Raw genomic sequence first — 72,089 nt, forward strand, 5'->3', positions numbered from 1 at the left:
GGCCTTTCCAAATTCCAGAACAATTAGACACTAACATCTATGGTTAAGTCCACCCTCTTGGGAGAGTGTTTTATTGTAGTATTGTGGAGCAGAACAATCACATCTTATAGAGAAATAAATGATTCAAAGAACTAGTCTTACCAGTCCAGCTGTTTGGGACAGGGGTGTAGGAGGAGTTACTCTGGAAAAGGGGGGCCAAGTGCTTCTGTGAGGAGAGCTTTCAAATGTAAAGTACCCTTCAGCTATCAGCTTCCCTCTGCCTGCGGTGCTGCCCTTGGTCTGTGTATTTGGAGCATATGTCATGTTTCTCGACTTTGGAAATATATGCACCACATATGTGTCTTGAAACATCAAATCATTTAGACACATTCTTCATGGGGAATTTTGATGTCCCACATTTCAGTCGTTGTTGTCAACCAAGTCTTCAAGTCACTGATGAAGACAGAAATGAGAAGTGAGCTTTTTATTTTCAAGTTGGTAGCATGGTGCATTTGTTTCATAGCCTGGATTTCCCTGTGGGTTTGGTTTTGTGTTTTGTTTTGTTTCTAGATCCTATGTAACAGGGATAAAATGAATCATGCAGTCCAATTAGCGGATTCTGCATGAGCTGGAAAAGGCAAGTTCTGTTGTAGAGAAATAGTTGAATCCTAAATCTTGTGCGAAGAAATGACTCGTGCAGGTTTTAGCTGGGAACCTGCTCCGAGTGTGTAGAGGCAACCCCCAGGGCTTTGATTGTGCTTGTTCTGAGAGGTTCAGTTTAATCGTGAAAAGGTTTGACTCTTTTGAAAACAGCAAGAAAAACAATTATCACGGTTTAAATTTTCTTTGGGCAATTTCGCCACTTCAGCATGCCCAAGAGAGGAACGGCCTATAATTTTGTTATGCTGAAAAATCTGGCAAGCTAGCTAATGATCTTACTAAGAGTAAAGAAATCCCTTTGGTGGCATCGGCAGGAAGTTATGTGGGAATCCTTTGGAGCCATGCTAAAAAAGCCTTTGTCCCCGAAGAAGTCCGTGGGGATCTTCTACAGGGAGCTAAGGAGTTGGAGATATCCTTAAACCGGGACGGATTCATCAGACTCACTGTTTCATTTAAACCTTTGCCAATTGTGACTCATGATTCATCCAAACAGACCTCTCCCAAGGCATCCCCTTCTTCACACAACCAACACAAAATAACCACTTCATGTTTCTTTCTTTTGCTGTGATGATAAAATCTGTCTCAAATGAAAAATATTAGTATTGATTTTATCATCTCAGATGGTAGCACATAGGTAAGGTTGCTACTTTGAAAAATATTCTCAAAATGCCTTCCATGGAGGTATTTTGTTGCTGCTGTCAGTTTGTTTTGTTAGGAGGGAAGGAGAATGGTCTGGGGAAGATGGCTTGGAAGTATTAGTCCAGGTAAAAAGAAAAAATAATGTAAAACTATTGAATATTGGTAAGTATAAAAAGAAATTGAATCTGTTGACAGGGAAACGAGTAAATGTAATATCCAGAAACATTTTTTTTTGTTTAGGGATGGGGATAGAAGTCAGGGCCTCCTTAAAGCTCTTGCACAGAGACACAATCCCGGTCCCCAAAACACAATAACAAGAAGTTTTAGGAGCTCATCTCCCAACAGAAGCAGGTGAAGTAAGTCTCCTGAAGGTGGGGCCATACCTCTGCACATTTAGAACTGGTCTGAACAGGGCCTTTCAGGCCTTCTGTGGGGAATAACACCTCACCGAGTAGCTGAGAAAGCAAGTTTAAACACCCTCTTGGCTCCCTCCGATTTCTACCTCGTCATGTCTAGGCAGTTCAAAAATCCTAATTGCTTGTCTCTTGCCAATTCAAATTCAAATTCTCTGTGGCCAGAAAACTGTTTGATATTATGGATGGCTTTCTTGATTGAACACATTAAGTGTGAACTTCTTTTGTTGGAACTTCGATTTTTCCCTAAAGGCATCTAACTTCAAGAGGACCTTGTGAACCATGTGAGCCAAGGTTGTATGCATTTCTTCTTTTTCAAAGAATAGAGATAGCAAGTTGTAAGGTGTGAGAACAGCAGTTAAGGATTTGCAAGGAATTTAAAAAGACTGTCACACAGAATTGAGCCAGCTTGCAGGAAGTCGTGTATATTCTTTGTTAAGTGCCAAAATTACATAGTGCTACCTCCAAGACCATGAAACTGAGCAGGCAGAAGAGCCATGAAGTTGGCAGTGGTTGCTATGGCCTGGAGGCAAGGCAGGTCATTGCCACTGGATCAAAAGAGAATCTGTAATAAGCTATGGGGGTTTGTGAGATTTCCTTGTAATTAAAGCTATTACAGAACTGGAATTTTGTTTACAATCATCTTTATACTAACCCAAAAAGCCAATACTCTGCACATTTGGGTGTACTGTCTGTTTCAGAATGCTGGAAGGTTTTGGAAATACCTATAATTTCCCCAGAGTTGATGTTAGAATTCCAAATTATCATTTGGATGATATTGTACCATTGGCATTGTACAAGTCTGTGAGATGTGTGAGGATGTGTGAGGATATGAAGAAGGTGACTAGCAGGCTATAAAGACAGACTGAGACAGCCCTTGGAGAAAAACTCATGATCAGTCGAATGTGCTGACTGTCCACCTCAGGTACAGACCCCTCACCACTGGGCAGCCACACTTTACAACAGTTGATGTGGGGGAAGATTTATCACCTACCGCAGGTAGGAATGCCAGAGGAATGATTTCCAAAGCCATGCCTGCCTGGAACAAAGGAACAATGTCCGGGACTTTACTCAGGGAGCCTGTACTATTCATGTGGGAAGGCACTTTCAGGGTAGACATATCCTGAGCATGCTCTTTTCAGGTGGACATTACTGAGCACATGCAGGTTCGTTCAGGACCGAAAGGCGGCTAGCAGGAATCCTTCTGAGCAGGCTTGTCTTGTGTCATAAGGAGTAAGGCCCATGGGACAGGAATGTTTAGCTTCCTTGCCCCAAATGGTTTTAACTACAGCCAAAGAGATGGCCATTTCTAAGGCGTGGTAATAAAGGAGGGGTCTGCCCTGCTGAACTGCTAATGATTCTGTATCCGTTTTTTCCCTTGGGTGGGGTGAACACTAAGCAAGAAGAAGAATGGATTGTGAGGTTTTGGTTGGCGGTTCAATGTAAACTGTCTGCTAGTGAACATCACAGACTGTTAAACTTTTTAGAAACCTCTTTTCTGGTTTCAATCGAGGACTGACAGTTACAGTGGCACACCCTGTAATCCCAGCACTGGGGAGGTAGAAGCAAGACCAAAAAATAGCAAACAAGTAATAAAATAAAATTGGGATCTGGGCTATGGCTTATCATATAAAAGGCCTTTGGCTGCTTCCTAGAATAGGAATGGAATGGGGCTGTTAGACTTTGTATGAAGCCTTTGCCTAGCCTAGGTTCACCAAACTTTTCCCCTGTATTTTCTTTTAGAAGCTGCCTCGTTGTAAGGCTTACATTTAACTCTGTGACCCATTTAAATTCAATTTTTGAATATGGTGGGAAGTTTGTGTTTTTGCATGGGGATGTTCCATTTGTGGAATGTTCTGTTTCTTTTGCATCTATGCTTCTTGGTTAAAAATCAGCTTTATGCACATAGACAGGTTATTCTTGAACTCTGTATTACGGCACAGTAATACAGTAATTGTCTTTTAATATATGTTCCCATATTTGTGCTAAGTGTGTGACCTCAGTGACTGTAAAACTATAATAAATTTAAAATGTGGTTGTGAAAACCCTCCAACTTTGTACTTTTTCATATTTATTTGAGTCTTCTGAATTCTTTGAACTTCATATGGATTTTTAAATCACTTTATCAATTTCTACAAATATGTCTACTGGGAATTTGATTTGAATAGCCTTCGATCTGTACATCACTTTCAGGAGAACTGACAATATTTAGCCTTTTGCATGTTTGTGACGTCTTTAATCTCCTCCCAGGGACGTTCGGTAACACGTTTTTTGTCTTGTTTATTCTTATTGGTTATTTTTCCCAGTTTAAGTTTATTCCTTGACAGGTTCCTCCATCTCTGTAACACATGTGATCGTATCTGTCTCCCCCCGGAAGCCTCACTCGGCATCTTCCCCTCCTACTTCCACTTTAAGTTTTTAAAACTGTGTTGCATGCGTGTGTGTGTGTGTGTGTGTGTGTGTGTGTGTGTGTGTGTGTGTGTGTGTGAGTATATGATATGTGACATACGTGTGTGAGGACAAACGTCACAGCGCATGCGTGAAGGTCAGGCTTGGCTTTCTCTGCCTTTAGGTCGGTTCTGCAGATTGAACTCGGGTACCAGGCTTGCAGATTGAACGCAGGTATCAGGCTTGCAAGGCAAACATCCTTACCTGGTGAGCCGTCTCACTGACCCTACCTGTCTTTTTATTTAAAAGTAATGCATATGTATATGTGGCATGTAAACACGCTGATTTAATTAGGGTCCCTTGTATGTGCATGGGTCTTGGGTTATATACGGGATCATGGACAACTTAACAGTGGCTGCACCCCTCAGGAAAAATGACCATCCCTCCTCCAGCAGCCATTAACTGCCACTAGCTCCTCAGCTAGGGGCGGGGCCTCCTGTGATCTTCCCACATCCATGTTAGAATGTTGGCGGGGCTCTATCTTGTGCAGGTCCTGGTTAGGTAAGCAGGACTGTTGTGAATTTATGAGTGCAACAGCCATGCCATGTCTAGAAAACACTGATTCACAGCACTCCTTCCCATCTGCAGACTCTTAACAATTTTTTCCTGCCCCTTCTGTGATAATCCCTGAGCCCTGAGAAGAAAGGGTCACGTAAATGTCCCATGTAGGCCCCAGGACTGAGCAGTCAGTCGTTCTCAGCACTTTGATCAGTTATAAGTTGCATTAACCACTACTAAAATAAGCTTCTTCCCTGACCAAGATTTAAAGCAGCTCATGTATATAAGTTTAGGTATTTAGAAGGCAGTTTGACAACATGGCCTTAGCAAAATGGCAGGAGTAGGCTCCCCCTTAGTGACTACGACCTCCAGAGGCATGGACTTTTGGCAAGGTTTGTCTGTTTGTGTTGTTTGTTTGTTTGTTTTAAATACTAGGAATGAAATTCCTCGGATGGTGGACCTAAAATCCAGCTGAAAGTGGTTGGTTACCCCATACATAGCATTCATGTCACTGCTGCACCAGCCGGCAGGTCTTGCTCGACAGATCAGCTCTGTGCCATGCAAGGCTCACTGTGATGCGTGACCATTGACGGCTTTTCTCCCCTCAGCGATTTGCATAGCTTCTGCTGGCACTGTGAGCGCTGGTCAGCAGGAGGAAGTTTTCAGATCAGTTCAAACTCTATTTCTGTATGTCCTGTAACCAAAGTGTGGGGTGTCTTTTGCAGGAGTCTTTTACTGTGTGGTCTGGTACACACCTGAAAGTCATGGCAATAGACATTGCTTTGGGGACCCTCAGGCGCCTTCATGATCAACACTTCGGAGAGAGGTACCCATGCCTGGCACTAAGGTTTTTATCTGATAATCTGTAGCTTCTGGAAGCAGCATTATTTACAAAAAGAAATTCAAATTTCTTTTTTGAAAGTTACGTTTTTCACAACATAGTAGGCTTCCGTAGACTTTTCATACAGCTTTCATTTTTGTTAACCCTTGTCACCACTTCCTTCTCTCCTCGCATTCAGACTTTCCCCACGTATTTTGGGAGCTTTATCTCCGTCTCATATTGCTGATGGTCTGGAAAATCATATTAGCTTTATAAAATGTCTGATCATTACTGGTATATAGAACAGCTATTGATTTTGCTTCTAGAATTTTGCTAAATCACTAGTCAGTGCTAGTAGAATTTTTTTTTTCAATTTTCTCTAATATAGAAACTTGGTATTATTTCTTTCTTAGATGTCTGATGAAATTTTCTAAGTAAAATCAAGGGCATGGGGAAAATATTTAACTGTAGACTTAAATTTTTATAGGTATGAAGCTATTTCAGTTATTAATTTCTCCCTCTTACTCATGGGTCTAGCTAGAGGCTTGCCATGTTCACTGATCTAGCCAATGAAACAGCTTCGGGTTTTTATTGATTTACCTAAGGATTTTGTGTTTCTATTTCATTGCTCCTTGATCTAATCTTCCCATTTTTATCACTCAGATTTTTCCTTTTCTTTTTGTACAGTACTAGAAATTGAGTCTGGGCATTTCTAATGCCAACTGGAGCTCTACCACTGAGCTATGTTGCTATGTGTAGGCTAGAAGTTTGTAATGTTCAAAATTCCTCTAGGTGCTGCTTCAAGCTATCTCACACACTTAGAATTATTCAATTTGCAGTGTCAAATGGCCTTCAGTTTCTCTTCTAATTTATTAGTTGTCTCTTTGTTCATTCATTCTTTTGTTTGTTCATTTCTTCCTTTCTTTTTCAGACAGAGTCTTGTTGTGTACTTTAGGATGGCCTTGAACCCATAGTCCTCTTGCCTTAGCCTTGGAAGCTTTGAGGTTACAAGCTTGTCCCACTATACTTCTCTGATTCATAGCTTGGTTCTAGAAACATTACTTGGTTTTCAAATATATGAAGCTATTCTAAGGATCTTCTGGTCTTTAAATTTTAATTCCTAGGTCATAGTTCATTCTACTATTGTTAGGTGGAGTAGCGTGTAAATCTAAGTTTAATCAAATTGGTTATATTGGGTTTCTGTCTACAGATTTTGTCTTTTTTTTTTTTTTTTTTTTGGTTTTATGAGACAGGGTTTCTCTGTTTTGGAGGCTGTCGGTCCAGCCTGGCCTCGAACTCACAGAGATCCACCTGCCTCTGCCTCCCGGGTGCTGGGATTAAAGGCGTGCGCCACCAACGCCCGGCTCAAATTTTGTCTTTGTAGGTTCTGTGTCTACCTGTTCAGTCAAGTGTTGAATATTTAAATCTCTAACCATAATTTTGATTTGTCTACATTTCTTACAGTTTTACCCATTTTTGCTCCATGTATTTTCTTATTAGATACATAAATATTTTACTTGCTTAGGTCCTATGATCAGTATTGTGAAATAAGGAAAAACTTTCTCAAAATACTCTTTGCTTTGAAATCTGTTGTGTCTAATATAAATGTAATCATTCTTTATTTTAATTGGGGTTACCATGATATATCTTTACCTTTTGCATATATAATTGTAAATCAATGTACATGTATGTATATATAGGCTTATACATGGAGAACATTTCTTATATACGGCATATAGTTGTATCTTGCAATTTTTCTCTACTTGATGACTTCAGTGTTTTGAGTTATTTTGACAATTTTCTTTTGTATTATGACAATTTGCAATTAATATATTATGACACAGTTGTCTGCCATCTTGTCATTTATCTTCTGTTTTTTCCTATCTTCCCTTCCCTTTCCTTGCGCTCTTGATTGAATAATTTCCTGTAAAGCAAATCTGTTGGTGATTTTCTGTGAAGGAGTCTTTATGCCGCCAAATTCTTGAAAGTAATCTTTAACAGAAAATTCTGGGTTGATAACTCTTTTCTCTCCACATATTAAAGATGTGGCTTTACTGTATTTGCACTTGTATTTTTTTTCTTACAAGAAACTTACTATACTAACTTATAACGTTATATAAAATGCCATCTCTACTTTTGCATTTTTTATCACAGTCTTAGACAAATCTGATTGTGGTGTGACTTGGTACATTTTTCCTTATATTTCTTGTGCCTTGGATTCTTAGATCTTGGATATGTGGGTTTGTACTTATCGTTGAATTTGGAAAATATCTAGCTATTATTACCCCTACAATCCTGACACCCTTTCTTGTAATTTATTTCAGACATTTTGAAGTTGTTGGCTGACATAAACTTCTCTACTTTTATTTTATTTTATTTTATTTTTTATTTTGGACTGTTTCTGTTGCCAGGACATCAAGTGCAGTGATTTTTTTGCTATAATTTCTAATTTATTATTTAATTTTCCATTGTGGTAAAAACTAACATAAAATTTCTCAGCTTCACCATTTTATAGTTTTTGGCTCAATAATGTTGAGTACACTGACATTGTTGTGATACATCTGATTTTCTCTTAATTCTGTTCAGTGTGATTTTTGTCTTATCACTAAAGTTTTCATCATTTGGTGTCTGAGTTAGGTCTTTTCTATGAAATTCACAGTTTAATTTTTGATCTGATAGAAAAGTTACCTGCCCTCACCTATTTCCAGTTGACTTCTTTCTTTCTTCATTAAGATTCTTTGCTGTTGGTGTTGTTGTTCTGCTTTGTTTTGGGCTTTTTTGCATACCAGGTAATCTTGATTGGATGCTAAGTATTGTAGTTTTTTTTATTTGGTATGGAATATTTTAATAGTCCTAAAAATATTCTTTGGGACCAAGTGTGGTGGCATACGCCTTTAATCTCAGCAGCTGGGTGGCAGAAGTAGGCAGATAGATCTCTGTGCATCCAGGGTTTACTCAGTCTACACAGGGAGTTCTGAGTATTTTGTGGATGCAGTTGAGTTGTTTGGAAACTCAATCTAGGTGTCTTTTAAGATTTGCGTAGCAGGGCCTAGAGAAATGACTCAGCGGCCAAGACTATTTGTTGCTCTTGCAGAGGTCACTAGTTCAGTTCCCAGCACCACACAGAGGCTCACAACCATCTGAAACTCTAGTTCCAGGGAATCCGATGCCCTCCCTCTTCTCACCTTTGCAGGCACCAGGCATGGGTGTATTATATGTACATACATTCTGACAAAAGACTGATGAGCATAAAATAAAAATTAATAAATCTTAAAAAACTAGAAAGATTTGCTTAGCATTCCTAGGGCAATAGTCTAGAGTTAATGGCTCCCTTTCATTAAAGCAAGACACTTTAGCAAATGTTTTGTGTGTTACATGATTTTACAGTATGGTTAGTGGAAATAGGCACTGTTCCTGGCCCTGGGGGAGTCCCTCTTTCCAAACATCAATCTCCAGTAGTCTGATGTATGAATTCTAGCTGCCCACCCCTCATCTGTTGGCTCCATCTCTCCAGCCTAAGGAATCTTAATAACTTTCTGTAACATGTACCCTTCCTGCCAGCTGCCTGGGTTACAATGCTGTCTCAGGCCTTGAATAACATGCAAGACACTATATTAATTATGAAACTGTTGGCCATTTGCTATAGTTTCTTAATGGCTATCTCTGACTTAATTTTTAACCCATAATTGCTAATATATATTTTTATAAGGTCTTATCTTACTGAGAATGCCAGACTTGTGTCCTCTCCTCCCAGGATCACATGGCAACTCTCTACTCTTGACTACACTTCCCAGAATCCTCCTCGACTCCTAGTCCCATCTATCTTGCTTCCCTATTGGCCAACAGTGCTTTATTTATCAACCAATATGACAAACATATACAAGAAGGACTTCCCCCATCAACTTCCCTAGCTCTCTTCCTTGTGCTTTGGCCTAGAAATTCTCAAGGGCGTAAACTGAGGCAATCATAGCACTTTATTTGGTTGTCCCCCCCATTTCTGACAGTTCTTTATTGTTAGATACCAAGTAACTAGGAACCCATGATTTAATGTACTTTATCCATTAGTTTGACTATTTTGGTTTACCTATATTTCTTACTCCATCTTGGACATAGTTGGAAGTTCTTGGGTCTTCTCATGGAGAGACTTACTGGCACTCCATTGGTTGATCATTCTATGTTCTTCTTCTCACCTTTATTGGTAGTTAATGCTCATGAAAAAGCAACCCCAGGATGGAGTTTAAAAAAAAAACACAAAATCACCAAGCACTACAGCAACATACGTCTCATTAGAAATTCTATGATGGCAATGAACAGAATATGCTTTTCTTAGAAAGTTACCAGTTTTGGTGTCAGTGAGGAGGCCTAGGTAATCTATTGAGCCTTGGGCAGCAGATCAGTACCCATCCCAAGTATACACACGGACTTTGGACTCCCATAGAACAATGTGAGGTGCACTCTCACCCTGAACTCTTGGGGAAGGGTCTAGGCCCTGCCCTATATGAAATGACAGACTATGACACCCCCATGGAGGGCCTCACCCTCCCTGGGGGAACGAGGGGATAACGGGGGGGGGATGGGGGGAGGGCACGGGAGGAGGGGAGGGAAAGGGAGAGGGACCTGGAACTGACTTGTGAAGCAACCTTGTTTCTTATCTAAATTTAAAAAAAAAGAATTAAAAAAAAAGAAAGTTACCAGTTTTGATGTTTAGTTGTGTCCGTGGAAATCATCTCAACCCCAGCATATGAGTTACTTTTCCACCATTGTCCAGTAATATTATCAGAAGAGAAACAGAGCTTTGCACAAGGCAGTCAGGAGTTGTCTGTCTCAAAAATCCTGTCCATGGGAGAAGGGTAAGGGCTGAATCTTGATGAGTTCTTCAAAATGGGAACCCTCTTAAGTAAATAAAACCTGTTATAGTGTAAAAATGGACTTCACAGCTGGGTGGTGGTAGCACATGTCCTTAGTTCTAGAGGCAGGTGGATCTCTGTTAGTTTGAGGCCAGCTTGGTCTACAGGGGGGAGTTCCAGGACAGCCAGGACTATGTAGAGAGACCCTGACTTAAAACATCATCACCACCAACAACAGGACTTTTATAAGCTCACAGAAACAAAAGGAAACAATCCAGGTAAATGACTGTCTAATTTTTATTGGTTGGGCTTGGGAGATGCGAAGTGGATAAAGCCGTTTGGATTGGTGGGTTTATTAGGGACTGTGCAAGTTCCATGGATGTCCCATATGAAGAACATGTTCAGATCCTGACATGTTCTAACTGAAGTTGGAAGTAGTGCCGGTTCTCAGGACTGCATGGTTGTTGGGGGTGGCTGTTCCGGTTCTAACCTGTGACCATATGGTAAGCCCTCTGTGGTGTTGTTATGGATTCAAATAGTGAGGAACAGCTGAGCAGACTGTGATCTGTGCACACTTGGCAGTGCACACTCGTGTGGAATACCCACGCGTTCTCCTCTGCACTGTTCTGAATCTGGTTGGCTGTGCTGCAACACGGTGGATTTAGTTTTGGTGGCTTCTTACAATGGCATTTATTTTATGCCTGGAAACCAGATTTAGTGACAGGGTGCAAGAAAAGTAAAGCAAAGAAACCTCATGCTGGGCATTAAATTGCAATTTTTACATGAACCTGAGGGAGCCTTCGAAGACAGAGATACAGAAATAGGCACCCAGGGGCCAGGGTCAGCCTGATAAGAAATAAAGGCTGGTTATATCAGCATCCCGAGAAGAGTGACCACACGCTTAACAAATAAGATTGAGAAAAACACATCCAGAGGCATGCCGTGTGGCCATTTGAGAACAGGATGATGCAAGTCAACATATAGCATTAGGGAACATATAGCATCTCTCTGGGGACTGTGCCACAAGGATATCAGCCATGACTGATGTAGTTGACACTGTCACATAAATAAATAACCCCAGATCCTCTGTGGGTGAACACAATAACGATTTATTCATAGTCAGTGCAGTGTTTGCAGTAGGCTGGGGACACTATCCAGGGCAACTGCTATCCATATGGTGACCCAGTGACCTAACTATGATACTCAAATCTCCCCAGTTAGAGATTAGGGGAAGCAGCACAGATTGGAAATGCGCATGCTGACTTTCACTAGCACTGTAGTGGACAGAAATAGTCACATGACTTTGCCCAAGTGGAAGGAGATAAGAATGAGAGGCCTCTGTGCGTCTGCAACAGAAAGGGAAATGGCTGTTGGTGACACTAGATAAAGACCTTGTTTCCAGGGCTGTCACATATATTACCCTGTGCATACGTGACATGTATTGTGATGTTATTGCCCTATGCCTGACTTACCTGTTACCTTAGTTGGCTCACACATACTGATCTGGTTTCAGGTTAAATAATTATTTGTTACTTATTTAACTATATTTAGACTATAAACTGCATCTCTAAGTCTGACTTGCTTTCCAGTCCCTAACATATAAAGCAGCCAGTATCTAATTAGAGACATATTTGTAAATGAATACCTACTTTACATAATAACAGATAGCATCTGGAATTTCCTTTTTTTATTATGTCAGTTTTTGCTTGAACAGCTATGGAAAAACCCAAAGTTATAGATGGATTTCACAGGTAGCAGACAAGAGGGTGAAAAACACTTATATGGCTTCTAGGGCACGGTGCTATAGGCAATCGACATCTATTTTCTGATGTTATTAACTCATATTCTTCTGCCAGAAATATTAATAGTTAAAGCAGAATCTTATAATTAATAGGATATCTAATTTTTTCTTTTAAAATATTTCCATTAATTCTTTGGGAATTTCATAAGTTATCCTAACTATAGAATGCATGTGTTATTTTTAATGGAAAAGATATTAACTATAAAAATCTTAATGCAAGTATTCAAAACCCATTGTTCAAAAAACTCATTAATTCAATGCTCAAAATCATTGTGGCGGCCGGGCGTTGGTGGCGCACGCCTTTAATCCCAGCACTCGGGAGGCAGAGGCAGGCGGATCTCTGTGAGTTCGAGACCAGCCTGGACTACCAAGCGAGTTCCAGGACAGCCTCCAAAGCCACAGAGAAACCCTGTCTCGAAAAACCAAAAAATAATAATAATAATAATAATTGTGGCATATTTGTTTTCAAACCTTTCCAGTACATATGTCTTTATATAGTTGAGCTCAAACAGTATAGTATATTTTAATCTTGAAGTTTTTTTAATATTTATTACATTATTTTCATTGAAGTTTTTAAAAATATTATTTTGGAGGCTGGAGAGATAGCTCAGTTAGTAAATCCTTGCAATACAAACATAACAATTTGAGTTCAGATTCCCCAGCACTGACAGGCATGGCACTATGCACTTATAAGCTCAGCACTGGGGTGGTAGAGGCAGGAGGATTGCTGGAGCTTGCTGGCCAGCCTGTCTAGACAATCATTGTGAGCTCCAGATTCACTGAGAGACCGCCCTGCCAATTTAACTTTGACCTTCACACAATACATGTGCCTATGCAGGAACATGTATATGTAAATACACATCATTTTAAATGGCTACATAGTTTTCCATGCTATATTTAAAATCAGCTTATTGAACCATTCTTAAATAGTTAAATGAGAGACAAGATTATTTTGACTGCCTAAAAATTGCTACAGTTAAATATTCTGATGTAGAAATCATTTTTCTATATTTTAGGCTATGTTCTTATAATACATCCATAGCTGGAAAATATTAAAGGTTGTAGACATTCATGCAGTCAAAACACCACCACTCAACAGCTAGAAACCCTTATGAATTATCCAATTTGCTTATAGTTTTCCCAGACAAAAGTATGAAGTCTAAACTCCAGGGTGTTAAAATTATTTAGTCTTTTATGTAAGCAATAAAAAAATTGAAAACTGACTCTTACATGCTCAACACAACCTTAATGGATGGGACAATAGTAGCATGGTCAGCATTCCCACGCTGCCTTATGCAGCAGCCATTGAACATTTTAGAGAGAAACATCTGAACTCATCTGGAGCCCCGCAAGTTGCAAAACTGCTGTAGTTCATAGTTTTTCCCTGCAGATTTCCATATTTGTGTTGGCTAAAGCTCTTGCTGAAATGATTGCTTCAATTGCTTTTTCCCCCCTTTCCATATTGAGCAAATATGGCAGAAGCCTGTTCCTAATAGAGTCTAGACACTTCTTTTGCTATTTCGTCATCATGTTTTCCAACATTGCTAACAGCTGGCTCACTTTGCAGGTCCTAGTGAAGTAGCGACGTTCTTGTCCCCTAGCATGAGGGTCCACTGGGGAGAAACTTGACCATGGCACAGTCACTGGCCAGTGCAAGAGATGAGGCCCTGGCTAAGTGGCTGGCTCAGGCCCCATTGTCAAACATCCAGCCATTTAAGATGACAAGCCACTTTATGTATCAAGGGCCTCTCGGGACTATGTGCAAATACATCACCAGGAATGGTCTGTCCACACATCCTAAAGATCCACAGTGATTTTTTTCAAAGCACATTAGGAAGTAGGGCAATTAATTACAATTATCCCCTTTGTTTAGAGGAGGACGTTAAAGCCAGTGAGCAGATAATTGCCTTGACCAAGGTCATACTGTCCCTAAGTAAGGCTGCTGAGATGTGTGAGCCTGGGATTCAAGAAGAGAGCACATAAGAGATAGCAGCTTCGTTTTTGACCACATGGAATGGAGCTGAGTAAGACGTTATTCCCGAGAATCAATGAGATGTAAATAGGTGGAAACAAGAGGAGACAAGAGAATAGGAAATCAAATTATCCTACAGGACTACCCTTATGAATAACGACTATGCAGGAGGCCTCAGTTCACTTATGACAGGGAGAGAAAATGAGCTGATGTGTTTGCCATATGCTGGCAGAAGACATGTGGAGGAAACAGCAGGCTGAGCTGAGCTGAAGGCACAGCTCGGGAACTGACAGCCCGATTTCCTTTCCCATCAGTTTCCACCCCACCCTCACCTCTATCCTGCAAAGGACCTGCTGATAGAGACATCCAAAACTGAGCATCTCAGAAAAGACTAGATTGCTACTCGGGACAGCCAGAGAACAAGAGGAAAAGGTTTCAGGTGGAATCTGGTTTTTAATCTGGAGAACTGCAGGATTGCAAACAATACTCTAGGGGGAGGCATTAGAAATACTTGCTATTTACAACGCAAAGTACATATATGTTCAAAAATGAGTACAGTTAATCGTACACCTTTCTGCTTTCTTAATCAAGATTTCTATCCAAACGCACCATTTTTGAGTCATCTGGGCAATGGGACACATTCTGTTTCTTCAGCTTGATTTGACCATTATCGAATTCAAATTAATGTGTTACTCCAACCCAAATTATAAGTTCCTTTATTATAGACATAACTATGACTCCTACCTGTCAGGGTGAAAATAGACTTCCATGAATTGTGTACATAAAAAAATAACAGTGTTGCAGTGGGAGTAAGATTTCCATTCTACTTTCATTCCTAACCTGTAAGTCTTTGAAACGTCAGTATTTCCATCTCGAAATGCAGGGTTTACTGATTTTTTTTCCTACATCCCAAGGTGACCTGAAGATAAAGTAAGGTAAGATTGAGGGACAATGAAACATTGCATTGATGTAATTTATTAGGGAAGGAAGTGTTTGTTGTATAGTTTCTGTTGCTTGTGCCCTAGCCCTCTTTCTTAACAAATCATCTGATGTGGGAACGTGTCTGGTCCTCTTTAGCCATGCTGTCAGTGTGGAGCAGGTCAGACTGTGGCACGGGGGTGGGGGACTGTTCCCTTAGAACAACCCCCACTGTGTTCGTTGGTGCTGAGCATTCCACGTTTCGATGTGAAGGGTAGGCTGTCGTTAAGTGGGTGTGAGGTGTGTCCACTGTTTGCCCGTGGACGCTTCAGCACACTGCACCTTGGGCTGTGCTCTTACAGTGCGCCTGAGCTCGGTGAAACAGATCGTGTGCGTGCGCCATGTGAGTTCCTGGCTCACACATGAGCAAGGAGGGATGGCCCAAGCCTGGGACTCAGGATGAAGTTCCCCAGGGCTCAGGAAAGTTCCTGCACGGGTTCACATGTGCCACACCTGACGACTCTGGAGAGCAGCCACGCTGGGTTTCATACCCCAGAGGATGCTAGCTGAAGGTCGAAACACAGGTGAACATCCTGCTCCTTGGTGGGAATGGAGTAGCTTTTAGTAATAGTAACGGCAGAGATGAAGTTTGAATTAGCAGTGTACCTTCACTCCAAAAGGGCACAGGCGACGGGCCAAACAATTCCAATGAAGTCCACCTTGTGGGCTGATTGGTTTATTGAGCTTACATGTCTCTCTGGAGCATGTGTGAAGGGCCACTTAGAAGGACACAAATGACTCAAAGGCAGCTGCGTCACTGCACATTCACCCCAGTGTAAGTGACTTCGGACAGCTGCCTCCCTGGAGCTCCCTGCAGGAGTTTCGGGGAGCTCAGCTAGCCTGAGACTTCTCCTTAGCTATTGATTCTGCTTCTATAACCTCGAGGTCCAAGCTGGGTTGATCTTGTCAATTTCAGGAGCTTTCTCACACTTGGGTTTAGTTGACTTCTCAAGCCTTGCTTAGATTCATTTACTTCCTGAGCCTTGGTGAACCTTCTCCCTCCAAGAAAGAATGTTTCGATTTTGAGAACCTAAGTGCAAAACAATGTGTTAATCAAATGGTTTTGTTTCACATTTTAAAACCCCAGTGACTTAGTTCAGGAACGGGAACTGCTATCTTTCCCAACAACTTCAAGGAAGGTAAGGCTACATCTAGACTTCAAGGACTCAGAAGGTATCCCTTGCCTTTTTAGTCCCTTCCATCTTCCCATTGTCTTTAAGTTCAATTTAGCTTCTTGTACACAGCTAGATATTTAACTAACAGACAACAAGATGTCTCTACTATCAAAATACTTAGGGAAAAGGCTGCTTCTGCAATGATTCAATGAATGATACATCTACAATGATACAGTATCCATGGACCAATCACCATAGCTAGCAGAGGAAGTTATGTTGATCAGCTAAGTTGAGACTCTGGGTGCCCCTGGCCCATTGCCAGGGCTGGGAAATATGGTCATAGCCCTATGAGGATGCTCAGATATGAATGTGAGAATCTTCATACACTGATGCATGACTGAAGTAGAGATGGGGTGTTTTACAGAAGAGTAGGCCCGTCAATCTACAGACAGAAAGGTGCCCACCATTATATCTTAGGCATCTGTTATTTCTCCTATTGGGATCTTGCCAGACTAATTTAATGGTTTATTTTTACTTTGGTGTATGTACCCACGTGTTTGACCAAGGAAATAGACTAGACAGCTACTGGTAATTTGCTCATAAACACTAGATTCTGTTCTTGCTCATAAACACTGAGATTAATCATCTGTCAATACATACATGATTTCCTTAGTTCAGCAAAATTATTTATTCATCATCTTAGCAAGGGAATATTTGAAAGGTTAGAAATGAGGACATAATGACCGAATTCTTATTTTTAAAGGTTATTCATTTATATTAACAAATGTCATTTTATAGAAAGACACTTTAAATTTTTCAAATAAACCTAAATTAAGTGATTTCAACACAATTCTGTTAGCTATAAATCTTTCTTATGAGGAGGCTTTGAAAATATAAAAACTATTTTTTAAAAAAAGTAGTCCTGCCGGGTGGTGATGCATACCTTTAATCCCAGCACTTGGGAGGAAGAGGCAGGCAGATCTCTGTGAGTTCAAAGCACCTATCTGATATACAAATCGAGTCCCAGGACAGCCAGGACTGTTACACAAAGAAAAACCTTTCTTGGAAAATAAGTGTGTGTGTGTGTATCTGTGTGTGTCTTATTCAGGTCCAAGTTTAAAAAAAATCTATGCTTTGAAACCAAACTTTCAGAATGTGACTGTCCACTGTTGACTCTCCTATAGGAAGGTTAAGATAACTGCCCTAGTGCTTGATTGATTTGGAAATGGGTGTGGGACCTGATACATGAAGGGAAGATCACATTTTCAAAAGGTTTCTGAACCACTTATCATGGAAGGCTGGCTAACTGCACCTGTCACTAGCTGAAGGTCAGGTCAACCTGAAGAGCCCAGTAGAGAAGTGATAAAGACTAGAGTTCCCGCCGACATCATTAAGTTGGGAATTAATCAATCCCAATGCCCTTTCATTGACTCAGAACAGAGAATATAATGGGTTTTAGAATCAGAGTGACTGCAAATTATAGCTGAAATATTCTAACACAGGGGAGGGATTGCAAAGTCTATGTAACCCTTAATGTGAATAGTGTTGTGGAGAAGGGGATTATGGGAAAAGGCTTCTTCAGAGAAAATCCTTGAGGTGGGTGTGAAGGGCACCTCAACTAGGAGGATGAAGATGAACCTTGCCTTTCGGATATGGGCATATATAGTTCTGAATCAGAGTGCTAAGGTCCTCCCATTATTAAAGAAAGTTGTAGTGGCACCTCACAAGAAGTATAGTTCTGATGGGTACTGAGTTAGCGGCAATGCTGTGATGGACAAATGTGTCTACTCTCTCCTTTTCTTCCTGTACTTATCAGAATATAACCCATTTGTATTGCTTTGATCACATAATAGCTCCACAGTCTGTTGATGTCAGCCAACCAATTCCTCCATTCTTCAGTGCGAGTCTGGGGTCCCCTAAGAGCACCCCAGTTCAACTGTAGATAATTTCTCCACAGTTTCTATTGCATAGTTTCTCTTTCATGCAACTCCCTTGGTCTGTCAGATACTAGCTTTTATTCCTACCCTGAGAGGCCCTTGCCCACTGTGCAGCCTGTTCATCCCCTCATTGTTGTGGAACAAGCATGGCTACCCAGATTTCATTGGCCTGAGCTATAGGACCAAATTTTTCTCTTATGTTCTTGCCTCATGAAATGCATAGGTAGTATCTGGTCAAAGCACATTTAGGTAAGAAGTAATGAATTTCTGAACAAAGGCATCAGGGGTACAATAGAGAAGGGAATAAATATATAGTAGAGGAGAAATTATTGATTCCTTCTAATTGGATTTAACAATAAATATTTCGTGAGCATCTGCCATGTATTAGCATTTTCCTAAGGTTGATGTACAATGAACAAAAACAAAGATACTCGTTCTCATAGAGTTTATATTTCGAATCAAGGACAGTAACCAACAACCCTCTTGATTAAAAGAAAATATATTTTAAGACAAATGGTAATGACTACGATTCAGGTGCTGCTGGTATCTATCAAGTGACCCCACACACTAAGTCTGTGCATCACAAATGTGGAGAAAGTTGAGAGTCAGGCTTCGCCTGCTCCATAGTATCTGAACCGGGAAAAGTCAGAGTTGCAGGGTTGGTAACTCAGTACCTGAAACCAGAAGCACCTGCAAAGGCCTCTTCGCTCCCGTATGGAGGTCGGCACTGGTCACCAACCAACGGGGAACCTCTGTGGGTGCTGATGGCAGGAGCAGTAACTCCACAAGGCCTTTGCGCATGACCTGCTTTCCTCCTCACAGCATGACCTGCGTGGGACTTCCACGGGGTCTCCGGGCTCCAAGGGCTTGTGTCCTGCAAGAAGCAGGAGGAAGCTGTGTGGTCTTTGCTAAATGAGCCTCAGAAATCACAGGGCAGAAAACTCAGTAAGTGAACCCCGGGTCTACAAAAAAACAAAAACAAAAACAAAACAACAACAACAACAAAAAAAAAGAAAACAAAACAAAACCCAAAAAACGGTTCGATTCCACCATCTGATGAGATGAATGTCAAATAGTCAACACTTTAAAAAAAAAAATTCCGTGAGACACCATAAGAACTGGAGCAAGGCTGAAGAGCTTTAAGCTCCATGGGGAGAGAGATAAGCATCTGCTCACTCAGTCACCCAGAGTTGGGGGAGGGGCAGAGTCTAGACAAGGTGTAGTGGATCTGGGGGAGGTGGACACACTTTAGGCAGAGGGATGCGAGATTTAGGTATCTTACCTAACAGAAACCAATTAGCTTGGTGAGGGTCCCTAATGAAGAAGAGAGGTTTGAATGTAGTCTTAGATGGATTTCTACCTAAAGATGTATCACAAATGTGTGTGTTCGTGTGTGCACGTGCCTGGGAGAGAGAAGAGGGAGGGGGGAGGAGAGAGACTCTGCAGTAGGCAGAGTTAGGTCGAGGATGGGTGGGCGGGTTGGAGGTCAGCGCTGCAGATTTGGGCTGAACCCTCAGTGTCTTGATGCTGTCTGAACCTTGAGTGATGGAGGAACTGGCTGGTGACGCAGCAGGAATGAATCCCCACATTGAAGGCTGAGCAGAGGAGCAACACTGACTGTGGAACTGGCTGGCTTGAGGGATGAGAGAAGAAACAGAAGAAAGGAATGACTTTCAGATCAGGCAATGGCAGAGGGAGGCACCAGAGCCTTCCATGCTTTTTTTGGATTAATACCTAAAATCCTATCATTCAACTTTTCTTTCTGTCTCTTCTCTCTTCCGATAAAAATGTCCCTAGCAGGGCGTCACATCAGGCTACTGGCACTTGAGTGAAAGGAAGACAGGAGAGGAATCCTTCAAAAGGAAGGAGACCCAAGGAAAAGGACACCTTTTGCAAATTCTAATTTTGGTAGACTGTAGCAAGGGTGATGCCTGGGAAGAGTGTGTTTAGGCGTCCTTGACTTAGTTCTGTTTTGAAGTTTATTGCAGGTCATGCAGAATCTGTTGTGGTTCAGTAAAAACAAATGGGGTGGAGGGTAACTCTCAGATAAAGCAAGTGCCAATCCAGTCTTGGTAGCTGCTCAGAAGCAAGTGCAAGTAATTTTTATGGGACTTTAGCTCCACCTGGTGTCATGTTAGTGGAATGCTTCTTTGTGCTGGAAGAAGTGTGTCTTCTGCATGCAAAATCAAGAGTCTTTTCCTGGTATAACTAGTTGGGAAGTTGGATAAGGGAAACTAGATGAGTGGACATAGACTGTTGACACTTTAAAATTCTCAGTTGCCAGCTGCGTTTCTCTTACATGATAGGAATATCTCTCTGAGCAATTAAGTAATGATAACAATGATGGTGGTGATAACTGTGGGCCAGGAAGAATTGTTTGAAGAAAGCAGAATCTCAATGCTGATCAAATACTTTTTATTTATAAGTTCTGAGTAACAAACTTAATACATAAGAAAGTGGGACAGAAACTTGAAATGAAGAGTTGGTTAAAAATGTCAGTACACATAATTGGAACCATTGTACCAGAAGCAGGTGTCCTGCAGTCCCCTAAAGCTTCTAAAGTATTGCATGCCAGAAATATTTAATGGCTGGTAAATTTTTGCTATTTGTTTGGAGGTCAGCAAATCCCAGCCAAAAAGTGGTATAGTGTTATTATGACAATGTAAGGAATGTTTACAGAAATGACTCCAACTCTCAGAGCACCCGCCCAGCTGGACCAGGTCTGCGGCACACCGGCTGTTTCTTTTTACCTTGGAAAAAGATGAGTGAGAAATGGTTTAAGAGGGTTTGAGGTAGCTCACTGTATGTAGTCCATCTTTCCACAGAAAGAAAAATGATAGGAATGGGCTGATGTTTCTTTCATGAGAATTTGAATACAAGATATATTAATTAAACATCTTCATTTCGCTGATGGAGAAACTTAAGCCAGCCGTGATTAAATTACACAGCTATTTGGTTGCAAGAGTCAGATCCATGTGTTTTAATTCTGGTCTGCTATTCATTTCACTACAACTATTAATAGAAGAACCCTCCGTGTCTGTGGCAGGCGGAGTAGATAAAGTCCACCCTTAGAGCAGAAAAGTCTGGCTCTGTCCAGGAAGTGTAAGCAGACTGAAGTCTACACTTCCTGTGCCTTTGGTTTTTTGAGACAAGATTTCTTTGTGTCGCCCTTGGCTGTCTTGGAACTAGCTCTGTGGACCAGGCTGACCTTGAACTCACAGAGATTCCCCTGCCTCTTCTGTCTGACTGCTAGCATTAAAGGCGTGCCCCACCACTACCTGGCCATTTCCTGCGTCTTATGATGTTCATTTTCTTACACATTGCCATGCAAACATCAGCCTGAAACTTACAGTCAGCACTGAAGTGTAATAGCCGCCAGCCACTGGAGCAAGTCACAAAGCGGTGGTCTTTACGAAGGAGAACTTAGCCACAAACATTGTCATTGACTAGGTTATAGAACTGACAAATCTCGGGCATTATCTCCATTTGGGGAAGAAACCATCATCCAGCATTATGGAATTCAGTAAATAGAAACAAAATTACAGCATACAACACTAGTATGCTTTTGTCTGACTTGAAGTTCTAATGAGGTCAAAATGCTAAGCATGGTTTCCACTACACAATCTATGTCCTTTCAGAGCCATGCTTGCTTTCGAAGAATATTTTGACTGCATCTGGAAACATATACAGCCATGTCTTAAAACTCCTAAAAGGTCTGATGTATCGAATGGGTAGTCACATCCGTAGTAATGTCAGTGTGCTTTATAACTGATGAATGTGTAGACCAGTGATTCTCAAACATCCTAATGCTGCAACCCTTTCATACACAGCCTCATGTTGTGGTGACCCCAACCATAAAATTATTGCTACTTCATAACTGCAATTTTGCTACCGTTATGAATTGTAATGTAAATATCTGTGATTTTCAATGGACCCCCATGAAAGGGCTGTTGGACCCCAAAAGGGTTGCAACCCACAGGATGAGAACCACTGATTCAGAGCTTCTCCTCATGTGCTGTTTTTAAATTTACCGTTTTGCAGTCAGTGCTGTCTAAGAATAGGCATCTCTTGGCTTATCTCGAGAGCGCTATGGTAGGAACTATCTCCAAGTCCTGTGTCAGCCTCTGAGACGGGCTGTACTGCCCTTGAGCAATTCACCTCCTTCCTAATTGTCACTTTCTTTTTTGGGGGGGGAGGGTTCGAGGCAGGGTTTCTCTGTGGCTTTGCAGGCTGTCCTGGAACTAGCTCTTGTAGACCAGGCTGGTCTCAAACTCACAGAGATCCCACTCCCTCTGCCTCCTGACTTCTGGGATTAAAGGTGAGTGCCACCACCTCCCAGCAAATGTCACTTTCTTAACTCACATTGGAACAATAATCTGAATTTTGTAGGACAGTTGGATTAGATAAGTGTGTGTGCATGAGTTGCCTTCTACAATTTCTGAAGCCACGAGACCCTGTGTCAACAAAAAGATTGGTTAAGAATTGTTTTGTGGGATTTGGTCCCATGCAGCCTAAACAGTGTGTTTCTCACCCTCTTAAAAATCCATATCCCATGACTCGAGAAAAGTCTCCCTATATTTTGTTTTATTAAAGTAGTATTTATTTAAATATTTTTCATACAGCATATGGAATTCTTTCTCGTGTTACTGCCCCCCCCTTTCATGATTTACGCCTTACAGAGGTGGCTCCACTCTGGTGGGAATCGCTGTCCCAAGAACTGGATGGACAGGGGTCTCAGCGCCTTGGGGATGTTTAGTTTAGGAACTTGAGAGGCAGTGCAGTCACGTAGCCATGTATCATTTCACCACACCACCCCACATGGGGAGAGAGGCGTGGAAGTGGCGTCTCCCTCCGTCTTCTTCAAAGAGCTTTGTAAAATAAATGAGGGCAGCAGGGCAGTCTGCACCAAGTGGTCTGAGGACTTGACTTCACAACTGAAAACTTGGTGTTTGCCAGTATAGGACACGCATTGTTATGGGGGGAGGTACTAAATCCCAAACAGTGAGTAGAAGAAATAACAACGTTATGATGATGATGTTTGTGGCCAACTAACTTAAGGAAATCACAAGGTCAAGTTTTATGTCAGTCCTTGGGGAGATACAATGAGAGAAGACTTAGGTAGCCGTGAACTGGTAGTTAACTTATTATTATTATTATTATTAATTATTTTATGCTACTTTGAGTTTCTCCTCAGCCTAAATTTCTCTTCTGTTTTTAGGAATGTGCTGGAAGGGTTCTTTCAGCCCCGTTAGCCACCCTCTGTGTCTGTCTGTCCTACTGTGACACCAGCTAACAGTCCCTGGCTGCAGGCTCCCTAGGATACAGTGCTTACATGGTGATCAACTGGGGGTTGCAGAGGGTAAGTGTAGTAAAGGAAAAAAAGGAAAGGGTTTTAGGGTTGGGCATGAGGGGGGGGCGGTGCCCTGGGGAAAATTCCAGGCAGCCTGTGAAGCAGTGTGCTCAACCCCATGTTGAGCAGCAGTCTCACTAATCGTCCAATAGTCCAGGAAGGAAGTAGTAGAATGCTCACCCATCCTGGCTCGGCAGGAGAGCACTCCCAGGCCCTGGGTTAGTCAAGCAGAATTCTCAGGAAGTACCAACCAAGTCACCTGGGCTACCTCTGCCTCGTTGCTTTTAACACTGGTGCTCATCTTGGGGGTAGAAGTAAGTAACTGATAAGGACCCTTGCACCCAAAAGGCGTTGTTTATTTAGAGAAAGTATGGGAGGAAGGTGGCCTGGGGTTGTCTCCTTCCCAACGGCTGAACCATCCCTGGATACAGCAGCCCCTCATTTTCTTAGCTCTTATCATGCCTATGAATAGCTAAGTATGATAGAAATTCAAACCTATGGCGCTTAAACTAGCTGAAGTTCATTATTTAGCATCCCTTATAAATTTAATTCCATCCTGTGAAGGGAATTTTTTTTTCTTTCAGGTATTCTAATACTTCTGAAGACTATAGGTAGGTCTCACTCACTATAATGCAAGCTAAATTACTGACCAGCAGCTCACTGCTTGATAGAAAATGCCCTTCTATTTCCTTTTCCCCTAAGTATGGTCATCAGTTTAAGGGGGGCCGGGGGGTCATTTCTGTCCTTGCTGCATAAAAAAATAGGTCAAGTGCTTTAAGCCAGTCCACAGCAATTAAAATTCAGTGGCTGCCATTGTTCCCGCTCTTTTGGGGGAAGACAAACAAAACACATGCTAATGGAGTTTCACTGGCTAAGGCCTTTGATGTGTGCTGTTTAGTGTTCTCTAGCTGAGGCTCACCTAGCCTGCCTGGGAGCTCAGATTTTGACGATACTGGTATAATACTGACCGGGCAAATAGGATCTCTGAAGTGATAGGAAATAGTTCCTTGGTGCAAAAAACAAGACAAAAAAAAAAAAAAAAAAAAAAAAAAAAAGAATTGCCAGTGGCTTAGAGCCTACATTCTTCAAGTTCTACATTTATTTTTTTGGAGACAACGTTATCTGCCAGGTTTATGTTAAAGTTAAATTTTTCCTGACTCAATTAGACAGGAGCATTTATTCTCATTAGAGATCCTGTGGCCCTTTTCACTAGATTAGAGTCAGTGACTAGGTCACATTCCAACATGGATAATTGCGTTCTGCATTCCTGAATATTTCCCAGCACTTCTCTAACCTCACCCCATCAAATTCAGTCTTTGCCACACTTATTTGCTCATTTGCAAACCAGTAATCCTGTTGTTGTGGGGGTTCCTGTGTTTCCCCGCGCCCTCCCCCATCTGACAGGTGAAAGCATTGGTCCAAACCTCCGTCCCTCACGCTTCCAAAGGGAAAATCCCCTAGCCAGTGTACATTTCCAAATAGGAAGCCAGTCTCAAATTATGCACCTTTAATCATAGGTTAAAGTCTTTGGCAGGTAAGATAGTCTTATTTTTATAAAGAGTGCTTAATTCCAATCCTTGGTGATTGAAAAAAAATAATTGCACAAACATAGGGTATTTCTTAAGGGGAAAAAAAGCAGAGTCTTCGCAATGGCAAAAACAAATAAAAAACAAAACAAAACAAAAAATACCCAACAACGAAAACCCTCTTTAAAGCTTTCTTTTAACCTTCCAAATAAATTCCACAAGGGGGCGAAAACACCTAATGGTCCGGAGCTGCAAAGTTTGTATTTGAAAGCCAGCCACCCATAATAGATTAGTGGATTAATATTTTGCTCTAAAGGATCTGGCCTTTAATGTTGACATCAATTTATAGCCATCCCAGGCGTTTACAGTAGTAAAAGTCACAGAGACCGTAAACTTCACAATAGATGTCAACCTTCTGGAACTAGTGTTCTAGCCTAGCACCCCATAAACAGTAGTGATTAGGTAACTGTTCTTCAAAGACCTATCCATAGCTCTAACGTCTTTATCAGCAGTAAAGATGCCGCCACCAGGATTTTATCAAGCACCCGCAGACCCACACGATTACATGCATGCAGACATATTTTTCTGTTGTGTGTCAATGGAGCGGTGCTTATCACTCATCTCGTCTTGAAAATTAGGCATGGAGTGTCTATTTGTTAGCAAAGCCTAAAGAACAGAGGCCCTCTTGTACCACGTTAGAACTTTTTGACAAACAGCCAAGGTACAGAGGTCAAATTTCCCCATATGCTCTAAGCAACATAGTAGGAAGCGAGACCACAGAAGGTTTTTGCAAATGTCTGCCAGGAGCCCGGTGATCTAGGTCACTGTACAGGTTTCATTAATCGGGTTGTTTAAACAAGGGCTTATTTTTCTCTGCCTAAAGCGACCTGCAGATATCACGTAGGATCTGCTCAATTGTTGATCAAGAGAGTCTTAATGAAATAGAGATGGGGGGAGGGAGAATTTGTATTTGTACTGAGGACAAATTGTGCTTTTAGCCAGCTCCTCTGTTTGAGTCCTCTATTCTGGCAGGGATGGGTCCAAGTTCTAATAATAGTTCCTTGAGCTCTGCATCTCTACATACGTGTCCGGCATTGGAGCAGCAGGAGGAATCTAGTAACAGAGCAGGTGTTGTGACTTAGTCCCTGGCAGAGTAAATAATGAAGGGTGATGGCATGACAATTCTTTGCTTTCCATGTATGTGTATGAATGTATGTATGTGTGCATGTATATATGTGTATACACATATATATGCCCACAAGTGAAAAAGAACCAGAATTGCTGTATTAATATGCATGTAAACATTTTTTCCACTTGAGTCTTCAGGGAGTGGGGGCGGGGTGATCTCACTGTGAAAATGCCAAGCTAGGAAGATTTACTGCCTGGTTGAAGACGCAGCATTGACACGTATTAGCTGAAGAAAAACTTCAGCCTTAACTATTGGAGAAATGGGATTGTTTGAAAATTGGGGTCAAAGAGCTCTGGATGATTTCCTAGAACATAATTTTTAATAGGACGATGTCAGTTATAGAGGTCTAGCAAGCCCAGTGCAGAGTGCATCTTAATTTTACCTGTCCTTCTTGGAAATAGAGCTTACAGAGTGGGAGGCAGTCTGAGTCCTGCACAGCCAGCCTGTGTGCCGGATTCCTGGGGTTTAAGGTGAGAGCCAAGCATGGAAAGGAATCGAAGCATGGCTTATTTGTAGGGTTTTCTCACTCTGCATCTCCTTGCTCTCCCCAGGTTAAGTATGAGTCTGTTATTTTCTTCTTGGCTGCGGTTATGCTATTCTTAAAAGCATGAAAACATGACAGGCGACATCTAAACCCTTCCCCTTCCACCTGGGATGTTTTGACACTTAACGCTGTTTCTCCTCCTCGGCTTGATTATGTAAGGCGATCCTTGACACCCATAGGATATGGAGATGGTCTGCATCCAGGTTGTCAGAAATGGTTTTAAAGCAAGGTGCTTGGCACCTAAATGCATGGGACAGCAGCAGCTCAGAATTCTGGATAGTGGGGCGTGCTTACAAGGGCACCTTACCGAGGTTGTAATTTGACCTTTGAATCAACCATTGGGTGAAATTTAAATATTAGAAGAAGCCTCAAGGTAGCTTCCAGCCTCCTTCCACTCGGAACTGTAACCCAGTCAGAAGCTATTTGAGAACAGATTGGGAAATGTGTCTATCCTTAGCACCTTTGCTCAGAAATAAAATTCATCACTAGCAATAAAGGTAGAATTGTCTTTAGTATCACCCCATCAATCACTCAGCATATCACTTTAGCCCACTCCTTTTAAGCCATTGAATCAGAAGCACTTGACCCCTCCTCCCTCCCATCCAGTGAGAAAGATATGTTTAATATTGCAAGCCTTCCTAGCTAAGGTTCACTGAAACTGGATGCTGTTAAGAAACAACAAAAAAGCACATTGGCAACTTTTCTGCCTTTGATTAAACCACACCAAGAGGCATGCTACAAAGCTAACAATGCAGCATTATGCCAATTATCTTAAATCCTGCTCTCCCTTAAGCTCACCGTGACCTGTTTTAGTGTCCTGTAACTTACCCTTTGGAAAGCGCTCGATCAATAACAAGTCCAACTTAAAGGAACCCACTCCCCCCAATGACTGACTAACAGGAAACAAGTTATTTCTTAACTTTTTATTGACATTGGCAAATTAAAATAGAATAAATTAACAAGTATTTTTTCAAAAAAATGTTTTGTACAAAAATACTGTCAAAATTTCCTAAAAAGCTTTCAACACAGTAGTATCTTCTCATGTACTGAATATAACTATTAGCACAGTGTCAAAAATGTTGAAGACAGAAACAAAATAAAAATCTGTGAAATGTTTGCCACTGACGACATTCCACACCCTATTATTGTCTGTACATATGGGGGAGGGGAGGGAGACAGCCAACTTTAAAGTGAACGGTATGACTTCCTGATCCAGAACGGTTTGGCCCACATCTGTTTAATCTTCCAGTTTAGCATATTTGAAAACTTAGTCAGTACTCAAATGCATAGTTTAAAAAAAATGAAGCGACATGGCAGTTTGTGCAGTAATATCTGCCCTTCAGAGTTCATGCAGCCAACAAATGCAATTTTTCCTTTCACTCATAAATCTGAATGCAGCGCAGTCATTTGAAACCATCTACAGAATCCACAAGATTAAGCAGTTTGCCAAGATTAATATCTAACAGTTGAGCACTGGAGAAAGTGAGGAAATTAGGAATAAAAACAACAAAAAAGACCAAGTTAGCTAGATATTTCAGCTACATAAGGGAGGTGAGTGTCAATGCTACAAAAAAACGAAACAAGAACAGGAAAAAAGTGGCAGCAATCTTTTTTTTTTTTTAAACCAATTTGTACAAGTTTATAGTTTACTTTGCTTCCAGGTTCTCAAACCTTTCAGGATCTGAAAAGTGAGATACTGCGTCTAAGGGAATGTTTTTTTTTTTTTTGTTTTTTTGTTTTTTTTTAATTCACACCGAAGAAGTTGGGGTGGGGGTGGGGAGGGTGATTTCTTTCGCCCGCCCGCCGAGGTTAACCGAGTCAACAGCTGACTCTGCTGGGCTGCTGTTTGCACACGAAGTCCGTCATAAAATCAAACTCGTTTTGGCCCAGCCAGAGTTCGGGCAGCTCCTTGATGCGGTCCAAACCCATTTCTATCACTAAGGACATAAGCACTTCCTCGTCGATGAAATCAGTGTCTATGACATTGGGCGGCAGCATTGCCGCGGGGACGTGAGCCACCGAGGCCGGCATGGTGTTGCCACCGCCGCTGCCGCCCGCGCCACTGCCGCCAGCGCCGCCCGAGGTGCCGCCAGAGCCGCCGGGGGTGCCGCTGCCGCCCGCGCCGCCAGGGGTGCTGCTGCCGCCGCTGTGCTTGGGGTTGCAATCTCGGAAGTGCTGGTTTGTCCCGTTCATCTGGTGGCCTGCAGCGGGGTGCAAATCCGGCATGTAGTGGTTGTGGGGGTAGGGGTGATGGTTGAAATACTGGTTGTTGAGCTTCTGCAGCTGCATGCTGGCCGGCAGGGAGCCTCCCTGGCTGGCCACCGGGGGGCCCATGAACTGGGAGTTGTTAAACCTGGCAGCGGGGGCCAGAGCGCTCGGGGGGTGCCCCCCGTTCACAGTCCCCGGCCCCATGGCGTGCCTGATGCCGCTCGTGGCATTCATGTTGCCCGCGCCGTAGTGTATGTGCTCGCCCATGAGGGCGTTGAAGGCGTGCTGGGGCTGCTGCTGCTGGTGGTGATGCGGGCTCGGGAACTGCCCCATGCCCATGCGGTGGGCAGGGTGGTGGTGCAGCCCGTTGGTGCCGTCGGGGAAGCGCCCGTGGTTCATGGCCATCATATGGTCTGCCATTTCCAGTCCTGAAAGCGAAACGAGCAGACGCTGAGACCCGCGCCACACGTGTCGCCCACCGGAGCGCACCCCACTTCGGTCGCCCCTGTACCCGCGCGCACGTCAAGCGGCAGACCACCACCACCCCCGAGAGGGAACCAACCCACCGGCAGTCCGTGCACCCGAGCTCGCCACCTCGGCGGACCTGCCGCCCGCCGGACCCGCACAGCCTGGCGCTGCGCGATCGGCCCCTTCCCCAGCGATCCGGGAGTAAGGGGGGCCGGGGGTGGCGACCGGAGCCCACACCTCCTTAGGTTCCCCGAAGTGGCCTAATAAAGGAAGTGCCCCGGAGCTCGGCCGCGAACTTCAGGCATTCAATCAGCCCTTCTCACCCTGTGGTTGCACATCCTGTTGTTATTCCCCAGCTCCGCCTCACGCTCGTCCCCGGGGCCAGCCCTGCCCTCGGAGGACGAGGCTGGCAGCAGCTCTGGCCAGCTTCGCCCGCCGCGCTCACCTTCCGTCTTTGCGATTTCTGCTCCGAACACCGAAGGCGGGCTCGTCGGGTCCAGGACCGGCTCAGCAGCACATAGAGGGGCAGCCGAGGGGCTGTGGTGCGCTCGCTCGTGCGAGGTTGGAGCCGGGGACTTGCAGCAGCCGCTGGGGCAGATTGCGAGCCGTTCCCTTTTCTTTTCCCTCCGCAGCCCTCGCCGCTCCGCAGGACCGCCCGGCAGCTGCCAACAATGAGCTGTGTTTCTTAGGGCTTTGGCCACAGTTAATATAAGGATCTCGGGAAGGGCGGAGCGAGAGCCTCCCGCCGGCAAGCCAGAAGATGCGGATTCCGGAACTCGAGCTCCCTGGATCGGGTCCCCGAGCCGCGTCCGCGAGTCCGCGCCGCACGTGCGCAGAGGCTGCGCGCCCCGGCGCCGCCCTGAAGTTCCCGGGACTGTGGGTGTCTTTCTGGCCCCCAAATGCGAGGGTTGTGCCTGCCACCTCCGAGGCAAGGAGGTGATCCTACAAGCCACCCAGTGCAGGGAAGCACTTACAGGAGAGGAGCAAGGAGCACTCTCCGCCTTCCTCTGGCCAGACCTCCCCACCCCCAGCTCGCTCACCCGGTTCACCTAGTGATCTGCCCAGCGCTCTACAGGAAAATGGGGGTTCGCTCGGTCTCCCCGCCCTGCAGTTTTCTTGGGTGCAAAAGCCTCTGAGCCTGCGGATAATGGTTTTGCTTTGCCGAGTTTGGGTTTTAAAGCTCCGGACCGATCCTGCCCTGTTCTCTGAGCGCGCTTTCCTGAGCCGCGCCTTTGTGTTTTTACTCGGGCAGCATGTAAACCTAACCGAGATATTTTCTGCGTGTGCCTGCATTTCCCCCGCCTCCACTCTTTTCAAGGACAGGGGCTGGGGGTGGGGAGCGGCAGTGGCTGCAGGTGGACGGAGCGCGCTCACAGGCCGGGTCGGCTCCGCTCCCGCGTTCGGGGATCCGCTCCACTCTTTCTGATCTGCTCCACGCTCCCGGAGTACGTGTGCTTCTGCTAAGTTTGCGTTTGCAGCTCTTGGTAGCTTTGGCATCCGAGCTGAGGCGTCCCTGCTCTGTAAACAAACTCAGCGATCCTCGTCCCCAGATCCACCTTTTTGCACATACACAGTTACTTGCTTCTGCTGTTGCCCTTGATCCAGGAGGTGGGGGTGTGTGCAAACTTGCACAGCCTCCCTCCGGGCTCTGCCTGACGGTTTGGGGTTGATTTAGAAGCAAATGGGTTTGTAATTAAGAAATTCGAGGGCTGGGTAAGGCTGCTGCAGCAGCAAAAGGAAAACAGATAGCTTGGTAATCGCTTTGTAAATAAAGTCGTTTTGGAGGTGAGCACGTAGCGGCACGTCCTGTATGGCACGGTGCGCGCATACACTGCTAGGACTCTTCCTTTTCAGTGAAATTGTTCAGTGGAGCAATAGGTGGTGATAATAATAACCTTGCCTGCAGAACGAAGCACAAGGAGCCCGATCGCCCATTTGGCTCATTGACTTGCAAATAAAACCCCTAACACTGGTCGGGTCCACTATCCAGTCGGAGCTCTGTTGCTTGGTTAGTTGTTTCCCCAACACTGGGATGAAGCTGCTCGGAGCGTGTATCCCTCATTAAGTGGTGAGATCGAGTTTAGCGCTCCGAATAAGGACTTCTGTGTACAGTTGTGTCTTCATAACTTGATGTCCATGGAAGACTTCCTGCTGTAAAGAGCCAGCACCCCTCCCCCTTCCCGTTTCTTTTTCTTCCTTCTAGCTCCAGACTTTTTTTTTAGGGTTGTATTTCTTGAGAACTGGAAATTCTGATACATCGCCTGCCTCATTCAGTAATTTTTTTCTCTTCGCTTTACTTCTGTCTTCCTCCAGTTAGTCCTATTCAAATACCCCAAACAACAAAACCCTCTGTCTTCCTCTCTACCCCTTTTCCAGGCCGTCCAGCATTTATAACCCTGTATGCAAATGATTGTGAAACCTCAAGAATGTTTACTTTTTTGGAGAAGTGAGCTTTCAGCTATAACAATTCCCCTATTTTGTTCACCTCCTAATGTCTCCTGTAGGTCATGAGCATGAAGTTGAAATATCAAGAGGTTTGGAGATCAGAAACGACACTTCCTATCAAAAAAAGAAAAAAGAAAAAAAAAAGAACTGCCAAGCCAAAATAATTTTTGAATAGATTGTTTACTTCCCTTCCTTATTGTGCAGTGTCTTGCGACATAAGGAACAGCTTTTGAATGTCTAATCTAAATTCCTCTTGCAACCATTAAGGGAAGGTACCCCACCATGCAGCGCCAGTGTTTCCACAGCCTGTTGGGCAATCCCTGGAAAGGTCACTTGCCCATCCCCCACCACTAAAAGAAAAAATAAATACTTCTGGGTCCATCTGGATGGGATGCAAGATGCATTGCTCATTTAGTCTCCCAATGCTCTTCAGGTACCCTAAGATATAAACAAGACAGGAGAACTCAGGGTTACAAAGAGACCTCAGATAATCAGGCGTTGGATACACCACACACACACACACACACACACACACACACACACACACACACACACCTCCCCACCTCCGACCATACCATATCCTGTCTCGGGGGCATTGGGAGGCTTCCCGGTGGACATGGCAAACTAGTTAAGGCCTCGGGATGACTAACAGTTTGACCACAGGGACAATTCGTTACTTCAAAGATGAGAGAAACAAACTGGAGATGATGTGCTGCAGTTGGATCCTAAGGGCCTGTGATTCCAGGCTGAGAATTCTGATTGGGTCCCAGAGACATGGAGGAGTGGGAGACAGCTTATCAACTTACGAGGCAGTATGGTGGAGGATGGTCCGAGAAATGGAGTCTGGCAACAGGGCATCCAGGTAGGGGGAGATTACAGGGAACACAGGAAGTTCCCTGAGGTTTCTCCCGGGAGCCTGGGGAGGCGTGGCCTGTCTCTGATTGTCAGCACTCGTTGGTTGTATTAGTTTTCTAGGAATGACATAACAGAACACCACACTTAAGCAACAAAACGGGATTGTCTGACACATACTAGGGAGCCAGAAGTCCACAATCAAGAGTTGGCAGGGTTGGTCCTGTCCGTCTTGTGTCTTTTGGCAGGTGGCTGGCAACACTAGGTAAATATATCACTGTGGTTTCTGCCCTCCTTTTGCAGAGTTTTTCCCTGCATATGTGTTTCACTGACCCCCAGCCCACGTAAGGACATCAGTTGGACCGGATGAGGCCTATCCTGAAGAACCTCATCCTGTGTTCAGATCCGATCCCATTCTGAGTTGAACCACCGCTTTTTTTTAAAGATTTATTTATGTATTACATATACACCAGATTGAATTGTAGATGGTTGTGAGCCACCATGTGGTTGCTGGGAATTGAACCCGGGTCCGCTGGAAGAACCACCGCTTTTTAGGAAGGCTTCATCCAACCTTGCAGCTGTGAAGAATTAAGAGCTCGGACGATCCCTGCAGATTGGGAGAGAAACTCTTTCTTCCCACATACTCCAATGGCCCTTGTCCTGGTTCCTGTGTCTCTGCTCAGATTCCACCCAGGGGTCTTGCTCAGTATCCTACCCAAAGGACAATGTCCTCTTTTGTTCCCTGTCCTCATGGCAGTCTACTTTTCTTCTTGGTGTTTGCTCCCTTCCGATACGCTGCACAGTAAATAAACTGTTAGCTGCCTTCCCCCACTAGAAAGAAGACTCCAAGAGAGTGGAGAGACCAGTTTGTTTGTTCGTGGTAGACTGGGTCAAGTCTACCTGATTGACAACAATGAATGAATTAGTGAATGCATGAATCAGTGAATGGAGATTGACACATGGCATAGCTCTCCAGGAAACCAAAATGAAAGGCGGCGAGGGAAGATTTTTCTCGAGATTGCTTTTAAGGCTAGAGGCAGAAAAAGCCAATAGAGTACTTAGCTAACACAAAACCTTGAAGACCAACCCCCAAAACCTTGTAAACCAAGTGGGGGTGCATTCCTTACACTTGGGATATGTCAAGAGTTCAAGGTCATCCTTGGCTAAATAAAAAGTTTGAGGCCAGCCTGAGCTCTCTGAGACCCTACCTGAACAAGACAAAACAACAACATTCCAGTGGAACGGAATAGCTGCTCACCACAGTGTGAACCTTGGCCTGTCTTTCACTTAAGCAATACTGTCACCGTCACCCGTTTAAGGGAGATGGGTCACCAAAGGCTCACTGGCTACTTATAATTGACTGGAATCAGGTCCCCACTGGTGTGACTTTTTGACTGACACGGAGCTTCTAAGTGTGAGCCTCCAGGTTAAGCTAAAACCTGAGCTCGGAAACAACAACAACAGAACGCTAGTGTAAAAAACTTATTCTTGAGTGTGTGGTGGGGGTGGGATGAGATCTAACACAATGATTTCTGCTTCACCTAATTATCCCACAAGTCCTTAAAAAGTAGTGTGTGTGTGCCTGTGTGTGTGTGTGTGCCTGTGTGTGTGTGTGTGTGTGTGTTAAGGAGGACTCTGAGTTTCAAAGAGGTTTAAGAAAATGAAAACAAAATAACAACAACAAAATGGTGACTTGCTGAAGCTTTTCTGGTAAGGATGGAGGATGCTCCGTGAGCTCTAAAGAGTTAACCAATGCCATGGAGAAAGTAAGGCCAACGTTATATCATATGGCTGGCACTGCCTGCCGTAAGGAAATCCAGCTGCGAGGTTTATCAAAGGAAAGTTTTGGAGGCTGCAAGGCCAAGGCCACACTGTTAGCAGACCGCTTTCTGAGGCATGTAGTCTAGGTTTGCAGTTGGCTGTCTTGTTTCGTCCTCATGTGGCCTGAAAGGCACGTGTTCCTCTTACATGTGCACAGTGTCTTTTTTTTTTTAAATAAAGACATGGGCCAGATTAGATAGGCCTGGTTCAGATGGCTTCCTTTCAATGTCACCACCTCTTTAAAGGCCTTATCTCCAAACAGTAACATCCTGAAGGCACTGAAGACCAGGGTTAGCACTTCATCACAGGAATTTGGAGGGGACACAGTTCCACTTCATCTGCAGATTCATTTTAGTTAATTGACATTTTATCAGCGTGCAACTTGAAGAGCAAACTAGGAGCACTCCTATTGGTTTTGAAGTTGGGTGAGGTCTGTTGAAAGCTTGACAAGAAAAAAAAATCAGTGGCTGAATAATTTAGGGCTCTATCAAAACAAGATTATACTTAGTAAGAGTAACTAAAGAGGCTCCAAAAGGACAATAACAGATTATGCCAGTGTGGGGCGGGACATTATTGAGTAGAGGCAACCAGTTGAGTCAAAAGTTAAAATGTGGATCCCCCGAGTGCTTGGTTGGTTGAATCAGATGCACAAAGAAAATGTTGTTTAAAAAGGGAACGACTTGAAGTATGTCAAGAGTGGGACTCTTACATGATAGAGCTGAAAATAATCCTTTTGCTGAACTTGGCTCTTCCCATGTTGGTTTGAAATGTTTCATTTTAATAAGGAGTTACAGAAACCAAAGGAGGTTTGTTTATTTTTCTTTCTTAAAAAGAAATATGTTTTACCGAGGTAGCAAGTGGGGACCTAGAATGGCTATTTAGTTCGGAGAAGAAAAGGCAGTCAGGTGACTCGATACACGCGTTTCTGGTGTGTGCGTAGAGAGCGACGTGGTGGACTTTCCAGATGTTTTCTTTGTCCACTGAGACAAAGGAAAAAAGAAAACAGCGCGTTGGAGAAGAGTGCTTGCATTCGGGGATTCCCACCCTGTAGAGTGTCCCTAGCCTCGGCTTTTTTGTGCTTTATGGATTAAGGACCTGTTTTACTTTGCTTCAAAACTTTGTCCTGATGTTAAATGATTATGAGAAAGAGCTCTGGATAACATCTAAAAAGAGAAAATAAAATTATGGAATTGTCCTTGTAGGTGGAACTTGAAACAGAAGCATTTATCCCAATTCTTTTGTTTTCCACGTGAGAAATTTGAGGTCTTGAGAGGTTAAGTGGACTTCTTCCTGACTCTCTGAACACTAGGATTGCCAAACACAGTGCACATCGTCAGAGGAGCCTGTCTTCACAAAGACAGCAGTGAACTGGATAGAGTTTGCAGAACGGCGGGATCAGGCTGTCCCAGGCTGGCTTTCTTACTATTACCTGAACTGCAGGACACCAGAACAGTATCTGTGTGGGTTTCTCCTTTTATACTAAAGGATAAAGTCAACTCATTTAAAATTATTGTCTGGTTCGAGCAGGAAGTGTGAGAGTCTGTGCTTGTGTGCCCTGAGAGGCGGTTGTAGATGACATCTTGTATGCCCTGAGAGGCAGTTGTAGACATTTTGTGTGCTCTGAGAAGCAGTTGTAGACATTTTGTGTGCCCTGACAGGCAGTTGTAGACATTTTGTGTGCCCTGACAGGCAGTTGTAGACATTTTGTGTGCCCTGAGAGGCAGTTGTAGGCATCTTGTGTGCCCTGAGAAGCGGTTGTAGACATCTGTGGTAAGCAGTTGGTTCACCTGCAGCAAACAGGTACACACACTCTCTTGTTGGAGGAGTAGGCTTTACAGTTTACAGCTGGGTTTTTTGTTGTGTTTGTTTGGGGTCTCTGAAGCAGAGTGTCACTATGTAGCCTTCACCAACATCAAAATTGTCCTGCCTCAGCCTCCTGCACACTGGAGTGACTTAGATGACTGTGCCACCGCATCTGGCCTTAAATACTTTCTTTTCTTTGTCATGTAATATATATGGCTAGGAGTACTGAATAAAATAAGTCAGCAAGAAGTGGGACCACTGTAATTATTTTGCAATCACTTGTGATAACGTTCAGGTCATCCAGAAGATGTGTTTGCCAAATGAAATTTCTTACATTGTATAAACACATAGTTCTTGAAGCAAAATTTCAGTGCTAAGAACTGCGATGATTGTACCTAATTTATTCTTCAACCTATTAGAAAGAACATTCCAACTACCATATGGAATAATTGTGGAGGTGTAATTGTGGTTGACAGCCTGAAACTATTTCTTTGATTGATCTCCATATTACAAACAAAGCACACATATTGATTTTTAAGGAAATCTTCATTGATTCTTTTAAGAAAACATTTTTACTTTTCTATCTAATTTTGAAGTGTAAAACTGAAGAATAAAAACCCCAGGAAATGGAAGTATTTTGTCAATTCCTGATCTTATAATATGTAGTTATAGCTCATATTTAAGTATGTGTTTAATCCAAAATCTGAAAGATATAGCCTGGATTTTGAATTTGTCAACAAATTATGCAAAGTGAGTTACAGTAGCCTTCACAATTTCAGTTACACATGAATCTAAAATATATTTCATATGAACTCTCGTATAAATGACCTAGAAATGCCTACATAGTTCTGAGCCAGTGATGGAGATGATTCACAAGACAGAGATGCTTTAAAAAAATGTTAGCTTGAGCCAATGTTTCTTAATATATAATAACATAGAAAACTCAAAAGAAAATAAAACTCCAGAATCTTAAATGTTTAGTCAACTGATCTTTATTATTTTTATGTATATGAAAATAGAAAACAACAGTGATATCCTTACATGTATTGCTCTTGTGTAACTACATTACCAGAACACGTTTTACATGCTAACTAAAAATGAAATTGAAGAACCAATAACATTTGAAATGAACAGCATTCCCATGGCAAATTTTGCGTTGATTCTAGTAGCAACTACTTCAGCATATACTTTGTTGAGTTCAGTGTGCTATGCAATACAATTCTTTAATTGGGTCCACTCTACAAACTTGCATTAGGGGGTAGGAGAGAGAGCCTGGCCAGGAAACTGAGCAACATCAGGAAAGTACTTACATGAATTCCATCCCCAGAATTCATGTAAAAGTTCTGGGGTAATGACATGCATCTGTTATCACAGTGCAGGGGAGATGGAGGCAGGAGAACTCAGAACTCACAGGCCAGCCAGTGTGACTTAACTAATGAGTTCCAGGCCAATGTGAGATCCTGCCTAAAGAGGAGATGACACGTGTCATGTTTCTGGTCGCCACATGTACCCACACACTAATGCAAGCACCCCCTTTACCCACTGAGCCAACTCACTGACCTCAAATTACCCAAATTAATGATCTTTCTTTCTTTCCCCTCAGAGACAGGCTCTCACTCTTTAGTTCTGGATGTCCTGGAACTCACTCGTAGACCACACAGGCCTCAAACTCACAAGGTACTGGCATTAAAGGTGTGTCACTACACTTGGCTTAAATGGAAGATTTCTTGATTTGAAAAAAAAAAGAACTCTGAAAGAATCAGGAACGTGAAAGTGACATGAAAGTCAATGAAATAAATAGTAGTTTGGGTTATAGTCAATATTAATACCGTGTATCTTATAATTATCATTATGAATAGTTTGAGTTAATGGCTGAGCTAGAAAAAGGATAGGAAGGCTAATTCCCTGGGATGTTTAACATTACATAATTCCTTTTCAAATTGCAGGGGCTTTCCCCCTATGTCAAACACATGATCCCTTAAAGTTGTCTGTGGATTCATTCTTTGCCATTTCTTTTCTGGTTTCTTTTTCAACTCATTCAAACAATTCTTATATGATCTTGAAAATAACTTTGTAAGAGTTTATGTATCAGTATATGTTACTTTGAGTTTAGATAATATTATCTGAAATGCTTGTAGGTATAATTCCTCCATGTATTTTAAATAACCTTGTTTACACCCTCCATTTGTGGTGAGCAAGGGACTTCTAGGCTACTTTGATGTGTAGTGAGCTTCTGGAACCTGTGTGGGAGGAACCCATAGAACATTGAGATAATGTTATCATCTGTGAGTGAGAGAAAGGGTCCTAAACATTTATAAGAGAAGATCAGAGTATTTAGCAGGGAAACTCCAACTTCCTGGCCCCTCCTGGACCTTGGGAGTTACAGCCTAGAAATCAAAGATACTAGAAGAACAAAGGCCCCACCATAAATCAATCAAGTGCTCCCCATCCACCTCTTGTCTGTCTGATGAGTCTAAAACCCTTTAGGGCTCAGGATAGATAGACCAGCTGAGCTGATGGTCAACCTTGGATTGTAGCGGCCTGCTAATGAAGAGACACAGGGAGAGTGACTGTCGGTTTGGCCTGCTTCCATCCCTCATATCTCTGTGTTACAACCGCAGTGGGTCTGTAGCTGTGCTCTGAAATTCTGAATGGTTGCAATCCTACTCATTGATCCTTCTTCTTTGTCATCCTGTAAAGCTGTTAGCAATTTTCCCATAGCAAGTCAAGTCAGGTCCCTATCATTGCCCCTGCCATGTATATACTCATGGATCATTTAGCCATGGGAACATGTGTTGAGAAATGCATCAGTAAGAGATTTCATCATTGTGCAAACACAGTAGAGAGTACTGAAGCAAACCCAGAACTAAGGTTTATTACGCGATATAATCTCTGGGGACCACTGTCTTACACTTGTTCCATTGTTGATGGAAGCATCACTGTACAATGTGAGACTGTAACACCTTGTGCCCTCCTTCCAGAGCCCCTCTTAATAGTGTATACTTAATATTTGTGGTTACTCCTTGGTCACTGTCACTACAGTGGCAAGAACCAAGATTCTGTCTTATCCCAAGTGTCTATTCATCCAGTCTCAAATATGTAGTATCTAACTGAGCACAGTGGCCATGAAGCTGATAGTCCAAGTTCTTTACAATTTTCCACTGAAGAAATTGAGTTATAGTTTTATGCTTGCTTTACAAAAGCAATTTCCCTCCCCATCTTTTCTGTGAACCTCCAGGTTTTCTCCATAACAGATAATCTATGCTAAATAGTTTAGGAAGGACATTTTAGAAGCTAATCATTATATTTTCATATTTTTTGGTCTTTCCTTTACCATAATTTCAGGATTCTAGATTCTTCTATCAGTTAAGTTTGTTTGTCTCTGAGACACCATTCCCTGTGACTTTTTTTGTGTGTGACTTTGTGGCTCCTCTATTAAGCATCATCAGGAGGAAGAGATTATATGAAAGATTGATAATATAACAAAGTAATATGATATAATATAGTAAAGACAATAATAGTCAATCCTTTGGCTAGAGGTTGTCAGCATTGCTCACTCTTTCCTCCCAGTTAAAGGCACCTTGCACACACCCACAGACCCAGCAGACAAATCCCGCGCCATTCCATCTAATCCCAACATAGTCACGTGTTCCCCAATTACGTGGTGCTGTGGTAGGTTGTAATTATGCTTTCTATAAATTGTTAATAAATTCCAAAGTATCACAACATCACTGGTTGCTGTTGCTTGCCAGGCAAAGACCATGCAAAGGAAGTAAAGTAAACCAATGCAGGCATCAAGGGAAAGGTCCAGGGTTCAGGAGGCTCCATGAGCTCTGCTCTCTGAGATCTTGGGCGATTAGATAGCGTCGCATCTGTAGCATCAGAACCCACACACCCTCATTTCACAGTTTCCCTGTGTGCTGACTGCTCCCTGCCCCAGATTGTAGCTTATTTTTCTGTCCAAGCACACGGATTTATAGCATGGGCTGTGTGACTCCTGCACCCGGCATGAGGACATTGATTCAGACAAAAACACATTTTGATAAGACGAATCTCAGGAAATGAATAGATGATCAATAACAGACTAGGAACCATCTTAATTTCTTGAAATTTGGACTTAAAATTGAGCAGAGGCCAAAAGTTACAATATGTATTCATTTGTTAAGCAGCAAAGTGGGTCCACTGACTTTACAAGTGTCTCTTTAAAGTGTTTACTCACTAACCTTTGAAGAAGGGGGCTTTCCCAGCTACTGAGTGTGGGTAGCATCAAAGGAGTTCAAGTCACTGGTGCTCTGCCGATCAGCACTGGTGGCTGTCAGTTGGACCCTTTGTCAGAAATGAACAATGCTAGGATTCCCCCTCTGGGATGCAGCTGTGCTCTGAAAATGGAAAGGGTTGATCCCTGGGCAGTGAGAGCTAGAGAGCTTCCCATTTTCTTTCAAGTCATCAAGTCACAATGCCATGAAAATTCTGGGAGGTGTTTACCTAGTAGTGTGGGCACAGGAAGTGTGACCATGCACACACAAAATTGGAAAAGATTTCACAAGCACGTGCTTGTGGGGTACCTAAACAATGAGGATGATGGAGGTTAGTGTGTATGTATGTATTTATTTATTTATTTTAGGGTTTTTATCTAATTTATTATTTTTTAGACAGTGTCACTCTGTAGCCCAGGTTGATCTGGGACCCAGTAAGGTCCTGGTTGACCTTAAATTTGGGGTAATCCTACTGTCTTAGTCTCCTGAGTTCTGACAGTATAAGACACGAGTCACCAAACATAGCCACTATTTTTATTTTATTTTGAAATAAATCTTGTATAGCTCAGGTTAGCTTTAAACTCTCTATATAGTGAAGGCTGGTTTTAATCTCATGACTCTCCTGCCTCAGCTTCCCAAGTGTTGGGATTACAGGTATGCACTACTATTCTGGGTTCATGGTAGACCCTGTGGACTAGATTCCTAAGAATTGTGGAAAGTCAAACACCATCCAGCCCAATCTATTTCATTTCAGAGTTAAAGAAATCCGTGCTGAGGGACACATAGTGACTTGCCCAAGGTCACAGAGGGAAGGGATTAAGAGAGAAGTCTGAGGGAGTGGCAGAAGATTATATGAACTGTCTACTGAGTTCATGGCCCATTGTTTGTGTCCGACTGATGAGCCTGAAGGATCAACTGTGCACCAGCTGCCACCAGACAAACCAAAAGGGGGCCAAAGCCTTCGCTCACAGCAGTAACCAGAGACTGCTGTCATGAGGCTTGTTAGGGAAATGACTACATTGTTTTTACCCATCTGGACTCTCCGGAAAGCCAGCTCAATATCAGAATCTGAACAAGATCTATGTATAGGGTAAACTGGTGATTGTCCGTGTGCTTGGAGATATGAAGGGTCAAGAGCTCTTCATTGGCAAAGGCACAGGTCATGGTCATGGTCAAGATGTCAATGTATTGCTTTCATATTGTCTCATGAAGCCACTTATGGTAGGCACAAGTTCTGGGAGGTGGAAAGCCATGACTGGGAGTCATACACTGACCAACTAACCAGACAGCTTCCTATGCTAATTGTATCCCTGTCTCAGTGTTACAAGTGACCACTTGAATACCTTTCTTTCCAAAATCCCCTGGTTATGAGAAGGTTCTTTCAATTCCCAGGATGTGAAGGTAAGGAATCAGTGATGACATGTCAGTGTTAACAGACACAGGAACCACCCTGTGAAGGCCAGTGCTGTAGGAGGACCACATTATCTGTAACACCAGATGTCTAGAGAAATAATGAAGACTGTGTATGCAGTAGTGGCTGGGAGAATCAGGAATGCCCTATCTAATCAGCAACCAGACTTATCTTGGGCAAGGCAGTCATGTGTGCAGTAGGGGGCTAGTTGTCATGACACTGGAGCAATAAAATCACTTTCCAAAAGCCACCTCATAGCAACAAATGACTACAATCTTAACTTTTGAAACTTGGAGTCCAGGTAAGTTGCTTGAGGAGATGTCATCTTAAAGTAGATGGTCAATGCAGGAACGTGACTAAGTGGAATCTGGAGAGCAAGAATTTGGTGGCATTTGTCTGTGCTGGCCAAAAAAAAAATTATAAAAGTTTGGATGCCTAGAGAAGTGTCTTCATGATAGGGAAGTCATTACTCTGTGGCTTGATGGTGACCTCTGGTCAACCGATCCCTATTGTTTTAACTTCATGTCTGTTGCTGATACAATATCCTGATGAAAAGCAATTTAGGGGGGAAAGGGTTTATTTTAGTTTATAGTCCCAGGTTATGGTCCATCATTGAAGGTAAGTCAGAGCAGGAAGTGTCTGAAGCAGTTGGTCCATACCCACAGTTTTGAAAAATGAGAAATGAACTCACTCATTTCTTCATTTGTTCATGCTCTGCCAAATTTCTACTCTTATACAGTTTGGCCTCAACCCTGCTTAGGGAATTGTGTCACCCATAGTGGGCTGGGTCTTCCTGTATCAATGGACTTAAGACAGTTCCCCACAAAAATACCCACAGGCCAACCCAGTGTATATAATCCTTCATTGAGACTGTTTTCTATGAGATTCTAGGTTGACAATATTTACAAAACACAGTTGGATAGAGACATATATGCATACACACATATATATGTATACAAACACACAAATCTAGAGTGGATGGGAAAATCACACTAGGTCATTAGTGACAGCTGTGGCTGCTACTGACTGCCACATTGAGTTGTCCTCTTTGTACAAGTTTTGCTTCATTACTTATATATAGGAAACACAGTGTGTCCTGGAGGGTAGGAGAAGAACAAAAGGAGAGACTCCACACCCCTGTTGCATGCACTGTGCTATGGAATCCACCCCACCTTGACTAAGAGAGGTGCAGTGACCAGACTGTGGTCAGTCAGTGACCAAACAGCCCAGCTAAGTTTTCAGGTAAATCTGCCAGACAGGGAACTTGGAGGGCATTCTGGGATTACTCATTGCTTTTAAAAGACAGTTGGGTGTAATATGACTCTAGACCCCACTTAATTTGTTTAGTACAAGAGTTCTTTACTGTTTTCCTAAATCCAGGGAAACCGATGCCAGTTTCTTTAGCTTTCCACCTCTCTTTTATCCTTAAGGAAAGGCCACAATACTCACCATCATTTTCGACAGAGAAGAGGAATACATTCATCCCTTCCTCCTCTTTTCCAACTTTGAATAGACTAAGTTTTCAAAAGATGTAGTAAGACAGAATAGCCAGACACAAACCACAATAGATAATGCTTTAGTAAACATTGGGACAATGCAAATTCCCCCCAGCTTCCTGGTGGCAGAAGAGAGGGAGAAAAATAAATGCTAGAGGAGAGTCCACCATTTAAAAATATCTAAGATAATTTCTGGGGGGATTGCAATCATTACCATTAGCAGAGGGATGATTTTTATTTGCTTATTCAACTAGGCATAATAGTTTTTGATATATTTTCCAAAGAAAATTTTTCTTTGCAGGTCTCTAATTACTTCTTCTATAGCATTGATCAGTTAGTATTTTTCTGCATGTTGTTGAAAAGCTTTTTAATACTCTTTTTTTTTTTGTCCTATCCTATCATAATTTGGATGAGAAATTACTGTGGCATCCTTCCATAGTGGCTTCTTATGTTTTGATTAACAATGTGATTTCTTGTACACAAATGTAGTATGTATAGTTTTTTTTATCATAGGGAGAGGACTTCACAGTGTTTTTCCCTTTAAAAACACGAGTTTGCTGAATCCCTGGGCAGCCTGAGTTACAGTATGTGACCTTTTGTCAAGAAAGCACACACACTCATGCTCATGCAGGCCGGCACGACTGCACACAGTGTTATCACGGTCTGCTTGAGAAACTGCCGTTGGAGACGTCATCATGGTATTATCAAGCTATCAGTCACGCTGACTTACCTCCGTGGATAGATCCATTCTCTCAATAAAGCTACCATTTGTGTTTGCAACGAGAGGCATTCTACTGCGCAGTGTTGGCTTTATCTGTTCTATGTTAGAAGTCAGAACTTCCAGAGTGCTTAACTTTTGATCTGGGTAATCATGCCTTCCCAGCTCCCTGAGGGGGCAGGACAACCTTTTGTAGTTACTCCCTTCCCCTGGTTTCTTCTACAGAAAGTAGAGCTTCCTTCCGTTGAGCTTCTTCAGACAGTTTCTAAGAGGACCACTCCGTTTGCATTGGTGTCATGTGCCTCCAGTGTTGTTCCGATACACACCTTTCTTCTTGGCATATGAACTTTAATCTTCCAAGAAGACAGAGGGAAGGTTATCGTGTTGGCTGCTGTGTGACAAATACATTTCCAAGTGATTTATAAGACATTTGTACCATAGTGGTGACTGATACAGACCAGTGAAATGTCATCCCATTGTAGAGAATCTGCAAAAAGGTATTAAAGGCAGGGCGTTGGCAGCGCACACCTTTAGTCCCAGCACTTGGGAGGCAGAGGCAGGCCTCCATGAGATTGAGGCCAGTCTGATCTACAGAGTTCCAGGACGGCTAGGGCTACACAGAGAAACTCTATCTTAAAAATGAAAAAAAAATGAAAAAAAAAGTATTAAAGAAGATAGGCAAAATCATTTCAGGTTCCATGAATTTGACATTTTTGAACATTTTCTTCCAGGGTTTCTCAAAATGACTTTCCAAGGACTCCAGAGGGAGCTGGGCCTGGGTCGGGGTGGGGGAGTCTTATCACTGTCTGTGGCAGCTTTACTCACAAGGCCATGTACCTTGAACTTGCATTTCACTGCAGTTGCTTTGTTGGTTGCTTCCAACTCACTTCTAACTGCAGCTGCCTTTGTAAGTGCCAGAAAGATGAGTCCAACACCAAATTAACACATCTGGGTGGTCCTCCGTATGGGGAAAAAACCTCAGCTGTTAGCAGGCTTCAGAGAAACCATTTGGGCACAATATACTACTTTAAAATACTCTTGACATGTTGCTTAGGGTTCTAACGGACTTGGTTTTGCTCTTGGAATATGCCCCTCCTACCCTTGCTTAGTCTGTTTTCTCTCTCCAGGTCTCTGTTGTAGTCACTTCCATCGTTATGGCTCATTCTTTTTGAGAAGGAGGTGAAGGATGATAGTTGCATTCCCGACAGAAGTAAATTTCTTTTGCTCCCCACTGGAGAGATGACCAAGCTTTGATGGCTCCCCATTTTCCTGTCCTACATCTCTCAAGGTCCCCACCTCCCTTGCCAGGGTTGTGTTAGTTAATCCGAAGCCCAGAGAATTCTGGCAAAAACAAAAACAAACAAACAAAAAACGTGATTTGCTCTAGGTATTTTTCAACAAGCCCAGCTGTTGGGGGTGGGGGTGGGGGCCAAAACTATGAGGACTTCATTCTGAAAGTGTTCTTGTGTGACTAGAAGTTGTCTTCCCCCAGTTGTCTCTAATGGGACCCCAGAGAAGGAAAGTATTGTTGAAGCTGCATGTGCACATCAAACAGGACTTCCTGGAGGCTGCTGCCTCTTCTGGGGCCACTTCTGCATTTCAAAGAGCCTGTATTTATCCCATTAGTTAAGTAACAGCTGGGAGGCGGAGTTGGCTTCTCACAGGTGTGGGGTTCTTTAAAAAGGACTTTCTCTACACGCCCTCCTTTTGCCCTGGCAACAAAGTTGCCACCCTGGTTGCTGTGCTGATTTCAAAGATGCTTTGTTGCCCTAAGGAGAAAAACAAACACCCCAGGAAGAGAAATTTTCACAGGATATTGTAGACCTGGTATGAGGGGTTGAGACTAATATTTTTCTTCCTTTGGCAGACCCATCTAGGAAATCATACTTATGGCTATTGTCATGGAGTGTCACCAAGTGTTATTAGGTGTCATTGTTTGTTTTTAGGGTTGTAGTGGTGGTGGCTTTTGTTTAATTTTGTTTTGTTGGGAGAGTGTGTTCTACCTAGTGTAGGCTGACCTTGAATTTGTAGACATCCTTCTGCTTCTGGTTGGTGAATATTGGAATCTTGAAATCATGCCTAAATGTTGAGTGTCATTGTGACAGTCTCTGGCTTCCCAGTTCCCAGTCCATGCTTGACACTAAGCCACAGTGATCCTCTTTCTATCCTAAAATCACACTGTATTATTTCCTGCTCTTTGCCTTAAAGTTCTTCAAAGATGCCCAGAAGACAACACTAGCATCACAGAGAAACCCACAATGTGCTGGTCCCAGCTTTCCTGTCTGTTGTCACTGCCTCATGGTGAGCATACTTCCTGAGAGTGGTGAATGACCAAGGTGCCCAGGCAGCAATGACACAGAAAACAACCTGAAGGCTGAATGCTTAAGGGTATGCTTCGATTCTCAAAATAACTCTGAGGGGTGGAAGCTCCTGTCCAGCCCCCTTTTCAGGTGCTGGGGAAATTGACACTTAGAAAATGACCAGCCAGGCAGTGGTGGCACATGCCTTTTGCCTTTAATCCAGCACTTGGAAGGCAGAGGCAGGCAGATAGCTGTGTGTTCGAGACCAGCCTGGTCTACAAGAGCTAGTTCCAGGACAGGCTCCAAAAAAGAAAGACAGAAAATTAGGTAACCAGTTTCCAGTGGTGGAGCTTGGAGTCCCTCCCAGGCTTGGCATCACAGCTGTGTCTACCCATCATACTACAAATTGCTTCTCCTGCCGAATGTTTGGGAACATACCTCTCTCTCTCTCTCTCTCTCTCTCTCTCTCTCTCTCTCTCTCTCTCTCTCTCTCTCTCTCTCTCTCTTTACGCACACACACACACACACACACACACACACACACACACACACACAAAACTTGCACCTTCCCATGTGTTACCTTCAAAGCCGTGTCCCATTCGTTCAACTCAATGCCCTCCATGAGTCTCAACTTCTGCACTGTCTTCTTCAGGTTCCCTAAGGTAGGATTAGGATCTGTCTCCATAGCCACCCAAAGCCGTTAATATGTGATCAAACCTGTATTAGAATACACTGGGGTCTTTCACACCTCTGGCTCCCTGATTAGACTGTGAGGTTCTCTGGGTAGAGAACTATATCTCTGCCCCCAATATGCCCTTTAGTGCATTCTACCTAACCAGTTGGTGCTCATCCAACAATTGTCAAGAGGGATACATGCAAGAATAAATGCATAGAAATTAGGGGAATGTCATGCGCACACAGCTTGACATTGCCTAATTTATGCTTGTCTATTCTCTAGTGGGAAAGTTTCCCCGTGTAAAAATTTCACCTCCCTTAGGGTCCTTGAAGACTGTAATGGACTCCTTGAGCTATTTTCAATATTTCAAAAAGGCTAGCAGAAGCTGGTGTTTTTTCTTGAGATAAGCCCCTGTGGGCTAAATAAAATGTCAAGTATCTTTGCTTCTGGCTCAAATCATATCGACTTGGTGCAGTAACAGAGACCCTTTCCTGATGGCCAGGGACTGAATGGCAGGGAGGGGTGTGCATGATGAACAAAACAGCAAGGAAACGAAATGATCTTGTTTGGGGGGGGGGGAATTTCTCAAGGATCCAAATCATGGGAAACATCTTTTAACAAAGGTGGCCATTCATGGCATATATGAGGGGTTTCTGCCTTAATTAGCTAATTAGCAGATTCCCCTTATGTGTGTGTATGTATGTATGTATGTGGGTCATTTTTATCAGACCTTAAGCCTTCTAGTCTCACAATCCTTTTTGTAGAGCAGAGGCGATTACCTTATGATTGAGCAGATACTGCCTTTCTAAACATTGGAAAAGCATTCCCATTGACAACTGGTTCTCTGTCATCCATTGGCCGTCAGACTTAGCATAGTGCACTGAGTCAAATTTATTTCCCTTTCAGTGCTACTTTTTTCCACAAAGGAAGAAAAAAAAATAGCAGACAAGAGAGCAAAGGAGACGAATGAGTTTTCCTCTCTTTTTTGTATGGCTTCTAGCCAGTGTATTTTGATTATGAAAACTTCCAGCAAGCTAGTTTATTGAAATAAATTCCATCTCCCCAATTTGCCAGGTTTTTCACAGACTGGCTTTGGGATACACCATTATTATAAATGATGTCATCTCATTGGTGAAGGCAGAAGGCTCTTCAATAGCGCTCCTGACTCTGTCACAAACTTCTGTGGGTTCATTTGGTTTCCTGATTTATTATAAAATTTATAGTCTGTAAACATTGACATAACCTTTTGGGTAGTAACTCATTAAAACACTGGTGTTCCTCATTCTTTTATACTGGATTGATATATCTCTCCAGGATTGTAAATACTCTCCTATTTACTCTCCTGAAGGACCAACACTTCAGTTTTGGACTGAGAAATGTTATGGTCACATAACTTTAGAGTAGACAGTCTGACATATCTTCAGAGCCACAGTGCTGAATCCCATCCTATCTGAAACAAAGTCATCATTTATCCATTGCACTATCCATCCTTGGTCCACAGGCTGTAGTGTCAGTCAAAACCAAACAAATAAACAAAATCAAGTTGAGTTCCATCAATGAGTACCATGATTAGAAATCTTGGCTAGGGGGATGGCAGGTTGGGTTCCTTCAAAGTGTTCCACGATTAGAAATCTTGGCTAGGGAAATGGCTCAGCAAAGTGTTTTCTGTACAAGAATGAGGACCTGAATCTGCATCCTCAGCATCCCATAAAAAGCAGGATGATATACTGCGCACGTGTAATCCAAGGTTAGGGAGGTAGAAACAGGAATAGCCCTGGGGCTCACAGACCATCTAGTTAAATCACAGAGCTTTGGGTTCCCTAAGGAACCCTGTCTCAAATGTTAAGGTGGAGAGAGATTGAGAAAGATACTCAACATCAATCAATCTCTGGCACACACACACACACACACACACACACACACACACACACACACACAAAAGAAGAAAAAAACCTTTCTTTTCTAATGGGTCCTCACTGATGCCCTCAGCTTTGTATTCCTGGATATTCGGCTGAAGAACCTTGATGAAGCATCTTTAAGGTCTGCTTTTCGCTTCCAACTCCCTGCAAAGCCCATGGACATTTACTCTTTCACGAAAATGTATGACTATTCACATCTACTGTAGCTGTCATGTTTAGCCTTGCATCATCTCACATCATCTTTTTTTTTTTTCTTACTTTTGAATCATTTCTTGAGACCGTGTCTTCCGAGGCAAACCTGAACTCACCATGCGGCCCAGGTGGCCCTTAAACTCATGGCAATCCTCTTGGCTCAGCTTCCCAGAGTGCTGGGATTGCAAAGATAATCCACCACACCTGGTTCCATTTTTTTTTCTCCATTTCTATTATGTTTAGCTTTTTATATGTCTTTCTCTTTCATTCCTATGAGCTCTTTAGGGACCAGAAGACAGGCTAATTCTTACCTGGATGCCCAGACCCAGTGGTTTCTAGTCACCAGGACTCATGTGGGATACCTATGAGAGTACCAGGGACACCAGGAATGATGGTGTTGGAGTTTCAAGTATGACCGGGGGATTACTGCTACTCTAACAGTCACCAAAGGATAAATCTCAAACTTCCACTCAGGACACACTCTGGGTTGTAGCCTCCACCTACTTCCCAGTTGTGTCTTTACAGAGAAGCCACTTTCTCCTGCACCAGTCTGTACGGTGATTCATCTAGTCCCAGGACTCTCTGACATCCTCTGATGGTTCCTGCCGCATCTGCCTCTGCCCGGCAGCGTCCTCACCTTTTAGGATGCTCCTGGGCAGAGCTCTTTGGAGGAGTTACCCTCCCTTCTCTGAGATGAGATTAGAAGCTCCCTGAGGGAGGCCGATGCTGGCCGTGAGTCGCCGCCACACTAGTGGGCTTCCTTCCCAGCTGTGCGAAGCTGGGCAAGGTTGGAGGTCCCCGAGGCGGAGCCTGCATCATATTCATCCCTGATCTCAATCACCCTGTATGAGTTAGTAAATGTCAACTGAATTAAGCATCTCCCTGAAATGTCATAGCTTTTTTAGGTGGCAATGCATTAAGCTGTTTTGTAATCTCACCCTTTACTGTTTAACATGTATTCCTGGGATTGGAATTGTGTTTACACTTTAATAAATGTTAAGTTGCTGTTTATTTAAATGAACATATCTGATACGGAATACCAAATGACTATTTTTTTTGATATGGAATGTAGATTTTCTCCCCAGTTCTAGAACTTGTTGCCCTGTCCCTATCTTTCTAGTGGGGAAACAATTTTGATGAGATAGTCTAAGATAATTTATTTTTTAAGGGGTGCCAGTTCTCACAACATATTTAGGGAATTTGGGGGAAATTGTGAGTTAAATGAAACTTCTCCTTACTTCACTTATTTTTCCTTCTTCATGGCGTCATTTTACCCAGACTTCCAAGTGCCTAGCTCATAAGAGGAAATGAAGGTGGCCTGTTTCTCGTCAAGAGGGCATGGGATGTTTCATGTTCTGGATGCTAAATGAGAACTCAGTCATTACAGCCATATATACTCCTTCTGACCCTGTGGCTGGATGGGACCTTAAAACTCTACTGTTGCTCAGTACTTTGTGAGTTTAGTTTATGGAGAGGCCAGTTTATTCAAGGTACTGTGCCAGTTACTATATGACCTTGGTAGTGTCAATCTTTTGCATCATTTATCTAGTTATTCTTTATCAATAAAAAAGGTCAAGAGTCAAATATCGGCTTAAGAACCTGAATGGTCAGAGAAGTGGTAGAGAAGCCACCAGTGACGTCCCAACTCTTCCATTTCTCTGTCCAAAAAGGCAAGATCCCCTCTCTCTGCCTTGCCTTACTACTTCCTGTCTCTTCTCTGTCTCTAGTCCTCCAAACCTCTATGGTTAATTTAGGGCAGCTAGTGGCTAGCTCCACCTTCTCACTCAAAAAGCAAGCTTTATTTGTCAGAACACAATCAAAATATCACAAAACAATCTTTAGCTGCAATAAAGATTACTTTTTAATGAAGAAACTAAAACAGCCTGCAGTGGATATTAGAGCTGGGATTTCCTAACTTCTAGATTCAGTTTCTCAATCATTGTTCATTTCTAAGTCACCCATGATTTTTCACGGCCAAAAAGGTACAGATGGGTCAGGTCCAGCTCTTTGACTTTGTAACGATATGAAAACTGTGTGTCCAGGAGGAACAATCATCTTCTGAATGCTGACCTTCTCCCAGGTTGGTGAGGGATGGGAACTCACTAACAATGCTGGGCAATAGCAGGACTTGAAGGTCTCAGTCAGCTCCATGACCACAAGGAGAAAGAAACTCAACAGTATCCTCCGTAGTAACTGCCAAGCTAGGATATTAGTTGCTGTTGTTTCTTTTTCTTAGGATAGGGTCTCAGGTAACTACTATGTAGCTCAGGTTGGCCTCAAACTTTGGCAGTCCTCCTGCCTTAACCTCCCAAGTTCTAGCATGACAGTATAAATCACCATACTTGGCTATATTAGGTGTATTAAGAGCATTTTAGAACATTAGTGGATGTTCATTGCCCAAAGCAATCATGTTTTTCAATATAATGTTTTGCGTGCATGTGTTGCATAATGTTTGATTTTATTCACTCCCGAGTAAATTTGTAGCTTGCAATAGTTTTAACTTCTGATGTTTGATTGGAATACAAATCCAACATAAATCAAACCATCCGTAGACCTTCCTTGCCCCTGAACTTTGAACCTGTCCCTTATCAAAAATTACTGCTCCTTCCCTCTCCCCCCAAAAAAAAGAGAAAGAAAGCAAAGCAAAGAATTCAAGAGAGTGAAGATGAGACACCAGGCAAAAGGCTTTGGTTATTACTGGGTCTCAGAGCTGACTGAATTCTCGGGGCCCTAGGAATCCCTGCTGCTGCCCTGTTCCCTTTGGCTTCATGCAGGTATCCATTACTCCCAGCCAACTCTTCTGTTCATTGGTTTGAGCCCAGGAAAAACAATATGACTCTCAGACTCCCAGATGAAGAAACCTATGTGATGGGATCATGGCACTCCTATGAAATTTAGTATAGAGTAGATTTCTATCACACAGACTTAGGTTCCCAGATAGAAACAAGTAATGTTGACTTTGACAAGGACTTTTTAAACTGCTTCTCAAACTCACAGTCCATGCCAAAATATATTTCCCCATTTCTAAGACAATAATTTTGTAAGAACATTGGGCATCCTGAATAGTTTCAGAAACGAGGGATATTCTGTTATAACAACAGCTAATGAGTATCTCTGGAAAGGTTCAAGGGGAAACTAAGAGGATGTCAATCAATTGCCTTGACGAATAAGACGTCCATCAACTACCTCAACCCATGGGGTGTCAGTCGGAAGCCTCAGTCACTATATACCATAATGCCTCAGTATTAAAAAAAACAAAAAACCTTGCTATCTAAGTATAATGTTTAGACAACAATCAGCAAACAAGCTTCACATTGGAGATAGTTTGAAAAGATACTGTGGATATAGTGCTCTTAAGTTCCAGGTCATAGGTTCAAGTGCAGGCCAGGCAGGTGACTATCATTCATTGTCAATCTCTGCAAAATGACCCAGTGTTTTCATTCAAAATCCCAACTGTAGCATTGTAAATGTGGCTGCCACCTTTGACATTTTGTTGGCAGGCAGAAAGATCACTCACAGTGAGCAGGGGCAAAATGACGATAAAATATTAATCTCAACATAACAAAAGCATTCAAATTTTATTGGACTGAATCATCTTACCTCATGCTTGTGCATGGGATGATTTCCTCTTTTGCTTTGTAATCCCCTGGGCTGCTAGGAAATGCTAGACTCATATCAAAATATTAACAATTTTATAATTTTAAGTACTCTATAGTATATATAACATATATATATATATGTATAAAGAACCATTGCAGATTTTTAATTGTTTTATAGTGTTGACATCTAGTTTTCTTACTAAGAACTTATAAACCATTGCAGGGCTTGGTGGCACAAACCTGTGACCTCAGCACTTGGGAGGTACAGCATCACTTTGGAGAGTTCAAAGCCATCCTGGAATAAATAAGACTCCGCCTTGAAAAACCAAAGGAATAGAGAGATAGTTAATTAGTAAAATGTTAATAGTTTCCTAATTGGTTTTCATGATAGTCTCTCTCGAGAACAGTTGAAACAAACAAAAATCAACAACACCCATGCCTTTAATACTAGTACTTGGGAGGCAGAGGCAGGCGGATCTCTGTGAGTTCGAGACCAGCCTGGTCTGCAAGAACTAGTTCCAGGACAACCTCCAAAGCCATGGAGAAACCCTGTCTCGAAACTCCTCCCCACAAAACAAACAAACAAATCAACAACACCAAAACCTGGAAAGCAAATTTTTCACTTTTAATGTTTCACTGGACCTAGTGGTACACATCTTCAATCCCAGCAGTTAGGAGGCAGAGGTGTGGATCTCTTGAGTTTGAGGACAGTCTGTTCTATCAACATAGTGAGTTCTAGGGCAGCCAAAGCCACATAGTGAGACCTTGTCTTAAGAAAAGCAAGCAAACAAACACAGAAGCAACATTTCTGGAAGATTGTTCTTTGAACATTATCCCTCACCCATGTATTCATGAGTAGGATTAATTTACTCCTTATTGTGAGCACAGTGCTGTTGAATTAGGAGCTGTAGGAGGATGAGAACCAGCTTAACACGTGATCTTCAGAGAGCTTACCACCTGGTGGGAATGTAGGAGAGATGAGAAGCAAACACCAAATGGTGACTCAACAGTGCCTGTGGTGTCACAATGCTCTGTGTGACTATGTGTCAAGGGAATGCCACTGATAGTAAACAAATGCCCTGCATTCCTAAGAAGGAGAAAATGCTGTGACCAAGAGAGGTTAGACAAGCCCTTGGGAGGCGGCCTGCTCCTGCATCCGGCCTGGAATTGGAAGGACACCTTGTGCATTCCAGACGTGTTCCACAGGAGGCTTGCCCCAAAGCCCAGGGGTGGAAAAAAGCTGCACCCCACCTTCCCGAGGCAAAAGTTTTGGGTTTTGGATTTTCTTCGCAACTCCACATCAGCTGCCATCACCATCTTGAAACAGCAGAACATCTCACAGAGCAGGGCTGGGACCTGGGAAGTCTGTGTGGGCCATGGGATTTAAGCTTTCACTCAGTTTCTGGGGGAAAGCAAGGGTCCCAAGCCCTTGTGGATGTTCCTTCCCTGTCCCTTCTGCTACCTTCCTTTAAAAACTAAAAGGGGGTAAACCAGACAAATGAGAAGCACAACGACTCTGTAGTTTTGCTCTCACGGGTTTTCTGTCCATAACACAGAGCTGTCCCCAATCTGGTTGTCAGCGAGGGCATCTGATTTCTGCTGCTCTCTGTAGCTTTGTTATCTGGCTGTTTTGGTGTCACAGAGACACAGTCCCTCCCTCCAGTCCTCCTTTTGCTTGCCCATGTTTAACTGTCTCCCCCAAGCAGTTCACAAAACAAATCACTGTGTGGTTTTAGCAGTTTCTCAAGCATATAATCAATAAACAAATTGATTTTTTTAAACTGCTCCCCACGTTCTCAATTGTTCTACTTTACCATGTGAACTTAAGTCGGGCATTGGTGGTGCACGCCACCCAGCACTAGGGAGGCAGAGGCAGGTGGATCTCTGTGAGTTCGAGACCAGCCTGGTCTACAGAGTAAATTCCAGGACAGCCTCCAAAGCCTGTCTAGAAAAACAAATAAACTAACAAAAACAAAACAAAATGTGGGCTTAAAGATAGCATAGTTTTGTTATCATAGTATTGGACATGAGCTACACTGGGTACCCGGGAAAGACTACCTGCTTTGCTTCTACTAAATTGAGCCTGCCTTCAAAGACACATCCGAACCTCAGTAACTTGTGCTGGCTGTGACCTCCAGACCTTTTTCTTTATGACATCACAGAATGAATCCTGCAATTGTGTGGTTTGTTTTCCTTCCCATGTGAATCACACGACAGAACCTCGGTCTGTTTACGTCCACCCATCTCTCTCACTTATCAAGATCATTTGCACTTCTGTACAGTTTTCCAAAGTGGGATGGGCCACACCCACTTTGATGTCATTACTGAACTTAATAACCATATTGTCTCCCATCATCTAAGTCCCTACTAAAAATAGCAGTAGGGTAAGGCCCACCTCTTTAGATTCCAATGAGGTATGCACCTCTGGGTTCACGCTAGACCATTAGTAATTGCTACTGGGAAAGGCCATCTAATCATTCATGAGTCCACCAGGTGAGGGTGATTTCAGGATGTAGTTCCTTAGTTGGCCAACCACAAGCAAGACAAAGCCTGAACGTCACACTAGTCCTTTTCCTTCTATATGGTCTTGTCATGCATCTGCGGGATAATACTTGACTAATGTATAGATAAGATTTTTTAAAAACAAGCATCTTTTTTTTCACTATCTGTGAGTGAGCATGTGTCTGTGTGTGTGAGAGAGTGCATGTGTGTGTGTTTATAAAATTTAGTAGGTTTCTGGATCTTAGTGCTAAGATACTCAATTTGATTTTTTCTTTTTTTAGAATTTTCCCATTTTTTTTCTTAAAACACAAGAGCAGTTTTTTTCTTCTTCCTCTTCTCAGTCCACACTCACCTCTCACCTTAAGTTTGTAGAGATAATTGCTAGTGATTCTGTGATGACTTCATTGAAATGCCATACCCTGGTGTTTGCCAGTAATTGCCCGTTCATTCCACCATGTAGCTCCCAGGTCACAGATTAGCATATGCTGTATGATAATGATTTCCAACTTACTGAGTGGAGTCATCTGCAATGCCAAAAACACAAGGCTAAAGGCAACTTCTACGTCATGTTTGTGTCATGTTTGTCGCTTAACTGGAAGAAGATACATGCCAGTTCAGAAAGAAAAACAGAGAGGAAGAAGAGAGGTCAGCCACACAGCTGAGACTTCCCTGGCAGCTAGCTGAATTGTTCTTCTCTACAACCTTTGGCCTGAGGCCATTTTGATTCAGAGAACCATTGTAGGAAAAACCTTCCTGGGAATGCGGAATGTGGGAAGTTTTGAGAAGAGATCTGAGGAGGGAAAGGGGACTTGCTAGGATGGTTGGAAGGACAGAGATCACAGGTTTTTTTTTTTTTTTTGTCTCTATTCTGCAAAAGGGGTTTTCAGTGACTTCAAAAGGAATTCTATGTATGAAGGGTATGTAGGGAAGGCGGGTTGCTTAGAGGAGTCAGTCCTGTTCCACCTGGCTGCCAAACAAAAGAAACTTGCAGCCACGTGAGATTGGTTGCACACCTCCACTCCCCATGTCTGGGGATGAAAGCTCTTACTAGAGACCAGCGTTCCTGGGGCACAGATGCTATAAGATTGCTTTCTACAAGTTATCATCCATATTTGTTGTGTGTGCTGTGGTGGTTGTGGTTAAAATGCACAGAGGTGGAAGTAGAAAACTGGCTGGTTTTTGTTGTTATTGTTGTTGTCTTGTTTTGTTTTTGGCTCGGCCATCTAAGTGCTGTTAAGGAGCATCCATACTGAGGAGGCCCCGCCCAATCTTGTGATCTCACTTCACCCATTACTCATCCAGCCATGTCCATCCAGTGGCTAAGGCTGAAACCTGCCTGGCATGATATTATATTCTCTATAGCTTGGACCGAACACCTCAGTCCTGGAATGGCTTCCAGATGAGTCCATGGAAGGATGGACCATTGCTTCCAGGAAGCCTTGGTAGCCAGTGGTCTGAATGTACCTATTGGAGACAATGGAATGAGTACTGTCCTCTTGAGTTTCCCAACTAGCTCACAGGACTTGTTTGTTGTATTTCCTAATAAGCAAACCTGTCCCTGAGGGCATGAGATTCCAGATGTCTAAACTGTAGTGGATGGAGCTTAAGGGATGTGGAGGCAGGGCCCAGACAGCATGGCGTGACGGAAGTTCAGTTAGGATACCATGATGCATGAGAAGGCAGTGCTTGGCATTAGTGGATTGTCTGTGGTGGGCAGATGAGGGTAACGAGGGTACTGAGGATGTGGGCTATGGAAAGGGAACCTGGGAGTGCCCCGATGTCTTCCATCATCTTCTTGTCTCTTCCCTTCTTGTTTGCCTACATATCCACCACCGAGTCAAAGCATTTTGCTTTGTACCAAAGTTCTCTGAATGAGGCTACTGTTTATTGTATTCTTTGCTGGGTGAAAGGTTAAAAAAAAGTGCATGCTTTTTTTTTAAATCTAGTTCATTCAGGTTTTAATATAGAGCAGAACAAAATACAATGAAGAGTATTGTGCATTAATGGCCTTCATTTCTTGATGCTATCACACTCTAGTTTAGTTCTTGTTCTTGACATAAATTAAAGTAGATCTTCCAAGTCTTGACCAATATCTTCTTTGGTCTTTAAAAGAAACATTTTTCTTTCTTCTCTTCCTTCCTTCTGTTCTTTCTTTCTTTCTTTCTTTCTTTCTCTTTGTATTGAAAACTTCTGAACATTGGTATGTGGTGAGGTTTGAGCCTCTGCTGGTATAGGGCTAATTACCAAAGCGTGGTTGTTGAATCACAAATCTTACTTACCTAAGAAGCACACAATAGCAGCTTCTCTGGTGGAGTAATATATTCCACGTCGGGTGCCAGGGAGGGCCAGGGGAATGTGTTATCCTGTGGCTGATCAACCCACCTCTTTGATACTGGCTGGAAACAGAAGTTGAAACTTGCCACTGATTGCATAATTGATTCCTTCCATGCAATTTGTCCAATTACAAATTTTTCAGTGTACTGATTGATCATTAACATCTGTATGAAGAATTTGGAGTTTTATTTAAATAAAATCTTGTTAATGTTCAGTTGCAAAAGTTCCACTGTGCTTTCAAGCTATAGGGTTGGTTGCTTATTTGATATTTTATTTCTAATCTATGGTCGGGGGATACTGTCACATACTATATGTTGAAATGAAATTTCTTGTTCTTTGCCTTGAGGTTATGTGACTGTATTGATGTTTCATATATGAACGAACAGATAGGAGTTCTTGACTTGCTGTGGTGACAGCCCCACATGATGATTGGGATTAGTCTTGGAAGAAGTTGCCAGTTACTATGTTTATGATGAAGCTACAGGCAACTGTCTCTGGCTTACTCTACTGCTTGGAGATGCTAGAGCATTTGTTTGCAAATTACGGCCTGAACTGGGGCTTCTGTTGTTTCTGATTATAATTTCTATGTATTTACACTTCACATGGCCATGAATGCCAAGGCCTGGAGTGAGGTGCTGGCAGAAACGGTTTCCAATGAATGTAATTCCATCTTCACACAGAAGTACCTTTTGACCACTTTAAGAATTTGGTGCACGTGGTGGTGGATGTGTGTGTGTTAGGGAGGTGTTGATCATCTTCCAGAGGACCGTGTGTGATTCCCAGTACCCACCTGGCAGCTGTCAGCCTCACAATCACCTGTAACTCTACTTTCAGGGGACCCAACACTCTCTTATGGTCCCCATGGGCGCCTGGCACACACATGGCACATATTCATGCATGCAGGTGAAAATATTCATATGCGTAAAATAAAAATCAATCTTTTAAGAGATTGTTTTTGGATATGCCTTTCCGATTGAGGAATTGATTTAGCGTACCAGGAAGAATGAACAACACGACACTTCTCAGCTCTGTCCTCCTGGCTGTGGATGTAAAACCTGCCAGTGCCTCAGTGTACTCTGAAGAAAAGGTGGAAGGCTATAACAATTTCTTCCTTGGGGTCACTCAGGAAAATGATATGCATTTATTTAACAGAAATTAATTTCCTTACCATTCTGAAGGCTGGAAAGTCCAAGATCAATGTGCCAGCAAATTTGCTGAGGTGTCTTAAATGATGTAGAGGGGACAGAAAGGAGAAAAGGACCTGGCTAGTATCTCACAAATGCTGTGTGTGTTGTCTACATGTGCTCCTGTGCGAGCAGGTATATATGGAGGCCAGAGGGTAATGTCTCTTTTCTAACTCCCCACTATATTTTCTGAGACAGAGTCTCTCACCACACCCAAAACTCACTGACTTGGCCAGCAAGCCCCAGGGATCCTCTTGTGTCCACCTCCCTACGTGCTGAGATTAGAGGCATATGTTATGCCTGGCTTTTTACGTGGGTTCTAGTGTTCTGAACTTAGGTTCTCATGATTGTGTAGCCACTATTTCTTTACCGATCCTTCTCTCCAACTCTGTCCACCAAATGTCTTTCTTTTTTTAATTTAAATTAGAAACAAGCTTGTTTTACATGTCAATCCCAGTTCCCTGTCCCTCCCCTCCTCCCCTGCCCTCCACCAACCCCCTATCCCATCCCTTTTTACTCCCTGGTGAGGCCTTCCATGGGGAATCTTCAAAAGTCTGTCATATCCTTTGGAGCAGGGCCTAGGCCTTCCCCAGTGTGTCTAGGCTGAGAGAGTAACCCTCTATGTGGAATGGGCTCCCAAAGTCCATTCGTATACTGGGGATAAATACTGATCCATTACTAGAGGTCCCATAGATTGCCCAGGCCTCCTAACTGACACCCACATTCAGGGGGTCTGGATCAGTCCTATGCTGGTTTCCCAGCTATCAGTCTGGAGCCCATGAGCTCCCCCTTGCTCAGGTCAGCTGTTTCTGTGGGTTTCTCCAGCCTGGTCTTGACCTCTTTATAAGTCCACTAATATATTTCTACAGGACATCCTTCATTACCTAATCAACTCTAAAAGGTCACACCTCTTCAACAGTTGCACTGAGATTAAATTTCAGTGTGAACTTTGTCAGGATATAAGCACTCAAATGACAGCAGTAGGGAGAGACTGTAAGACAGTGCTGAACTTGTGACAGTCACACATGGACCCGTGCTAGGTTAGGGCTGGCTCCTAACAATCCTGGGAGCTGATCGTTGAATTTCCAGAAAGCTCTTGTGTAGGTTGACATGACTTCAGTGACTTAAACAGTTACAGAGGAAAGCAAACTCCATACCTCACCCCACCCCTCCCAACCCTCCTACCCCTCCCCTGCTGAGTGAGAGTTGGTTGTTGAATATTTTAAGAGCATAGTGCGGATAACAAGTAGTCTTTCCCTTTGCCAAGTCCCAAATTATATTAGGGCCCTCCTAGCCTTTTAAAACAAACCGTATAAAATTGAAAGTGATCTTTTAAAGAGGATTAAAGTAATCAGCGAATTTCAATGGCTTTCCATATTATGGTCCAAAGAGGCTGTCAGAGCCCAGGGAGACTGTTGTTGCCACCCTATGGGGTGGAAAGTGCTCTAATTTTTTTTGAGGAATTCTATTTGCTCTTTTTTTTTTTTTTTTTAAAGAACAGTGTTTTTCTTTCCTCATTGTCTTGGGTTAGTCCATAATGCCTGCCTCACTTTTAAGCTATTTTTCATCATTTTTTGCTGAGGAAAAAAAAATCAGCTGTGAAAATTATGTAGAATGTTAAAGTAACCAGCTCCCAATTAAAGAAAAATTGACATAGGATGTGAGTAGGTATTTCCCAGTGGAAGCACAAGAAGCCGATAAGGGCGGGAGAAGACACTTGGTTACTCTTGAGGGAAACACAGCTCAGAACCACAGTGAGCCACAGCCACGCCCATTAGCATGAGATCCATCAAGAACTCCAGTAATGACAAACAGTAACAGAGGTGTGGAGACATGGGCACCTCGTACCTCCTTAGAAGTGGGAAACAGTGTAGGCATTTTCCAGACAACTAAACCCAAAGCTGCCGTATGACCAGCAATTGTACTGCTAGGTAGAAACCCAGGAGCCACAGAGGCTTTCAGAGGCACTTACAAGACAGCATTATTTGTGATAGTCACAAGGCAGAAACAATCTAAATGTCCATCACCTGAAGCGGATAGTTGACATGGAACTTACCTCCCCGCACATGGCAGAGTTAACAAAAAGGAATAGGCAATTGACATGTCACAACATGAAACCATATCACATCATGGCAAGAGATAGACGTCAGTCACAAAGGCCCACGGATTCCATTAGCTCAGTCACATCAAAGTCTAGAACAAGGGGATGTTACTTTTGAGACAGGATCTTACTATATAGCCCAGGCTGACCTGGAATTTGAGGCCTAGATCTTCTTGCCGTAACCTCCCAGTCTTCAGATTACAAATGGGCATCACCAAGTCCCTCTTAGGACAGGGAACTCTGACATCAAGAGAATAGACTGGAGATTGCTCAGGTGAGGGTGACAGGGCACAATGGATGAAGGCTCCGGGGCTTCATTCTGAGGTAGCAGAAATGTTCTAAAATTGACTGTGATGTTCACTGCGCATATCTGTGAATGGAAAAAGGCCACTGAATGGCACATTTTAATGACTGGATTATATGCTAAGTTATGGCTTAAAGCTGTCAAAACTCTTTTTTTTTTAATTCTGCATTATGGTAAGTTTAGGATTCATCTTCAGAATGCATGCATGATCTCAACCTAAGAGCACATTTTTGATACTCGATTACGTTAGTAAACTTAAAACAAAAGCCAATCGGTTTCCGGAGACAACCTGAAGGGCTCATCTCAAAGGGAAGCGCGTGGATATTTGATCTATTTTTTTTTCGTCTGTATTCTAGAGAGTGGCAGTCTTAGAGTAAGCTGGGGGCCTGGGAGATGCTTTAGTTGGCAAAGCCTGTGTACCAGTGCGAGGGCCTGAGCTCAGACAGCCAGTGCACAGCACCCATGGCAGAAGTGGGCTTGGGGGCTGCACGCATAGCCTTTAGCGCTGGGGAGGCAAACAGGCAGGCCTTAGAGATCACTGGCCAGCTAGTCTTGCTGAATTGCTGAGCTCCAGAGTCAGTGAGAGACTGTCCAAAAACAAAACAAAACAAAACAAAAAGTAGAGAATGATGGAAGAAGACCACCAATACTGACGTTTGGTCGCCAAATGCCTACATAGAGACGTGCATCTGTGCGCGCATGTGCACATACACAAGCATACACACAAAACATTCATTCAATTGAGTTCCATATAAAAGCTCTAATCATTCATTCAGATAATGACAAGCACAACAAAAATTTCTGTGCCTCTCTGTAGGTTCGACATTTCTGTATGACAGAGATGGTGGTTTTTATAGTTCATAAAAGTTTGGTTGGTTTTTTGGTTTGTTTGTTTTTTGGGACAGAGTCTCACTATGTCGCTCTGGCTGTCTTGGAACACACATCGTGGAACTCTCTATATAGACCAACCTGGCCTCAAACTCACAGAGATTTGTCTGCCTCTGTCTCCTGAGTGCTGGGATTCAAAGCCTGTGCCACCATGCCCTGAGTTCATGAAAAGTTTTATTCTCCACAGACTGGAGGATGAATGAACATGTGAGGAGGGGCTCAGTATTGACATTTACTTATTGTCATTGGTCGAACAGAAATAAGAGAAATGAGGAGAGGTAACCAGAAAATATCAAATTATCCAGCAGTCATGTGCACTCATTTCCTTGGGTTTTATTTGGAGAGTGATTTTCAGCTATTTTGGTGCATAGTGGAGAGCTAAAGACATTGTGTAAACACTGACCCTTGCCAGTGACTTACTTACCCTTGTTACAATGCTTTCTTTAGCAAAAATGTTTCGCTTCTCATACTTTGCAGAATTGCCATGAAACTATTACCTTGTGCCCTTTTTGAGAAAGAACCTGGGTATTTGAAGAGGAAACTGTCTCTGTCACTTGGAATATTTCATTAAACCCAACTACCTTTCTGAAAAAGAATCTATGGCTTAAGGGTAATCCTATCCACTGTAGAACACTTAAATGTCACCTGCAAGACTGAAAAAAAGAGAGAGAAAGAAAAGTCATGTGCTTGGCCTCTCATATGGCAAAATTCAATTTTTAGTGCCCATGGATGCTGTTTTTCCATTAGCATTAGGTTTGTTCTTTCTTGTGTTTTATTTCCCACCGTTCTTAGTTTGTTTTGTTTACTACGGTGCTTCAAGATTAGATTTCAGGAAAAAAACCAAAGACAGGAAAAGTGCCTCTTAAATCCTGTACCTCATCAACTACCTGAACTTACGTACTAAGTGAGTTGCATGGGATAAGAAATGCCCAGTTTCTTGGGCCCCATACTGCAGGAGGGGAACTAGCCACTAGCCTCACCCTTACCACAAGGTCTCTGGCTGGATATGTACCCGTGTCTTGTGCAGTCCTCAACCTAGTGTGAGATGTCATTTTTCCAACAAGTACTGGGTCAATACAAGGTACTCTGTCCTGTGGGACAGCATCCTTGTCTGGCCTCCATCACATAGGAGCTGGGGCTCTGGAAGTCTGGCATTGATTGCGTCCTGCCCCCAGCAAGCGCAATAGCCTATCTCAGCTAAGCACTGGGGAAGGAGCAGAGCCGAGGGGAGGTCTCGATGTTCCCGGTATCCAGGGATAGAGTTTCTCTTGCAAAAGAGGGAAGGAGCATGTGCAGTCATGTGCAATCACAGAACCTCCAGGGTCATGTGACCCTCAGGAGACCCCCCCTGAGCAATTGTGTCACTGGCAAAGTTATGCATTGTCAGTGTGAAATCTTGGTGAATCGTTCTGGATTGAGAAGAAGAGAAAAAAAGTCATTGAAAGGAACTATAAATAATAATTATTAAAACTATTTATACTCTGTGTCTATTGGTTCATTTCTTCTCTTTGGGTCAGGGATTTATTATGCATCCCAGGATTGAATCCTGATCCTCCTATATCAGTCTCCAAAGTGCTTGGATTACAGGCCTGTACCGCCATGCTCAGTTTTGTAATCTGTGTATAGTGATCTCCCCAGTTAATGCCAATGAAAAATGGTCACCATACGTAAGAAGAGAGGCTGGATTTAAAGCATCTAATAGCAGAAGGAAAGTCAATTTATCTTTGACACTACTTATAGTTTTCGGTGTGCCTACAGCTAAATTGCAAAAATTAAGAGAGCTTATCTTCATGGAAGACATCTGATCTGTTATCTTTCTTAGGTTCAAATTATTTTGAACTTTAGAATCTCTCATATGAAATTGTGTTTGTCTCTTCCCATTGTTTATAAATTCTTTCATATAGCTGTTACCACTTGTTTCTATTTTTACCATCCTCTATAGAAATCAAGTGGCTGGGAGGCTGGAAAGATGGTTCAGAGGTTAAGAGCACTTCCTGATCTTCTAGACCAGCAGCTCTCAATTGTCCTAATGCTGAGACCCTCTAATACAGCTCCTCAAGATGTGTTGTGACCCCCAACCATAAAATTATTTCATTGCTACTTCATAAGTGTAATCTTGCTACTGTTATGAATCATAATGCAAACATCTGTGTTTTCCAAGGGTTTCAGGCATCCTCCCTAAAGAGGTCACAACCTACAGGTTGAGAACCTGTTCTAGAGGATCTAGTTTGGTTCCCAGAACCCATGTCATGGGGCTTAAAACTGCCTGCAACTCCAGCTCCTGGGCCTCTGTTGCCCACACATAAAAACTTAAAAATGAAAAGATGATTTTAACTGAATGTTAAATATTGATATCTCAAAACGAGAGGGTTGATTCCCTCCTGACTATAGGAGCCTTGGCCACTTATCTCAGCCATGCATTTAATTAATATTCATTCTATACCAAAGATAAGTTTCATTGTGATGGTTTTAAAATTGCATTTACTTCTTTATTGTATATGCATGTGCACATTGTGCCATGACAATGCATGTTGTAGAGATCAGAGGACTTTGGGATTTGATTCTCTCCGGATACCATGTGGGTCCTCTGAACCGAGCATAGGTCTTCAGGTTTGTTGACAAGCATTTGACCCTCATAGCCACCCCACCAGACTTCACTATGGTATTTTATACAGATATATCATGTACTTGGATCATACTCCTGTGCCACTGACTTCTACAGTGACATCAGAGTGTGACATCAGAGTATGTCTTATTTTGACTCAAGTTTAAGAGCTTCTGTCTGGTTTCCTTTTGAAAACAAAACCTTATTGAGTACCTTGCATGGAGTTTCACTAAGATGTCTGTGGGCCTGACTCTTGAGGTTAGTGCGGATTCGAAACTCGCCATAGTGCCTGACACATTGCACTTGCCACTTCCAATGAACATTACCTCGCGCTTGTCTGCTCAGGGATTCATCAGGCACGGTTTTGCTCAATTATCAAGTTGGGATTCTGTGTCTCTCACATCCGTCTGTGTGGACTCAGTGAACCAAAATAGTTTTGTGTAGTCAGCAAATTCCAGCACCTTGTTATTTAGTCCATTTTCAAGGGTGTTAATAAAATCCTGGAGAACATGGCTCTTATATTGATTGCCGACACCCAACGATTAACTCCTTTCCTTGTTGAGAACTGGCCATTTATTCTTTCATGCTCCTCTATCTCTTAACCCACAGTTAACTCATGATTGACAGCCCTTTACCAAGAGGTACCCAGTGTTTGTCAAGGTTCCTTAATAGTCTCCTGTGTGGGACTTTAGCAAAAGCCCTTTGAGAGTCTAATAAATCACATCCACTGATTTCTCTTTAACCACCATTTTTTTTCTCCATAAAATCCTGCGTTAAAGCTGGGCGCGGTGGTGCATGCCTTTAATCCCAGGACTTGAGAGCCAGAGGCAGGTGAATCTCTGTGAGTTCGAGACCAGCCTGGTCTACGAGAGCGAGTTCCAGGACAACCTCCAAAGCCACAAAGAAACCCTGTCTCGAAAAAACAAAAACAACAAAACAACAACAACAACAACAACAACAAATCCTGCACTTAAAAAAAAAAAAAACCAAACCCTGAAGTCACAAAAAGAAATAACAAATCCCAAATGGTCTCTTAGTTTTTGTATTTACTAGTATATTATCTATAGCTTCTTTTTCTTCCCTTAAAATCACTTTTCTGTTTGTGACAACTCTGGCCTACCACTGGGCTTCAGCAAGCTATATTCTTCGACACGTATTAATAATGTAATGCAACGGGTAGGACTTATGAACTACTTTTCAGAGTAAATAAACTCCGGTGGTTGACTACTTCTCTGTGCAATGCTTTCTTGATGACTTTTATTTATTTACCAACTTGTCAGAAATTTCAGGGAAGTGACTTTTCTTCAATATGTCTCTAATATTTTGGTTTAATAGATAGGATTTCTTTTCATGACTGCTTTCTGGGAAAATATTGGAGTTGTTATTCATTCTTCTCCAATAATTCCTCACCTTAGACAGAAAAAAAAATAGAACTGGGTAGTGGTGGCACATGCCATTAGTCCCAGCACTTGGGAGGCAGAGGCAGGAGGATTTCAGTGAGTTCAAGGACAGCCTGGTCTACAAAGTGAGTTCCAGGACAACCAAGGTTACACAGAGAAACCCTGTCTCGAAAAACAAAACAAACAAACAAACAAAAGAAATGAAATTAGAGACAATGTGAATGTATATGATAAGCAACATACTCAAAGTGTTCATTTGCTGTAACTGCAGGTTTGATCTTGATGGTGTTGTCAATGATGGCTGGTCCTCTCTATGGCGAGGCTACTGACCACATGGAAACAGGAAGCACACTGAGGCCTGTATCCCAAAGGCTCCTGTCTTGGTGGCTTGGTCCTCAAGCATATCTGCATAGATGTAGTTTCTGTAATGCTGGAAGGTGCTTTGCAGATCATTGTGGGAGAAAAGTCATTAACTGTCTTACCCAGCAGTGGACCCTACAAACTACAATCAATACAAAACTTGCCCATTGGTGCAGGAGAGGGTCTTGACTGTGGGCGAAGAGTGGCTTGTCATTGGGCTTCAGGATGGCTTCATGGGAGGGACTTCACGGCTGGTAGTCTAAACTTGGTGAAAAGCCCATACCTGAGGGCTTTTCGGTCCAAGTGAAGAAGCCAGGGCCACTGACTTACTAAATGAGCTTACTAAGCTTGTTGAACTGACTTCTAGATATCTGTGTTTATGCCCAAAGACCAGTGCTGCTCCCAGCTTCGGTCAGAGAAGCTTGGTTTTTGACTCATGACTGGTCAAGGTGCTGAGAGTAAGTGACTATTGAATGATCAGTCTTAAATGGGACATTTATGTCACCCACTCCAAGACTTGGGGAACATGGTGGATCAGAAAGCCAGCGTGCAAGAGCCAGAGAAGAGCTGTGAAATGCTGTCTCCTGAGCGTGATGTCGGTGTTGGTGAACTCTTCCGCCGCTATGCTTGCCTGCACAAGACCTATACAAGATTGGGCGGAGCAACTGTCCGTCATGGAGGGGGGCGGGTCATCATCAGGCCTTGCTGGTGAGTTGCCCTGTGCTCCTGTAAACAACTCTAAATTTAACTCAGTGAGTCACGGCAGACAAAAGCAAAACAGTTTTTAAAAACCGCACGTGAAAGTGGGAGAGGAACTAGTTGGGAAGAGTAAGAGAATCAATGAGAGGGGGAGGGGCCAAGAGTGGGAAGATGCGATCAGTGTGTTATGTACATGTATGAAGATGTCATACGGGAACAGTATTATGTATAATATATGGCAAGTAAAAACAAACGAACGACAACAAAAAAGGCGTCTCTTAGCGGGAAGAGATTAGGACATTGGCAGCGCGTGGCAGCAAAGGGTCAGGGTCTCAGTTCCTGTAAGAGGGAGTTGTTACAAACGAGGCAACTTGACCCTGGACTTTGTCATTGGCCTCCCATTTTGACAGGGTCTGCCATGATGCTATTCTCCATGAGGTGACATAGTTGGAGGAGCCTTTCCAGAGCTGCCACCCAGCGGCTCAGCTTCCATAAATAGCAAGCCAGATACCTGTCCTTTCTTTGAAAAGTTAGAAGCCGCTGTTTTTGGTTTGGTTTGGTTTTTTTGTTAGTTTGTTTTTTATCTTTTTAGTAGTCACTGAGAGCTAATTTAAGAAGTTATACATTGACATTTACATTTACACATCTTTTGCACCTCGGAAACCACCTTGTTTTATTATTATTTGATTGTAAACTAACTGATTTAACAAAAACCTCTTGCCTTGGGCCAGAGAGCATGCTAGCCACCCTGGGTTAGAATCCCAGCTTTCAGGTTTGCTTTCACAGACCTTTCTGTCCTTTCAAACTGCCATTGTGTGCTTCTGTTCCTTTGAGCTGAATGTGTTAAGATTTAAACAATTAAACAAAAAATTATTTGTAGTGTCTTATATGCTATTGATTTCAAAGTCTCTTCACAAGGCACGCAGATCTCAATGTGGAGGGAACATATCCTTGTCCTCTTGTATCTTATACCTGCCAGATCTTCCCCTTTTGAAGTGAAGGACATTTTCATTTTGGATTAATATTAAGACTACATAAAAAAGAATTTTTCTCTCTGAGGCGAGCTTTTCTTCAGTGTTCCAACAAACCATTTATACTTTTATCTTTTTTTTTCCTACAAAGAAAGTCTCCCTCATTTAAATTGTCACAGCTTGGGAGCCCTGCCTGGAATACATAATAACTGCTTGTAACACTTAAAATGAAAACAAATTTACCAAGAATGGTGGAATGACAACAAAGAACAAGAAAAATATAAGTACACGGAAAATAGTCTCTCCTACGCATATATTTTCAGCACCAGGAAAATTTTTTTATTAAAATTGCTGCTTCCTGTACTGCTCACCTCCACGGCACCTGGAATTTTTTTTTCTTGTTGGGGGGGCAGAATGGGGGGGGTGGGGGTTGTAAAACCTCTAAAGGCCTAAAGAGAGTGATGAATCTTTCAAGCTTGGTTACTTGGTGTTTATTTAGAAGGGAAAGGTATAGAACCTGAGAGCAGTAGGTGGGCAGAGTTAGGTCTTTCTCCCAGCCTTGGGCAGGACCCTCCCTGTTGGGATACCACCTTTTGGTAGAACATTAGGCTGTGGTTTTTCAGGTATGGTTTCTTTGCCCTAGATGCAAACAGCCTCCTTCTCAGTGTGACAACCTCAAACATCCTTCCTCAGACATTGTCCCAAATTTCCAGGTTGGCAGTCCATGGCGTAAAGGCCAGGATCTTGGCAATAGAATTCTGGATTCCAGTGGGAGCTTGGACAAACCTGTCTCTTCCTCTCATTGGTAAGCTCTCCCTGTCTGGGGCCACACTGGTCTTGATGCCTGGATATAAGAGGCCTGGCTGTCTGGCAGCCTTTGCTTCTTTGCCTTCCCGCCCAGGAAATCCAGGGTTCTGAAGGACCCCTTTGTTCTCCGGACACTTTGGGGAGCTTCTCTCTTGGTAGGAAGAGCTGGGAATGTTCCCTAAAATTTCACACTCCTCTCCAGTCCTCCTACCTCGTCCAAAAGCTAGGACAGAAAGAGGACCAAGTTGGAGGGACAGGCTCGCTAGCCTTAGAGGAGACAGTCTCTGCTCTGAGCTCTTGTTTCCTTATCTACATTGTGAAATAGTTGACCTAAATAACACTTCTCCTGGTTCCCGGCAGCTCTAGAATATTAGGCTCCAGTGTTGTCTCTTTCCTTGGCTTCTTGAAAATGTCATTCCAGACTGTAAACAACCCCCATCCCACAACCTCCCCTGGTACCAGGCGTTGCCTGTTTTTACAAACTACTGTTTGGGGGCTGCCCTGTTTGCTGTATTCCATCTCTACTCCCCTTACCCAATGTGAGCTTGTATTGGACAATAAAGGAGCCATTGGAAAGGTTAGTCAGATTTCCTCAAACAGATCATTTATTTGTTGAGTCCAATCCTAGCTTAAAAGGGTGCTGCGTGCCGTGGCATTAAGTAGTACAATGTATACATGTAACTACAGTTCAGAGAGGAGACAGGGGAGCCTGCTCAGGAAAAAAAAAAACTGGTTTTTGTTTGGTCAACTGGGTAAGCCTTACTGCATTTATTGGCAGAGAGCCTTGTACGAATAGTCACAACTTGTCAGGCAAAGGCTCACACCTTTAGTTCCAGCACTGGGAGGCAGAGGCAGGTGAAACTCTGTGAGTTCCAGAGAAGTCAGCCTGGTGCTGCAAAGGGAGTCCCAGACCAGCCAGATCCACATGGAGAGACCCTGTCTCAAACCCTAGAAGTTCACACACAACCTTCTGCTGATGGTTCATGGAACCATTGTGCAATACACACTCTCTTTCCGCTACATTATATTTTTAATTAAATTCATTTATTTATTCTATATCCTGACCTTAGTTTCCCCTCCCTCCTCTCCTCCCCTTCCCTCCTCCACATCCCCACTGCCCCCAGCCGCCACCCCAGCACCATTACTCTTAGGTAGGCAGGAGCGAGCACAGCCAAGGCCGTTGAGGCTTTCTGCTTCCCACTTCCTGGTTGTGGGACCTTAGATAAATTAATCTCCTGTTGAGATTTATTTTCCTTAGTCTCAAGATGAGGGAGTTGAATTTGATTGAATTCTGATAGCTCTAGAATTCAATAATCTAAATCACATTGTTAGGAATGAGGTTTGGACCACAAACTTTATTTATTTATTTATTTATTTATTTATTTATTTATTTATTTATTTTATTTTTCGTGACAGGATTTCTCTGTAGACCAGGCTGGCCTCGGACTCACAGAGATCTGCCTGCCTCTGCCTCCCTAGTGCTGGGATTAAAGACATGCGCCACCACCACCCAAACTTGTTAAGCAGGGCTTGGGCAGCTGGATCTTAGCAGTGACTTTTCCCTCTCACCAGGGACAAACTTTGAACTCTTCAGTCCAGCCAGCAAGGGAGAGTGTCACGGAGGGGCTGAAGGGCTCCTCTCTTCTATGAAGTGTTTCAGGGCCTGTGGATAAAAGCCTATCATTCTAGGAAAATGGGTGGGGGCACTGATAAGGGAGCTAGGAAGGAAATGACCCTATAGAAAGTTGTCTCCTGCTAAAAGAGCCCAGAAGGGATGTCACCAGTGTCCTGCTCGTTATACACACAGGTGCTGGTTATTAGGAAATGCTCTTGAAGCCGGGAGAGTGGCTCATGAGGTAGCCAAAGGGATGACTGATCCGTCACTTCTCATGACATACATGATGGGGTACCAGTCAGAAAACCCAAACCCAGCACCTTTGTTTCAAAAGCAATTCCCAGTTCCTCCCCATCATAAATTCCTGACTGGAAGAAAGTAGCCCCTGGCCTTTCCAAGGAATGCTTGGTTCAGAAAATGACCCAAGGATTCATTCCAGCCATCTTTCTCGAAAGTGCACTAGGTATCCTTATGTCATCGATGTGATTGTTGCTAAAATTCCTTCCCAGTGAGAGGCATAAGTCATAGCTTCCCCTCCTAAGGTCCTAACTACACATTAGAGCTCACTCTTGGAAACCGAAGATTTTATTGGACTTACTTACAGGGTATAGGTGAGGGGTTATTTACTGGAGTGTAGATGTCCCCTTCCAACCCACCTTCACACAAGGTCCTACCAGAAAGTCTTTTCCAAGCAGGGATGAAGGCTTTCCCACAGTCACATAGTTGGAGCTCCCTCCTCTAGCCTTCACTGGCCTATATATTCTAGCATCTTGGGTGCAGAAGATATGGAGTGGTTGGATTCTTAGGTGTCACGGTCCCCATACCCTCTCTGGCCTCTATGAGGGAATGTAAACAGTTGACAAAACCAGCTGGGGTGATCTTCCACAAAGGGGTACAGCTGAACTCCCCAAGATGACAGTTATTTGTCTCAGAGGTTGGTCTTGTACAACACTGTTACAGACTTGTTAAAAGAAGGTTCTGTGATGGTTACTATATACTGGGCAATGTTCTAGATGTTTGAAAATGTGTGCAATAAAGGTCATAAGTATATAAATAACATGCAACTTTGGAAAGACAGAGAAACTCCCAGTTTTCTTCATATTCCTCTTTTATTTTTTTCTGGTCTTTTTTTTGGGAGGGGGGACAGACAGGATTTCTCTGTGTAGTTTTGGAGCCTGTCCTGGAACTAGCTCTTGTAGACCAGGCTGGTCTTGAACTCACAGAGATCCACCTGCCTCTGCCTCCCTAGTACTTTTTTCTTGATTTAGTACTCACAACACTCAAAATACTTTTCTTATTGAGAGTTCTTCTTTAATTTTTCAGCATTGATAGAGCGGTGTGCTGCTTGAGACTAATTTGCATGACATAATAGCAATTTTCTGACTTCTGTAATGTTACTGTGCCTTGTGTTGGTTCAGCAGCCCATCTTCCACGTTTTC

At 42.9% G+C, this 72,089-nt stretch overlaps 1 protein-coding gene and 2 long non-coding RNA genes across 3 annotated transcripts; 1 reads left to right on the forward strand and 2 right to left on the reverse strand.

The window, feature by feature from the left end:
• The first annotated feature begins 15,254 nt into the window (after positions 1-15,254).
• On the forward strand, positions 15,255-31,955 carry LOC121132805. Its single transcript, XR_005869431.1, has 4 exons — positions 15,255-15,579; positions 23,326-23,466; positions 24,042-24,068; positions 31,897-31,955. It is a non-coding gene; the product is annotated as an uncharacterized LOC121132805 (long non-coding RNA).
• On the reverse strand, positions 27,625-30,094 carry Cited2 (Cbp/p300 interacting transactivator with Glu/Asp rich carboxy-terminal domain 2). The gene is made up of 2 exons (XM_005065852.4): positions 29,838-30,094; positions 27,625-29,352 (listed from the first exon to the last, which is right to left on the reverse strand). Exon 2 carries the CDS (start codon positions 29,342-29,344, stop codon positions 28,535-28,537), a length of 810 nt encoding a protein of 269 aa, XP_005065909.1. The 5' UTR covers positions 29,345-29,352; positions 29,838-30,094; the 3' UTR covers positions 27,625-28,534.
• A 43-nt stretch (positions 31,956-31,998) lies between the features above and the next one.
• LOC121132804 lies at positions 31,999-32,782 on the reverse strand. Its single transcript, XR_005869430.1, has 2 exons — positions 32,644-32,782; positions 31,999-32,275 (listed from the first exon to the last, which is right to left on the reverse strand). It is a non-coding gene; the product is annotated as an uncharacterized LOC121132804 (long non-coding RNA).
• Positions 32,783-72,089: the final 39,307 nt, after the last annotated feature.

The sequence above is a fragment of the Mesocricetus auratus genome, unplaced genomic scaffold (assembly GCF_017639785.1).
Source record: "Mesocricetus auratus isolate SY011 unplaced genomic scaffold, BCM_Maur_2.0 Super-Scaffold_100018, whole genome shotgun sequence".
Lineage (NCBI taxonomy): Eukaryota > Metazoa > Chordata > Mammalia > Rodentia > Cricetidae > Mesocricetus > Mesocricetus auratus.

Excerpts from the sequence above, each read along its gene's own strand:
- Cited2 (XM_005065852.4), bottom strand. The coding sequence starts at position 29,344 with ATGGCAGACCATATGATGGCCATGAACCACGGGCGCTTCCCCGACGGC.